At 39.6% G+C, this 72,089-nt stretch overlaps 3 protein-coding genes and 1 pseudogene across 3 annotated transcripts; all 4 read left to right on the top strand.

Annotated features, from left to right (window-relative positions):
• The first annotated feature begins 11,241 nt into the window (after window positions 1-11,241).
• Window positions 11,242-12,213, top strand: LOC136322157 (olfactory receptor 1J4-like). Its single transcript, XM_066254313.1, has one exon. It carries the CDS (start codon window positions 11,242-11,244, stop codon window positions 12,211-12,213), a length of 972 nt encoding a protein of 323 aa, XP_066110410.1.
• Window positions 12,214-36,263: 24,050 nt separating this feature from the next.
• On the top strand, window positions 36,264-37,205 carry LOC136322156 (olfactory receptor 1J4-like). The gene has a single exon (XM_066254312.1). The coding sequence runs from the start codon at window positions 36,264-36,266 to the stop codon at window positions 37,203-37,205; it is 942 nt and encodes a 313-aa protein (XP_066110409.1).
• Window positions 37,206-44,766: 7,561 nt separating this feature from the next.
• On the top strand, window positions 44,767-45,759 carry LOC136322748 (olfactory receptor 1J4-like; annotated as a pseudogene).
• An 11,198-nt stretch (window positions 45,760-56,957) lies between these two features.
• Window positions 56,958-57,946, top strand: LOC136322155 (olfactory receptor 1J4-like). Its single transcript, XM_066254310.1, is given in 2 exon segments — window positions 56,958-57,861; window positions 57,863-57,946. Coding segments are annotated over 2 exon segments (984 nt in total). The 5' UTR covers window positions 56,958-56,961.
• The last annotated feature ends 14,143 nt before the right edge of the window (window positions 57,947-72,089 follow it).

Below are 72,089 nucleotides of genomic sequence, written 5' to 3'. Positions count from 1 at the left end.
ACAGGGAAAATAGTACCCTCAAGAAGCATTCTTAGAACAATAGAAACAGCTGGCCTGGAGATCAGTACCACCAAGCCCATCTTCCACATAAAGACCCCACAAAAATTTCAAAGTTAAATAACACTACCTTATACAAAGACAAAATGGGCAGACAAAGAAATATGACCCAAATGAATCAAGAAAAATCCCCTGGAAAAAGAACTAAATAAAATGGAAGTAACCAAACTACCAGATGCAGAGTTTAAAATAATGATTTTTAGGATGCTTAAGAGCAACAATGGATAGACATAATGAATACCTAAATAAAGAGATAGCAAACATCAAAAAGGACATTGAAATAGTAGAAAAGAAGCAGTCAGAAATGACAAATGCAATATCAGAAATGAAGACTGCACTAGAAGGGACCAACAGCAGGCTGGATGAAGCAGAGGACCAAATCAGCAATTTAGAGGACAAGATAAACAGAAGCAGAGAAACAGAGCAGTAAAATGAAAAGAAGTGTAAAAAGACTTCGGAAATTCTAGGAGAGCTCTGTGGCAACATGAAGAGAAACAAAATCTGCATCAGAGGGGTTTCTGAAAGAGAACAGAGTGAACAAGGGTTAGAGAACCTGTTTGAAGAAATCATAGCTAAAAATTTACTTAAATTGATAAAGGAAAAAGTCGCACATGTTCAAGAAGCACAGAGAGTCCCATTAAAGAAGAACCCAAAGAGGCCTACACCACGACACATCATAATTAAAATGTCAACATTAAGAGACAAAGAAAGAATACTAAAAGCTACCCCAAAAATATCAGTTAATTACCTACAGATGAGCCCCCGTAAGGATGACATCCAATTTCTCAGCAAAAACACTTAAGGTTAGAAGAGATTGGCAAAAAATATTTAAAATGATGCAAAACAAGAACTTACAACCAAGACTACTTTATCCAGCAAGGCTATCATTTAAAATTGACAAAGAAATAAAAAACTTCCCAGACCAAAAAAAAAAAAAAAAACCCTCAAGGAATTAATTACAACCAAATCAGTACTGCAAGAAATGTTAAGGGACCTGCTGTAAAAAGAGCAAAGGAAAAAAACCCAGAAATCCAGAAAAAGAGAATTGTAGATTTTAAGAATAAAATGATAATAAATAAGTACATGTCAATAATAACCTTCAATGTAAATGGAATAAATGCGCCAATCAAAAGGTATAGGGTATCTGCATGGATAAGAAAACAGCACCCGTACATATACTGTCTACCAGAGACCCACCTCAGAACAAAAGATACTCATAGACTGAAAGTGAAGGGATGGAAAAAACATTTCACACAAATGAAAATGAAAATAATCTGGGGTAGCAATACTTATAGTTAACAAATTAGCCTTTTAAAAAAGGCTATAGCAAGGGATAAAGAAGGTCACAACATAATGATAAAGAGAGCAATCGAATAGGAAGATATAATCATTGTAAATATTTATGCACCTAATATAGAAGCAGCTAAATATATAAAGCAGATTTTGATGGGTATAAAGGGAGAGATCAACAGCAGAACTATATAGTAGGGGATTTTAATACCCACTAGCATCAATGAATAGATTCTCCAAACAGAATATTAACAAAGAAACAGTGGCCTTAAATTATACACTGGATCAACTGGATTTAATTGATATTTTAAAGACCTTTCACACCAAAGCAGCAGAGTATACATTTTTTCAAGTGCTTGTGGTACATTCTCTAACACAGACCACATGTTAAGACACAAACCAAGTCTCAATAAATTTAAGAAGATTGAAATCATATCAAGCATCTTCTCTGGTCACAATAGCATGAAACCAGAAATCAACTACAATAGAAAAACTGAAAAACATTCAAATACTTGAAGGCTAAATAGCATATTATTAAATAATGAATGGGTTCACAATTAGCTCAAGGAAAAAATCAAAAATTTCCTTGAATCAAATGAAAATGAATATACAACAACTCAAAATCCATGGGACATAACAAAAGCAGTCCTAAAAGGGAAGTTTATAGAATTACAGGCATACTACAAGAAGCAAAAAAATTCTGAATGGAACTACCTAACCCCATACCTAAAAGAACTACCATGTTCCTCTGAAAAGAAGACAGTATCTTATATTGATTTTTGCTCCTAAAGAAGCACTAGGTTTTATTTTCAGAGGATGTCTTATTTTTCCATGAACAGGAATTCACATTTATTGTTGAACAAAAAATCAACATTTATTAATATATTGTAGTCATGTCATCACAAACATCAGCATAACCAGCCAAACTCTGAATTACATCAAGAATTCTTGTGATTCTATTTCCATGTACAACAAACTACTGTAGAAAAAGAACAACAAATAAACCCCAGAGGAAGTTAGAAGAAAGGAAATAATAAAGAGCAGAGCAGAAGTAAATGACATAGAGGCTAAAAAACAAAGGATCAATGAAACCAAGAGCTGCTTATTTGAATAGGTTAATGAGATTGACGAACCTTTAAGCAGACTCATCAAAAAAAATTAGCAGACTCAAATAAATAAAATTAGAAAGGAAAGAGGAGAAGTAAAACTGACACTGCAGAAATAAAAAGGATTGTAAGAAAATACTATGAAGATATATATGCCAAAAAATTGGACAACCTAGCAGAAATGGATAAATTCCCAGAAACATACAAACTTCCACAACTCAATTTAGAACAATCAAAAAACCTAAACAGACTGATTACAACAAATGAAATTGAAACATTATAAAAAAAACTCTCAACAAACAAATGTTCTGGACAGGATGGCTTTACTGGACAATTTTGCCAAACATCCAAAGAAGAACTAACACCTATCCTTCTCAAGCAATTTCAGAAAATTCAATAGGAAGGAAGAATTCCAAGCTCCTTTTGGGGTAAGCTTTATCCTCATTCCAAAACCAGGTAAAGACATTACAAAGAAAAACAACTATAGGCCAATATCCCTGATGAACAAAGATGCTAAAATACTCAACAAAATATTAGCAAACAGGATCCAGCAAGCCAATATCATAATTAATGGGCAAAATTTAAAAGCAATCCCCCTGAGATCAAGAAAAAGGCAGGAGTGCCCCCTTTCACCACTCTTATTCAACATAGTTCTGAAAGTCCTTGCCACAGCAATTAGGCAAGAGGAAGAAATAAAAGGCATTCAAATTGGAAAAGAAGTAGTAAAACTATTATTATTTGCTGATGACATGATACTATACATAGAAAACCCTAAAGTCTCAGTCAAAGAACTACTAGACCTGATAAATGAATTTTGCAAGGTGGCAGGATATAAAATTAATATTCATAAATCAGTGTAGTTTTTATATACCAACAATAAACTGAAAGGGAAATTAAGAAAATAATCCCCTTCGTTATTGCAACAACAACCACAAAAAAAAATAAAGTACCTTGGAGTAAATTTAACCAAAGCGGTAAAAGACTTGTACTTGGAAAATTATAATACATTGAAAAAAGAAATCAAGGAAGGTACAAACAAGAGAAATCATATACTGTGGTCATGGATAGAAAGAATAAACATCATTAAAAGTCTATATTAACAAAAAGTCTATATTACCCAAAGCAATTTATAAATTCAATGCAATTCCTATTAAAATACCAATGGCATACTTCAAATATACAGAATAAGTATTCCAAAAATTTATATGCAACTAAAAAAGAACACAAATAGCCTCAGGAATCTTGAAAAAGAAGAATAAAGTGAGAGGTATCACACTTCCTTATATCAAGTTATACTACAAGGCCATTGTAATCATAACAGCTTGGTACTGGCATAAGAACAGGCATACAGATCAATGGAACAGAACAGAGAACCCAGAAATAAAGCCACACCTTTATGGTCAATTGATATTTGACAAAGGAAGTAAGAGCAAACAATGGAGTAAAGACAGTCTCTTTAATAAATGGTATTGGGAAGACTGGACAGATACATGCAAAAAAAAAAATAGGCCACCAACTCACACCATTCACAAAAATAAACTCAAAATGTATAAAAGACTTAAACGTAAGTCGTAAAACCATAAACATCTTGGAAGAAAACATAGGCAGTAAACTCTCCAATATCTCTTGTAGCAATATTTCTGCCTATTTATCTCCACAGGCTAGTGAGATAAAGGACAAGATAAACAAATGGGACTATATCAAACTAAAAAGCTTTGGCACAGCAAAAGACACCATGGAAAACATTAAAAGACAACCCACACAATGGGAGAACCTATTCACCAATATGTCTAAGGGGTAATAACCAAAATTCATAAAGAACTTCTAAAACTTAATACCAGGAAGGTAAACAATCCAATTAAAAAATGGGAAAGGAACTGAATAGACAGTTTTCCAAAGAGGTCATACAGATGGCCAATAAGCATATGAAAAAATGTTCAATATCATTGATTATCAGAGAAATGCAAATTGAAACCACACTGAGACAGCACCTCACACCAGTCAGAATGGCACTCATTAACAAATCAACACACAATAGGGTGCTGGCAAGGGTGTGGAGAAAACGGAACCGTTCTCCACTGCTGGCGGGATTGCAGACTGGTGCAGCCACTGTGGAGAGCAGTATGGAGTTTCCTCAAAAAATTAAAAATGTAACTGCCTTTTGACCCAGCTATCCCACTTTTTTTTTATAAATAAATTTTTATTTTAATGGGTGACATCAATAAATCAGGGTACATATATTCAAAGAAAACATTTCCAGGTTATCTTGTTATTTAGTTCTGTTGCATACCCATCACCCAAAGAGAGATCGTTCTCCGTCACCCTCTATCCAGTTTTCTCTGTACCCCTCCCCCTCCCCCTCTCCCTCCTCCCCTCCCCTCATCCCCCGTAACCACCCCACGCCCGTCCATGACTCTTAGTCTCGTTTTTATGTCCTACCAATGTATGGAATCCTGCAGTTCTTGTTTTTTTCTGATTCACTTATTTCACTCCGCATAATGTTTTCAAGATTCCACCATTCTGCTGCAAGTGATCTTATGTCATCATTTCTTCTAGCTGAATGGTATACCATGGTGTATATGTGCCCCATCTTCTTTATCCAGTCTTCTATTTTTTTTTTTACAGTGATTAAAAGCCTTTAAGCAAACTCTTGGCCAATACAGCAAGAATCCATAAAAGAGTAGTGTCCTTAACATGTTCACCAAGTCCAAGTTGGCCCCATCAACATGCCAAATTCCTAATACCAAATCACTGATTCAAAAAAAGATATGAGCCTGACCAGGAAGTGGCGCAGTGGATAGAGCGTCAGACTGGGATGTGGAGGACCCAGGTTCCAGATCCCGAGGTTGCCAGCTTGAGCACAGGCTCATGTGGTTTGAACAAAAGCTCACTAGCTTGAACCCAAGGTTGCTGGCTCGAGCAAGGGGTTACTTAGTCTACTGAAGGCCCACCATCAAGGCACATATGAGAAAGGAATCAATGAACAACTAAGGTGTCGCAACACGCAATGAAAAACTAATGATTGATGCTTCTCATCTCTTTGTTCCTGTCTGTCTGTCCCTGTCTATCCCTCTCTCTGACTCTCTCCCTGTCTCTGTAAAAAAAAAAATATATATATATATATACATATACATATATATATATATATATATATATGCACATTCCTATGTTTACTGCAGCATTGTTTACAACAGCCAAGATCTGGAAACATCGCAAGTGTCCATCAGTGAATGAGTGGATTAAAAAGATGTGGTACATATACACAATGAAATACTACATGGCCATGAAAAAGAAGAAAATCTTACCTTTTCTGATGGCATGGATGGACCTGGATATTATTATGCTAAGTGAAATAAGCTAGGCAGAGAGACAAATATATGATCTGACTTATATGTGGAATCTAATGAACAAAGTGAACTGAGGTAAAAAATAGAGGCAGAGGCGGAGTCACAGAAAACAGAGAGAGAGCTCTCAGAGGGAAGGGGGATGAGAGGATGGGATCAGAGAAGGTGAAAAGATTTGTGAAATTATATATACAAAACACATAGATACAGATACCAGGATAGCATATTCCAGAAAAAAGAAGGAGGGGGTTATGGGGAGGGGACCAAAGGGGGTGTAAGGGGGACACTGAAGTAGGGGGTACGGGTGTTTCATTGAGTGGAACACTTGAATCCACATTTACATAATAAATTAAAATTAATATAAAAAGATTATTAAGACAAAAGAAGAATCACCAATGGGTTTTAAATATAGTGGGTGAAATTATAAGAAAATAGTTATGTTTATCTAGTTTAAACACATCTACTCAAATGATACCTCTATTTTTTTTTTCTGAAGTTGGAAACGGGGAAGCAGTCAGACAGACTCCCGCATGTGCCCGACCAGGATCCACCCGGCATGCCCACCAGGGGGTGATGCTCTGCCCATCTAGGGCGTTGCTCTGTTGCAACCAGAGCCATTCTAATGCCTGAGGTAGAGGCCATGGAGCCATCCTCAGCGCCCAGGCCAACTTTGCTCCAATGGAGCCTTGGCTGCAGGAAGGGGAAGAGAGAGACAGAGAGGAAGGAGAGGGGGAGGAGTGGAGAAGCAGATGGGCGCTTCTCCTGTGTGCCCTGGCCGGGAATCGAACCCGGGACTCCTACATGCCAGGCCAATGCTTTACCACTAAGCCAACCAGACAAGGCCCATAAAACAGTAACTTTTATAAAAATTATATTAAATTTGTTGGGATAACATGGTTCACCAAACCATACACGATTCATGTGTACATCTCAATATCACCCCATCTACATGAGCTTCCTGCACCCCTGGTCCCATGCAGGTCTCTATTGCCCCTGACCCCACACTCTGCACTTCTCTCCCCACCTCCTCACCCCTTTCCCTCGGGCTGCGGCCTCCCTGCTGTCTGTACCCACGTGTTATGTGTATATGTTTTCTTAGCTAATCCCTTCCCCTCCTTTCATCCCGTCCCCTAACCCCTCCCCTCTGGCGACAGTGTATCTGGTCCGTGTGTCCATGCCTTTATTTCTACTTTGTCATCAGTGTATTGTGTTCATTAGATTTCACTGATGAGTGGGATCATATAGTATTTTTAAAATGGTAACTTGGCACTAGAGAACCAGGCAGACACCAAGTTAGCCAATTGATCAAGGATAAAAACACTATTTAAAAAATTAATATCATAATTAATAATATGCACTGTGACATATATGCTGAAAATCTAACCTTGGAATATACATAAATACATGCATACATACTCACAGAAGCTATACATAAGAAAATATTAATTTAATCATTGAATAATCTGGGTGAAGCCTGTCCAAGAATTCTTTATATCATTTTTACAACTTTTCTATATCTTTGAAATCACTACCAAAAAATAAATAAATAAAGTAAAACAACATAGAACCATTACCGAATAAAAAGTTGGAAATCCCTTCCCACTAGAACAATGACTTCAAAAAAAGAAGTCCAGAGCATCACAGGAATTAAGGACACTGTCCCCCAGGACTCCAGTCCCTCTGGCTCTGGGACACACAGCTCCCCCAAAGGGCAGTCAGAAAGTAGCCCAAAGCTTGGGGACTGGGTTTCAGTCTCTCATTAGTAATAAGTCTTGTCTTGGACTCATTTCTCTGGAGCTGGCTGAGCAGAATGAAGGTCTCTAGAAGGTCCAGGGCCACAGATGCTTCTTCTCTGTGTCTGGACCTAAGGCCTCCTGAAGAAACCTGAGGAGTCGGGCAGCAGTCTGGAGCAGAAGGGTCTGACTCAGCAGTGACGGGCACAGGTCGGAGGGGCTGGGACTCTGCCCTTGGTGATGGGTCTGCCTGTGTGCTAGCAGGTCATGTGGGACTCTGTGTCCATGACTGTGTGTGTGTGTGTGTGTGCATGTATTGTGCCTGTTTGAGCATGTGCTTGTCTGATAGGTGTGTGTGTGTGTGTGTGCGTGCGTGTGTGTGTATGTGCTATGTATCTAACTCATAGCATGATCCTCTTCCTGAGTTAGACCCTACCTAGGCCCTGTTTTAGTGGGTATAGACCAAGTGATCACCTCCTGCTGTGTGACTAGGGACTCCTGGTCCATGCCTGTGACTGTAAACACCTGCAGCACAGCTGGGCATCAGGAGTGAGATTGTCGTCTTAGCTGCTGGACAATAAGACGCCTACCTCACAGGGGACCAAGGTCAGAGAGGGCTCACACATCTCCTGCAGAGTGTGCTGCTGCCCATGCCAGCTGCGTTTGTGGGTGACACACTTGTGTGTGAGAGCAGGAAGGTGTACTGTTTGGTTTTCTCAGTGTGTGTGTTACCATGTGTATGTGACACGTGCATGGCGTAGGTGGAGGTGTAATGACCGCACCTGTGACAGAATAGGCAGACCTGCCCCATGCTGACTGCCCTCTCCCAGCAGGGGGTGGGTCAGAGGGAGCAGGAGCATGCCTCTCAGTAATAGGAGCGGGTGTGCTGATGTAGTGAGTGTGTGGCTGGGTGTGCATGTATGCAGTTGGTGTGTGTTTCTCATGAGATTTTTGAATTGTGTATGGTCTGGTATGTTCTTGATTACATGTGTGTACAGTGCCTGATTTATGCATATATGGTGAGTAGAGTATTTAGCACACATGTCATAAGTCAGGTGTGTTAATGTGCATTGTGAGTGTGATTGTTGTTGAGTGTAGATCATTGTGCATTGTGTATGTCTCGCTTTGAGTGTTACTTATGACTTGTATGTATATATATGAGTGTTTATGAGCTGAACTACATACTGGCGACCCTTCCCTTAGGATGGGATCTTAGTCACAGGTGACTGGAATCCTCAGATCAGCACTCTGTGTGTGTATATTTGTGTGTGTGATCTGCTTCTGTGACCTCAAGTATTTCCTGAGGCGTCTTCCTGCTGGGGCACCAGGAGCCGAGATAACCAAAGTCTTAGTAAGTCTCTGTTTCTTGAGACGGCTCTCCTATCGTTTTCATGTACCTGAGTGTGACCGAGCTATTTACAATTTTTTAACCCTTTCTTTTATTGAGCTTCCCATGCCAGCAAAAAAGGTACTCCAGGCATCATGCTGTGTGAGTTTTGGGCAGAATCACTATCAAACTGCAATGAAACATTGGGAAAGTTAATGAAATCCTTTGCCTCAGTTTCCACATTTATAAAAAAAGATTATACTTGTCTCATGTATCTTGTGGATATCTTCACAAATATTTATTATATAAATAGAAGTTAATGTATTTGAGAATGTTCTATTACTTGAAAAGATTATAAATATGTAGGAATTTAAGTAGCTAGAAAAAAAACTAAGAATATTTTGTATAAATTTGTGTCCTCACAGCTATAAAATAATATATTGTGCTTGGCTCCCGTAACCAACAAAAGGGAGGTTCCCACTTCTGATGGCTAAGAGCATGGGTTCTGATCACAAAGACATGTTAGACTGAACCCGTGGCACAATAATAATTTTTAATCTATAGAAAATGGTAGTATATCAAATTATATACATTACACATGACATATTTTATACACACACACATATATACACACACACACACACACACACACACACACGTGTGTGTGTGCTCTACTACAGTGGTCCCCAACCTTTTTTGGGCCACAGAGTGGTTTAATGTCAGAAAATATTTTCACAGACCGGCCTTTAGGGTGGGACAGATAAATGTATCACGTGACCGAGACAAGAGTCAAGAGTAAGTCTTAGACGGATGTAACAGAGGGAATCTGGTCCTTTTTTAAAAATAAAACATTGTTCAGACTTAACTATAAATAAAACAGAAATAATGTAAGTTATTTATTCTTTCTCTGCGGACCGGTACAAAATGGCCCACGGACCGGTACCAGTCCGCGGCCCGGGGGTTGGGGACCACTGCTCTACTGTCCTTTACTGCACTGTAGTGTGCCTGCAGCAATTGTATCATTTATGTTTCTATTTCTTAAAATTAAAATAGTTGAAAGAACACATATTTCTAGTGCAGCTGTGAAGTGGTCTTAGACTTTAGGAAAAAAGGATTATGTGTAGATTTACTTAGTAAACGTAGGTGAAATCCTCAGCCCAGTACTCAAATGTTCACCTAAATATTCAGCATTATTATGAAAAATATATTTTTTTAGATTTTATTTATTCATTTTAGAGAGAAGAGACAGAGAGAAGGAGAGAGAGAGAGAGACAGAGAGAGAGAGAGAGAGAAGGGAGGGAGGAGCAGAAAGCATCTACTCCCATATGTGCCTTGACCAGGGAAGCCCGGGGTTTCGAACCAGCGACCTCAGTGTTCCAGGTAGATGCTTTTACCCACTGCGCTACCACAGGTCAGGCTATGAAAAATATTTTGAAGACTATTCAGACATCAAGTAACTTGAAATAGCCACCTGTTTCAAGAATGTCTATGAGTTCACAGCTGTAGGTCAGTGGGACCTGGCAGGTTCACTGGAGTGTGACAATGCTCCAACAATGTCAACTCTGTCCCAGAGTCTCTTTTATTTATTTACTTCTACTTTCTTAGAGAGAGATAGACAGGAATGACAAAGAGAAAAAGAAAGAAAGACAGATGAGAAGCATCAACTCTTGTTTCATTTAGTTCTGTATTGATTGTTTCTCCTAATTTGACTTCAAGCTAACGACCTTGGGCACAAGTCAGTAACATTGGGATGACATAGGGAACGCACTCTCAAGCTGACAAGCCTGACCTCAAGCCAAGAAGCCTGTGCTTTAGCTGGTGACCTCGGGGTTTCAAACCAGGTACCTCAGCGACCTGGGTGGATGCTCTATTCACTCCACCACCAGCAGTGAGGCTGGAGTGTCATGTTTTTTAAGGTAGAAGCAACTGATACCAGGTTTGGGGGATCAATTCTATTTATGCCACAGTGAGTCAGTGTGGTGTGGCTCTGGCCTGGGGGAGAAATGATCCCTCCGTGCCCATCACGATCTAACCTCACAGAAGAGGGGACCTTGCTCTTCGTGTTCACTGCTGTATCTCCGTCCTTAGTGCCTCAAGACACAGACTCAGTATCAGTAAACTATGCTTCCAGGAAATGGTGAACACCCTTTTGCTTCTGTGTAATGAAGTCTTGTTGGCTGCATTAGGAGTGCAATGTTTTCCTGGATCCTCACTGGGATAGTGTGAGGATGCACGCACCTACAGGTGTCATAAATTATTAGGTTTGTAGTAAAAAATTCATGTTGTTTTTAGAAAATGACAGAGAAGACGTGAAGTCGCTGGTCATCCTTTCCATGTTGCTGAGAGTCCCAAACCTCCTTCTTCCCCAGCAGTCGGGGAGCACCATGGGGCCCGAGAACCAGAGCAGCATGTCCGAGTTCCTCCTCCTGGGGCTCCCCATGCGGCCAGGGCAGCAGCGTGGGTTCTTCACCCTGTTCCTGGGCATGTACCTGACCACGGTGCTGGGCAACCTGCTCATCATCCTGCTCATCAGGCTGGACTCCCGCCTGCACACGCCCATGTACTTCTTCCTCAGCCACTTGGCCTTCTCTGACATTTCTCTGTCATCTGTCACTGTCCCGAAGATGCTCATGAACATGCAGACTCAGCAACAATCCATCTCCTATGTGGGATGCATTGCTCAGGTGTATTGTTTCATACTTTTCGGTGGTCTTGACAATTTTCTTCTGGCAGTGATGGCATATGACAGGTATGTGGCCATCTGTCACCCTCTACACTACACCACCATCATGAGGGAGGGGCTGTGTGTGCTGCTGGTGGCTGTTACCTGGGCTGTTTCTTGTGGCACTGCCCTGACACACACCTTCCTCTTGGTCCGATTGTCCTTCTGTGCCGACAACACCATAAGCCACTTCTTCTGTGAACTCACTGCGCTCCTGAAGCTGAGCTGCTCTGACATCTCCCTCAATGACCTGGTCATTTTTGTTGAGGGCGGAATACTTTTATTCCTGCCTTTGGGTGTTATTTTGGGCTCATATGTCCGTATAGGGACCATCATCCTGAGGGTCCCCTCCACTAAGGGACTCTATAAAGCCTTTTCTACCTGTGGCTCCCATCTCTTTATGGTGTCCTTATACTACGGGACACTTGCAAGTGTTTATTTTTTCTCCTCTTCATGGAATTCCAAAGACATCATTGCTTCGGTCATGTACGCAGCAGTTACCCCCATGCTGAACCCCTTCATCTACAGCCTGAGGAACAGAGACATCAAACAGGCCCTGGAAATGTGTGTCAGCAGGGTTAACGTCTTTAAATGGAAATCATTAAATCCTCTTATTGCAGTCAGGAGCAAGTGAGATATAGCTCCTAAAGTTATTGTATGGTTGTCATCACCTTATAACTTTATTGAATAGGCATTCTGTTGCCATGTATAATTGTTCTAAATATATTAACTTGGTCGAGTTTGATAACTGGATCATTAATAATTATTTATTTCTAATTATTATTTTTCCTTGTTAATCACTCTTCTTAGATGTATGCAAAATCTTATGCGAAAACATTGAACAATTCTAAATGCAGATTTGTGTTTCTTCCCACGAGACATGTCGTCTTTCTGTATACTGGGAGAAACACTGACTTAGCATCATGATCTGCTCCTCATGAGCCTGGCTCTTATTTTATACTGATTCCTTTATGCTGGCTTACACTAGATTTAATCTGATTTGGAGTAATTCTTCCCAACTCATATTCAATGACATAGTGTTGGTAGGCCAAAATCAGCGATGATTGGTCTAATTACACTATGAAAATGGGCAGGTACTATAAAGCGAGGCTTTTTAAAAAAAAGGAGGGGAAGATTTTTATAAGTATATTTAACAACACACCACTCTGTTTATGATTAGAAGATATCAGGACCAATGGGTCCTACCTAACACCTCACCTACTTCTGATATTAATGAATTACTTTATATCTGTATCTATAGATCTAGACACATATACACATACAGATAAACAAAGATACTATAATAATATTGGAAGTAATGATGCAACTTTCTTGAGGTTAATGTTTATATGGTATTTCTTTCCCATCACTTTTATCTTGTTTATGAGCTTACTCTTTCAGATGTCCATTGTTAATCATGCAAAGTTTAATTTTGCTGTTTTTATGTTTTATTTTTTATAGAAACATTAGCATATTAATGAAGAATTTTATCCACTGACATCTAAAGTAATCATAATATATTTGAATTTCTATTTTCCATAGTACTATGCATGTTATTCATATACCTGTTTCACATTTATTCTCTGGCCTTCCTTCTTTAATTAAATACATATTTTGTTACCCAACATGCCTCTTAAACCTATTAATCATTCATTATTATTATAATTTTATAATTCTTTTCTATGCTGTGTTCTGACATTACTTTTTACTTTCTTCTTAATTATTTAAATTTCATTTTAATATTCAAAACATAAAATTTATCATTTTAGTCTTTGGATGTCTACAGTTGATTGACATTAAGGACAGTCATCACCGATATCTCATTTGCAACCCCTAAAGAACACTGTAGAATATCAATATTTTTAAGTATTTCTCAAATGTGGAAAAAATAAGATCAAAGATATCTATGATTCAATATTGAGAAATATCAGGATACCTTTTTAAATGGAAAAAACCAATGTGTAAAGCAGCACTTATAGCATGCTACTATTTAGGTAAAAATAAAAGAGAAATACAATGTACATATGTCTGTCTATTTCAGCTCACAGAGCCACAGGAATAACAAAAATAAACTAATGACATTGTTTACCTACAGGATGTGAGGCAGTAGAGTCAGAAGATGAGTATGATTATTTGCATCATTTAGACTATATTGTTGTCTTTTGCCTCTAGAAAACAAATAGAAGAGGTGGTCAGCCTGACCTGTGGTGGCACAGTGGATAAAGCATCAACCTGGAATGCTGAGGTTCCTGGTTTGAGACCCAGGGCATTCTTGATCAAGGCACATATGGTTCAGTCTGTCTTTTACTCTTTCTCTCTCTCTCTCTCTCTCTCTCTCTTTCTCTCTCTCTCTCTCTCCTTCCTAAAATAATGTGTTAAAAAAAGTAAAAGAAAAAAAGATGTGGTGAATAAAGCAAGATAGAATAAAACAAAACAAATGAACCTAACTATACTGCAAATTACTACCATAATTAGACTAAAGGAGAAAATAAGTAACTTGAGTAATTATTGAACCCAGAATCATGTCTATACACAATCATCATTTTAAAAAAGTAAAAACAACATTTGAACTGTAATTTGTTATTAATAGTGTTATGATTTCAATGTTCTCTTTTTTTATTAAGTGAGAGGTGGGGAGGCAAGGAGGCAGAGAAACAGGCTCTCGCTTGCACCTGACAGGGATCCACCCAGCAAGCCTCCTAGCAGGTGATGCTCTGCCCATCTGTGGCAGCTTCTCTATTGCTCAGCAACGGAGCTATTTGAGCTCAAGAGTTGAGGCCATGGAGCTATCCTCTGCACCAGGGCCAACTAGCTCAAACCATTTGAGCCACAACTGTAGAAGGGAGAGAGAGAGAAAGAGAAAAGGGGAAGGGAGGGTGGTGAAGCAGATGGTTACTTCCTCTGTGTGTCCTGACTGGGAATTGAACCCTGGACTTCACACAATGGGTCAACGCACTACCACTGAGCACATCAGGCAGGGCTCATTTGAAGATTCTGAAACAGCTCGCCATGTGTCTAAAGATTCAGGAAATTAATAGAAAAGAAAAGGAGAGAGTCTTCACTCATTGGGAAGGTGCTGTATACATGGAGAAGGAGAGGCTGGAATAAATTCTCTGTTGTCAAACTAGAATTGGATATATCAATTTGAACTCATAATTTTAAGAAAGTATAATTAGATATAACTATCTATGTTCTATGTTAATATATACACTGTTCCCATCCCCCATACTTCCATACATTTATTTATTTATTTATTTATTTATTTATTTATTATATTTATTTAGCGAGAAAGAGAGAGGGACAGACAGACAAGCAGGGGGAGAGCTGAGAAGCATGAATTCTTCATTGTGGCTGCTTAGTTCTTCGTTGATTGCTTTCTCATATGTGCCCTGACCAGGGAGGTGGGCAGGGGGCTACAGCTGAGTCAGTGACTCCTTGCACAAGCCAATGGCCTTGGGCTCAAGCCAATGACCTTTGAGCTCAAGCCAGTGACCATGGGGTCATGTCTATGATTCTACATTCAAGCCATCAACCTCAATCTGAAACTGGTCAGCCTGCATTTAAGCCAACGACCTTGGTGTTTTGAAACAGAGTACCCTCAATCCAGGCTGATACTCTATCCACTGTGCCACCACCTAGTCAGGGTCAATCCTCATTGTTTTTGTCCCACTCTTGACCCATCACCTATAGGTAAATATTTCTTTAGTTTCTTAGTTTCTAGTTTTTACTTTTTATGTTTCTTTTTATAGAAATTTACACTTTGGCTTCTCTGAGATAATTTAGCATCCTTGAAAGTAATGATCACACCTAAGTTCAAATTGAATAAGAGAAATGGTTTATAACTCAGAGAATAACATAAATCATTAGTTCAAAATGAATAAATAAATGAATGAATAAGTAAATAAATAAATGTCTGGGAAGCATAAATTCCTTGTTTTCAAAAAGTACAATTAAAAAACAAAGAAAAAATGACAAAAGTAGAAAAATCACCATTTGGCCACCGCATTTGCAATAATTTTGTCATATAAGAATCATCAATGGATTGGTTTGCAAAGCCATACAGTGTAGGGCAGCAAGATGGCTATGGAGTAGGTAGACATACCAACTTCCAAGTCCCAGAACCAAAGTGAATTACAACTTAATTTTAAGAACTGTCATCTGGAAAAACCAACTTTAAACTAAGAGGACTCTTCAACCAAGGAACGTGAAGAAGCCACATTGAGACTGGTAGGAAAAGCAGAATTGCAGAGAGGGCTGCGCAGCTCCCCAGAGCAAATGGCAGCTCAGAGAGACTCACATGGTGGAAAGAGAGTTTAGTGGAGAGGGGAGGGCCCTGGACCCCAGTAACAAAGCCCCAACCTGCAGCCCCAGAGCAGAGAAGAGGTATATGTACATTATTTAGCTGCAAAACAAGTCAGGATATTGTTTGTGAGAAAGAGACACTTATCTCAGATGCAGGATTCTTCTTAAAAGGACAGTGCAAAAAACCTCTTTCACAACCACCCACCCAGGGCTCCAGGGGACAGGACTGGAGTAGCAGAAAGAGAGTGTAATCTAGGAGGCACAGGAAGAAACACTTTGAGGGACAGCCACCTAACCCCTGGGCTGAGTCATTCCTCAAATCTGAAGAGAATATTTCCCCTGGAACCAGCAATACCATCAAAGGGAAACAGGACACGAGCCAAACAAGCTCACCTACAGCACTCAGAGCTGCTTAGAAAGAGGGAGCTTTCAAGAGTACAGTATGCAGTGTTAGGGTCTGCAGCGACCCCACCCACACTGCTGAGGGCTTGCTGGAGGGCAGGAAGCACTGTTCCATCAGCAGAAGTGGAAGCCTGTAGCCACACCTGACACCCTGCGTGAGCTCAGTCTAACCTGACAGGGGAGGAGGGGATGTGTGAAAATGGTCTGGTCAGGCTGCAGGCCTACCTGCAACCCTGCCTGCTGGGAAAGGGTAGGAGCTGGGGAACAGGCAGAGATCTGCTGCTGAGCAAGGATGCATGGGCACAGCCTCACCAGACCTGTGGAGCCAATGATTGCGGTCTGACACGCAGGGAAGGGGCGGAGGCACGGGAACAGGCTAAGACCCAGAGCTGAACAAAGGTGCTCATCCATGCCCTTAGTGCTGAGGCTTGTGGCCCATGTGCAGCATGTAACACGCCGACAGTGGCAGAACGAAGGCTGAGACCAGTTGATACTTGTAGAGATGGGCAGTGAACACAGCCCCTCCCATGGAGGAGGAGAGGAAACCGCAGCAACAGCAGTAGCAGGCCAGCACCAGCAATGCCCATACCCGAACGTCCTTGGCAGCGGTAGAGGGGATGGCAGGCCTGCAGACAGACCAAACCTAGGGAACACAGAGGCAACACCCCTTGGACTCCAGTGGCCTAACACTTCCTATACACAAACAAAATGGGCAGAAAGAGAAATGCAACTGAAATGAATCAAGAGAAATGCCCAGAGCAGGACATGAAAGAGTCAGATATAACCAAATTCCTGGATGCAGAGTTGAAAAATAATAATTGTTAGGATGTTCAAAGAGCTTAGAACAGCAACAGATGGTCATTATAAACACCTAAATAAAGAGATAGCATATATTAAAAAGAAAAATAGAAATAATAAAAAGGAATCAGTCAGAAATGACAGATACAATATCAGAATTGAAGACCACAATGAAAAGAAATAAAAGCAGAATGAATGAAGCTGAGGATCAAATCAGTGAGTTAGAGGACAAGATAAATGAAGGTACAGAAGCAGGCAGCAAAAAAAAAAAATGAGACTCAAAAAGTCTGAGGAAACTCTAAGAGAGATCTGTGACAACATGAAGAGAAATAACATCTGCATCACAGGGATTCCTGAGAAAGAAGAGAAAGAACAAGGGATCAAGACTTCGTTGAATCAAATCATACCTGAAAACTTCCCTAAATTGAGGCAGGAAAAAGTCTCACATGTTCAAGAAGCACAGAGAACTCCATTAAAAAGAAATCCAAAGAAATCTACAGCAAACACATTGTAATTAAAATACCAAAGCTAAGTAATAAAGAGAAAATATTAAAAGCTGCTAGAGTAAAAAAGGCTATCACATACAAAGGAGCCCTCATAAGGATGTCATCTGACTTTTCAACAAAAACACTTGAGGCCAGAAGGGAATGACAAGAAATATTCAAAGTATCAAGGCACACATGGCAGTTGATGCTTCCAGCTCCTCCCCCTTCTCTCTCTCTGACTCTCCTCTCTCTCTCTCTCTCTCTCTCTCTCTCTCCCTCTCCTCTCTAAAATAAATAAATTTAAAAAAATTTAAAAATATGAAAAAAAAGAAATATTCAAAGTAAAGCAGAAAAAGAGCCTACAACCAAGACTACTTTAACCAGCAAGGATATTGTTTAAAATTGAAAAAGAAATAAAAAGCTTCCCAGACCAAAAAAAAAAAAATCAAGAAATTCACTATAACCAAACCAATGCTGCAAGAAATGCTAAGGGGCCTGTTGTAAACAGATAAAAGAAGAAATAGAATATAGCAAAAAAGAAATACAGCTTTAAAAAATAAAATGGCAATAAACAACTACATATCAATAATAACCTCAAATATACATGGATTAAATGATCCAATAAAAAGACATAGGGTAGCTGCATGGATAAGAAAACAGGACCCTTACATATGCTGTCTAAGAGACATGCCTTAAAACAAAAGATGCACATAGACTGAAGGTAAAAAATGGAAAAAAATATTTCATGAAAATGAAAATGAAAAAAAAGCTGGGGTAGCAATACTTATATCAGACAAAATGGACTTTAAAACAAAGGCTATAGTGGTCCTGGCCGGTTGGCTCAGCAGTAGAGCATCGGCCTGGTGTGCAGGGGACTCGGGTTTGATTCCCGGCCAGGGCACATAGGAGAAGTGCCCATTTGCTTCTCCACCCCCACCCCCTCCTTCCTCTCTGTCTCTCTTTTCCCCTCCCACAGCGAGGCTCCATTGGAGCAAAAATGGCCCGGGCACTGGGGATGGCTCCTTGGCCTCTGCCCCAGGTGCTAGAGTGGCTCTGGTCGTGGCAGAGTGACCCCCTGGAGGGGCAGAGCATCGCCCCCTGGTGGGCAGAGCATCGCCCCTGGTGGGCGTGCTGGGTGGATCCCAGTTGGGCGCATGCGGGAGTCTGTCTGATTGTCTCTCCCCGTTTCCAGCTCCAGAAAATACAAAAAAAAAAAAGCAAAGGTTATAGTAAGAAATAAAGAAGGACACTATATAATGATAAAGAGAGCAATCCAACAGAAAGATATAACCATTATGAATATCTATGCACCCAATATAGGAGCAGCTAAATATATAAAGCAGACTTTGATGGATATAAAGAGCGAGATCAACAGCAATAGTATAATAGTAGGGGATTTCAATATGCCACTAACATCACTAGATAGATCCTTAACAAAGAAAATTAACAAAGAAATAGCAGATGTAAAGGACACAGTAGATCACCTGGATTTAAAAGATATCTTTAGAACCTTTCACCCTAAAGCAGCAGAATATATAATCTTTCCAAGTGCTCATGGTACATTCTTTAGGACAGAACACATGTTAGGGCACAAAAGTGATCTCAACAAATTTAAGAAGATTAAAATAATATCAAGCATTTTCTCTGATCACAATGGCATGAAACCAGAAATCAACCACAACAGAAAAACTGAAAAATACTCAAACACTTGGAACTAAATATCATGTTATTAAATAACAAATGGGTTAACAATAAGATCAAAAAAGAAATTAAAAAATTCCTAGAAACAAATGATAATGAGCATACATCAGCTCAAAATTTATGGGGCACAGCAAAAGCAGTCCTGAGAGGGAAGTTCATAGCATTATAGGCATACGTTAAGAAGCTAGAAAAAACTCAAACAAACAACTTGACCCTACATCTAAAAGAACTAGAAAAAGAACAGCAAGTAAAGCCCACGGTTAGTAGAAGGAAGAAAATAATAAAGACCAGAGAGGAAATAAATGACATAGAGGCTAAAGAAACAACACAGAGTATCAATGAAACAAAGAGCTGGTTTTTTGAAAAGGTAAACAAGATCAATGAACCTATAACCAGACTCACCAAGAAAAAAAGAGAAAGAACTCAAATAAATAAAATTAGAAATGAGAGTGAAGAAATAACAACTTACAGAACAGAAATACAAAATATTGTAACAAAATACTATAAAGAAGTGTATGCCAAAACTAGACAACCTAGATGAAATGGACACAATTCTTGAAACATACAATCTTCCAAAAATCAATCTGGAAGAATCAGAAAACCTATACAGACTGATTACAACAAATGAGATGAAAACAGTTATCAAAAATCTCCCAACAAAGAAAAGTTCTGAGCCTGATAGCTTCACAATGAATTCTACCAAATATTCAAAGAAGAACTAACTCCTATTCTTCTCAAGCTATTTCAAAAAATTCAAGAGGAAGGAAGACTTCCAAGCTCCTTTAATGAGATGAGCATAATTCTGATTCCAATACCAGGCAAAGACACCACAAAGAAAGAAAGTTATAGGCCAATATCCCTGATGAATTTAGATGCTAAAATCCTCAACAAAATATTAGCAAACTGGATCCAGCAATATATAAAACAAATCATACACCATGATCAAGTGAAATTTATTCTGGGGAGGCAAGGCTGGTACAGTATCAATCAATGTGATTCAGCACATAAACAAATGGAAGGAGAAAAACCACATGATAATTTCAATAGATACAGAAAAAGCATTTGATAAAATCCAGCACCCATTCATTATCAAAACTCTCAGCAAAGTGGGAATACAGGAAACATACCTCAATCTGATAAAGGCCATCTATGACAAACCCACAGCCAACATCATACTCAATGGGCAAAAATTAAGAGAAATCTCTTAAGATCAGAAACAAGGCAAGGGTGCCCCTTTTCACCACTCTTATTTAACATAGGTCTGGAAGTCCTAGCCATAGTAATCAAACAAGAAGAAAAAATAAAAGGCATCAAAATTGGGAAAGAAGAAGTTAAACTATCATTATTTGCAGAAGATATGATATTGTATATAGAAAACCCTAAAGCGGTGTTTCCCAACGTGGGGCCCACGCCCCACAGGGGGGCAATTCGATAGTTAAGGGGGGCAATTTGAAAATGGACTTGACACGACTTTAACTCTTTTGCCCCGGGCCATTTAAATGCAATGCTAGATATCGGTGCCAAATTTAACAAAAAATGCAATTCTTAAATAATTAAAAAAATGCAATGGTAAATAATTATTAAGTATAATTTCGTTTGACGAGACCAAAATATCAACTGGGTGATTGGCGTGCCGCCTGCTGCGGGGAACCCCGGACGTTTTAAAAACTCGCTAAACAACGCAGTTATTCTCACCTAATTGGCCCATGGCAACTTCTGTAGTGTTTCACATCATTCAATTGGTGTTAATTTGAAATAAGTGTCAGTCAAAACTGTTGTAAAAGCTCGTTGATTTAATAAATATACATATATATATAGTATAGATATAATTGGTAAGTATTTGATTTTATTTTTATCAATATTAAACTCTTTATTAAGTACTTCTTGCATTGGGGCTATAAAGCAATAATATTTTATAAATATTATTGGGGCTATAATAGTGCATGCATAACAATTTTAATTTTAGAAGCATAACTTTTCAGAACATTTTGTCAAGTGGAAAAAATATAGATACCTTTTGATTTGCGGTGGTAGTGTAGTAAATGTGTTATATACATTTAAATAAATATGAATTTTTAGTATACATTTACTCTATGCCACATTGAATATATTTTAACACATATTTTAATATTAGTTTTTAATTGATCTTATTTTTATTATAGCCCTTAGTAAAATTAGTGGTGCAAGCAAGAAAAAAACTCGTCAATATTCAGAGGAATATTTAAAATTTGGGTTCATACCCGCTGTTCACGATGAGCGGATTCCTTTTTGTCTTTTATGCCAGCAATGCTTGATGAACGAATCAATGAAACGAGGTAGTCTTGAGGCGCATTTGAAGGTGAAATATAGTGCTCATATTAATTCAGATTTGAGTTACTTTAAAACTTTAAAGAAAAATTTTGAAAAAAGAACAACATTAAAGTCTCTATTTACTGCTCATACTTCAACTAATAATCGTGTTCTTGAGGCTAGTTATCAAATGTCTTTATTCATTGCTAAAACTGGAGAAAATCACACTATAGGAGAGAATTTAATAAAACCATCAATATCAGCATTTCTTAAAATGGTTCTTGAAAAAGATGACAAAGATGTAAAAGCTATGCCACTCAGTGACAATACTGTTAGCAGAAGAATAGACGAAATGAGTGAGGATATTGAAAAACAACTTGCTGAAAACAAGAAAATTCTCCTTGCAAATGGATGAATCAACTTTGAGAGACAGTGAGGCAGTATTGATAACTTATGTAAGATATATTGATAAAGGACATTTTACTGAATAAATGTTGTTCTGTAAAAGATTAGAAAGCACCACTACCTCCAAAGATATATATAATAAGCTAAACAACTACTTAGATGTCAATGATATACCAATGAAAAATATAACATCTTGTGCTGCAGATGGTGCTCCCAATATGATGGGCAAGAAAAATGGCTGCTTAAAATTGATGAAAGATGCGAATCCAGAAATGATTCTTGTACATTGTGTTATTCATAGGGAAAACTTGGTAGCTAAAAACATCTCGCCTGTTCTGAATGAAGTATTACATACAGTAATAAAGTGTGTTAATGCTATTAAAGCTAGTGCCAAATGTGAGCATCTTTTCAAGCTATTTTGTGAAGAACAAAATGAAGACCATGTGAGACTTTTACTTCATACTTCATACTGAAGTAAGATGGCTATCTAAAGGAAACTGTTTGAAAAGATTTATGGAACTGTTAGATACTCTTAGTGATTTTTTAAGTGACAAACCTGAAATGAAGTATCTGTTAACAATAGATGGTAAAGCATTTGTGAGTTATTTAGCCGATATCTTTGAAAAACTAAATATATTAAATAAGCAACTTCAAGGAACAAATAAAACTCTTGTCGATGCAAAAGCAAAGATATTTGATTTCATTACCAATATTGAGTTATGTCAGAAACATATTAACAACAAAAACTTTAAACAGTTTCATTGGCTCCAAAAATGTGAAGTAATTGATACCGCTTTACTTGTTATTGTCAATCATTTGAATATTCTATCTGCTGATTTAAAAGAAAGATTTTCTGATTTAAAACAAATTGATTTCCCAACATGGATGATGCAGCCAATGTTAGTGGATTTGTCTGATATATCAAATATGCAGTATCAAGAAGAACTCACAGAATTGCAAAATGATGAGTCAGTTAAAGCTTTATTTAATATCAAAGGAGCGATGGCATGGCTTTGTGAGGAAACAGAAATCAAATACCCAAATTCAACCAAATGTGCAAGAAAACTATTGCTACCTTTTCCATCTTCATTTTTAGCTGAATGTGGATTTAGTGCTGTAAATGATTTACTTGTAAAAAAAAAAAAAGAAAGAAAGAAATCAGCTGGATATAACACAACATGGAGACTTGAGACTAAAGCTAACCAAATTGGAACCTAATATAAAATCTCTATGCAGCAAGCAGCAAGCGCAAGGATCACACTAAATTAAAATAATCAATTATTATAGAAAAATCTGTATTAAAATTATTTGGAATTTAAATTTCTGTTTTTCATTATATGTTTTGAAATTTTACTTACTGTGTTTTGTTAACAATTTCATAGTGATTTCTTCCTAGAACCTATCATTTATGTTTATTAAGTGAACAAATCAATTTTTTAATGTTAAAAATTATGTATGTTACAGAGGGGGGGACATAAAAATTTTAGAAAGGTTAAAGTGGGGCTTGGCACAAAAAAGGTTGGGAAACACTGCCCTAAAGTCTTATTAAAAAAAACTATGGGACCTAAAAATGAATTCAGCAAGGTGGCAGAATATAAAATTAATAATCAGAAATCAGAGGCATTTTTATACACCAACATTAAACTGTCAGAAAGAGAAAGTAAAAAAACAATTCCCTTCACTATAGCAACCAAAATAATAAAGTACCTAGGAGTAAATTCAACCAAGGAGGTAAAAGATTAAACTTGGAAAATTATAAAACATTGATAAAAGAAATCAAGGAAGATAGAAACAAGTGGAAGCATATACTGTGCTTATGGTTAGGAAGAATAAACATCATTAAAATGTCTATATTATCCAAAGCAATTTATAAATTCAATGCAATACCAATTAAAATACCAATGATATACTTCAAAGATATAGAACACATAATCCAAAATTTATATGGAACCAAGAAAGAACACAAATACCTCAGCAATCTTGAAAAGGAAGAATAAAGCGGGAGGTATCACACTTTCTGATATCAAGTTATACTACAAGGCCATTGTACTCAAAACAGCCTGGTCCTGGCATAAGAATGGGCATATAGATCAATGAACCAGAACAGAGAACCCAGAAATAAACCCACAGTTCTATGGACAACTGATATTTGACAAAGGAGGTAAGGACTTACAATGGAGTAAAGACAGCCTCTTCAACAAATGGTGTTGGGAAAATTGGACAGCAATCTGCAAAAAAATGAAACTAGACCACTAACTAACACCATTCACCAATATAAACTCAAAATGGATAAAGGACTTAAATGTAAGCCATGAAACCACGCGCATCTTAGAAGAAAACATAGGCAGTAAGCTCTCCAACATCTCTTGCAGCAATATATTTGCTGATTTATCTCCACAGGCAAGTGAAATAAAAGACAGGATAAACAAATGGGACTATACCAAACTAAAAAGATTTTGCACAGCTAAAGAAAATAAGAACAGAATAAAAAGACAAACTACACAATGGAAGAACATATTCAACAATATGTCTGATAAGGGGTTAATAACCAAAATTTATAAAGAACTTGTAAAACTCAACACCAGGAATACAAAAAATCCAATTATAAAATGGGCAAAAGAAATGAATAGACACTTCTTCAAAGAGGACATACAGATGGCCAATAGGCATATGAAAAAATGCTCAACATCACTAATCATTAGAGAAATACAAATTAAAACCATAATGAGATATCACCTCACATCAGTCAGAATGACACTCATCAACAAAACAACACAGAATAAGTGCTGGTGAGGATGTGGAAAAAAGGGAACCCTGCTGCACTGCTGGTGGAAATGCAGATTGGTGCAGCCTCTGTGGAGAACAGTATGGAGATTCCTCAAAAAATTAAAATTCAAACTGCCTTTTGACCCAGCTATCCCACTTATAGAAATATACCCTAAGAGCACCATAGCATTGTTCCAAAAGTAGAAATGCACCCCCATGTTTATGGCAGCATTGTTCACAATACCGAAGACCTGGAAACAGCCCAAGTATCTGTCAAAGCAGAGGTCCCCAACCTTTTTTGGGCCAAGGACCGGTTTAATTTTAGAAAATATTTTCACGAAATGGCCTTTAGGGTGGAACGGATAAATGTATCACGTGACTGAGACAAGCATCAAGAGTGAGTGTTAGATGGATGTACAGAGGGAATCTGGTCATTTTTGAAAAATAAAACATTGTTCAGACTTAAATATAAATAAAACAGAAATAATGTAAGTTATTTATTCTTTCTCTGTGGACTGGTACCAAATGGCCCATGGACTGGTACTGATCCACAGCCTGGGGATTGAGGACCACTGTGTCAAAGGATGACTGGATTAAATAGCTTTGGTACATATATACTATGGAATACTATTCAGCCATAAGAAATGATGACATTGGATCATTTACAACAACGTGAATGGACCTTGATAACATCATACTGAGTGAAATAAGTAAATCAGAAAAAAATAAGAACTATATGATTCCATACATAGATGGGACATAAAAATGAGACTCAGAGACATGGACGAGAGTGTGTTGGTTACAGGGAGAGGGGGCACAGGAAGGAGAGAGAGCATGTGGTGTGAAGGGAGGGGCACAATGAAAACCAGATAAAAGGTGACGGAAGAAAATTTGACTTTGGGTGAGGGGTATGCAACATAATCAATGTCAAAATAACCTAGAGAGGAGAGAAGACAACATGGCGGAGTAGGTGGACATACCAACTTCCACCTCCCAGAACCAAAGTGAATTACAAACTAATTTTAAGAACCATCATCTGGAAAAACCAACTTTGGACTAAATTAAGGACTCTTCAACCAAGGAACACCGAAGAAGCCACACTGAGACTGGTAGGAAAAGCAGAAATGTTGAGAGGGCTGCCCAGCTCCACACAGCAAACGGCAGCTGGAAGAGACTGCATGGCAGGAAGTGAGTTTAGCAGAAAGGGGAGGGTCCTGAATCCCAGGAACAAAGCCCCAGCCTACAGCCCCAGAGCCGAGAAGAGGTGTATGGACAGTATTTAGCTGGAAACAAGACAGAATACTGTTTGTGAGAAAGAGACTGATTTCTCAGACCCAGGATTCTTCTTAAAGGGACCACGTAGAACACCTCTCTCACAACCACTCACCCGGGGCTCAGGGGGATGGGGAGAGAAGAGAGGACCGGAGTAGCAGGAAGAGAGTGTAATCTAGGAGGTACAGGAAGAAACATTTTGAGAGACAGCCACCCTAACCTCTGGGATGAGTCACTCCACAAATCTGAAGTGAATATTTCCCCTGGGAACAGCAATACCAGCAAAGGGAAGCAGGACACCAGACAGAAAAGCTCTCCCGTGGCATTCAGAGCAAAGTCACTTAGAAGAAGGGAGCTTTCAGGACTACAGTAGTGATTCTATGGGTCTGAGCTTCAGCACCCCCACCCACATGGCTGAGGTCTTGCCAGAGGGCAGGTGGTGGCGGGATGTGGAAGTCCGGTTCTGTCGGCAGGAGGAGAAGCCGGCTGGACACAACTGAGGCCTAGGTGTGAGCTCAGTCTTGCCCGGCTGGGGAGGAGGGGACATGCAGAAGTGGTCAAGCTCAGCTGTGGGCCGCCTGCAATCCAGCCTGCAGGGGGGAAGTACATGAGCCCCCAAAGGGGTGGAAACTCACCTTTGAGCATGGCGCAGGAGCACAGCCTTTCCCCACCCACGGAACTCAGGCTTGTGGCCTGACTTGGGAGCCAGCTCCTCTCACAGGGGTGAAGCCCAAAGCCCAGAACAGGCAGAGTCCCAATACTGACTGTGGGCAGGCAGTCCCACCCAGCCTGTGGAGCCAAGGCTTGCAGCCGTCCCATGAGCGGGCTCCTCCTGCAAGTGCAGGGCAAAACCCGAAATCAATTGCAGACACGCACCCCTACCCTCAGGGCCAAGCATAATGCCACCCGTGGGGGTGGGGTGAAGGCCAAGGCACCGAGGCTTGTACACCCGAGCATGTGATCACAGCCACTCCTGTGAAGGAGAGGCAGAAACCACAGCAACAGCCCCAGTGGGCAGAAACTGGCAATGCCCATACCCAAATGCCCCTGGCAGCAACAGCAGAGGGGGTGATGGGCCTGCAGACAGACCATACCTAGGGAACTGATGCCATACCCAGTGGACTCCAGTACCCAAAACATTCCTTTACACAGAGATAATGAAAAGGCAGAGAAATGCAACACAAATGAATCAAGAGAAATCTCCAAAAAAGGACCTGAATGAGTCAGATATAACCAAATTACCAGATGCAGAATTTAAAATAATGATTGTTAGGATACTAAAAGATATTAGAACAACAATTGATGGTCATTACGAACACCTAAATAAAGAGACAGCAAATTTTAAAAAGGACATTGAAATAATAAAAAGGAATCAGTCAGAAATGACAAATACAATATCAGAAATGAAGAACACAATGAAAAGAATTAAAAGCAGGATGGATGAAGCTGAGAATCGAATCAGCAAGTTAAAGGACGAGATAAATGAAGGCATGGAAGCAGAGCAGAAAGAAGAAAAGAGAATCAAAAAGGCTGAGGAAACTCTAAGAGAGCTCTGTGACAACATGAAAAGAAATAACATTCGCATCATAAGGGTTCCTGAAGAAGAAGAAAAAGAACAAGGGATAGAGACTTTGTTCAAACATATCATAGCTGAAAATTTCCCTCAATTAAGACAGGAAAATGTCTCACAAGTTCAAGAAGCACAGAGAACTCCATTAAAGAGAAACCCAAAGAAATCTAAACCAAGACACATCATAATTAAAATACCAAAGCTAAGTGATAATGAGAAAATATTAAAAGCTGCTAGAGAAAAAAAGACTATCACCTACAAAAGAGCCCCCATAAGGATGACATCTGAATTCTCAACAGAAACACTTGAGGCCAGAAGGGAATGGCTAGAAGTATTCAAAGGAATGCAGAACAAGAGCCTACAACCAAGACTACTTTATCCAGCAAGGTTATCATTTAAAATTGAAGGAGAAATAAAAAGCTTTCCAGACAAAAAAAAAAAAAAAAAAAACTCAAGGAATTCACTACAACCAAATCAATGCTGCAAGAAATACAAAGGGGCCTGTTGTAAACGAATCAAAGGAGAAAAAGAATATAGCAAAAGAGGAATACAGTTTTAAAGAATAAAATGGCAATAAACAACTACAAATCAATAATAACCTTAAATGTAAATGGATTAAATGATCCAATCAAAAGACATAGGGCAGCTGCATGGATAAGAAAACAGGACCCATACATATGCTGTCTATAAGAGACACACCTTAAAACAAAAGATGCATAGACTGAAGATAAAAGGATGGAAAAAAAGATTTCACACAAATGGAAATGAAAAAAAAACCTTGGGTAGCAATACTTATATCAGACAAAATATACTTAAAAACAAAGACTATCATAAAAGATAAAGAAGGTCACTACATAATGATAAAGGGAGCAATCCAACCGGAAGATATAACCATTATAAATATCTACGCATCTAATATAGGTGTACCTAAATATATAAAGCAGACATTGACAGATTTAAAGGGTGAGATCAACAGCAATACTGTAATAGTAGGGGATTTTCATACGCCACTAACATCACTAGATAGATCATCAAGAAAGAAAATTAAGAAACAGCAGACTTAAAGGACATACTAGATCAACTGGATTTAATAGATATCTTCAGAACCTTTCAACCCAAAACAACAGAATATACATTCTTTTCAAGTGCTAATGGTACATTCTCTAGGATAGACCACATGTTAGGGTTCAAAAGTGGTCTCAACAAATTTAAAAAGATTGAAATCATATCGAGCACTTTCTCTGATCACAATGGCATGAAACTAGAAATCAACCGCAACAGAAAAACTGAAAAATACTCAAACACTTGGAAACTAAATAGCATGTTATTAAATAATGAATGGGTTAACAATGAGATCAAAGAAGAAATTTTTTAAAATCCTACAAATGAATGATAATGAGCATACATCAACTCAAAATTTATGAGACACAACAAAAGCAGTCCTGAGAGGGAAGTTCATAGCATTAAAGGCATACCTTAAGAAACTAGGAAAAGCTCAAATAAACAACTTGACCCTGCATCTAAAAGAACTAGAAAAAGAACAGCAAGTAAAGCCCATGGGTAGTAGAAGAAAGGAAATAGTAAAGATTAGAGCAGAAATAAATGACATAGAGGCTAAAGAAACAATACAGAGGATCAATGAAACCAGGAGCTGGTTCTTTGAAAAGGTAAACAAGATAGATGAATCTTTAACCAGACTCACCAAGAAAAAAGGAGAGACGACTCAAATAAATAAAATTAGAAATGCGAGTGGAGAAATAACAACTGACACAACAGAAATATGAAATATTGTAAGAATATACTATGAAGAACTGTATGCCAAAAACTAGACAACCTAGATGAAATGGACAAATTCCTTGAAACATATAATCTTTCAAAAATTAAACTGGAAGAATCAGAAAACCAAAACAGACCAATTACAAAAAATAGATTGAAACAGTTATCAAAAAACTCCCAAAGAAGAAAAGTCCTGGGCCTGATGGCTTCACGAGTGAATTCTACCAAATATTCAAAGAAGAACTAACTCCTATCCTTCTCAACCTATTTCAAAAAATTCAAGAGGAAGGAAGACTTCCCAGCTTCTTTTATGAGGCGAGTATAATTCTGATTCTAAAACCAGGCAAAGACAACACAAAGAAAGAAAATTATAGGCCAATATCCTTGATGAATTTAGATGCTAAAATCCTCAACAAAATATTAGCAAACCAGATCCAGCAATATATATACAAAAAAAATCATACACCATGATCAAGTGGGATTTATTTTTGGGAGGCAAGGCTGGTACAATATTCACAAATCAATCAATGTGTTTCATCACATAAACAAAAGAAAGGAGAAAAACCACATGATAATTTTAATAGATGCAGAAAAAGCATTTGATAAAATCCAGCACCCGTTCATGATCAAAACTCTCAGCAAAGTGGGAATACAGGGAACATATCTCAACATGATAAAGGCCATCTATGACAAACCCACAGCCAACATCGTACTCAATGGGAAAAAATTAAAAGCAATCCCCTTAAGATCAGGAATAAGGTATGGGTGCCCCCTTTCACTACTCTTATTCAACATAGTTCTGGAAGTCCTAGCCACAGCAATCAGACAAGAAAAAGAAATAAAAAGCATCCAAATTGGAAAAGAAGAAGTAAAACTATCATTATTTGCAGATGATATGATATTGTAGATAGAAAACCCTAAAGTCTCCGTCAAAATACTACTAGACCTGATAAATGAATTCAGCAAAGTGGCAGGACATAAAATTAATTCTCAGAAATGAGAAGCATTTTTATACACTAACAATAAACTGAGAAGGAAGGAGAGGGAGGGAGTAGGGGGAGGGTAGGGGCACAAAGAACTGTCAGAAAGAGAAATTAAGGAAACAATGCCCTTCACCATTGCAGCCAAAAAAATTAAGTACCTAGGAATAAATTTAACCAGAAAGATTAAAGACTTATACTCGGTAAATTATAAAAAATTGATAAAAGAAATCAGGGATAATACAAACAAGGGGAAGCATATACTGTGCTTATGGTTAGAAAAAATAAACATCATTAAAATGTCTATATTACCCAAAGCAATTTTTAAATTCAATGCAATACTGATTAAAATACAATGATGTACTTCAAAGATATAGAACACATACTCCAAAAATTTATATGGAACCAAAAGAGAACACAAATAGCCTCAGCAATCTTGAAAAGAAAGAATAAAGTGGGAGATATCACACTTCCAGATATCAAGTTAAACTACGAGGCCATTGTACTCAAAACAGCCTGGTACTGGCATAAAAACGGCATATAGATCAATGGAACAGAACTGAAAACCCAGAAATAAACCCACACTTTTATGGACAACTTATATTTGACAAAGGAAGTAAGAGCATACAATGGAGTAAAGATAGCCTCTTCAACAAACGGTGTTGGGAAAATTGGACAGCTACCTGCAAAGAAATGAAACTAGTCCAACAATCTACACCATTCACAAAAATAAACTGAAAATGGATAAAAGACACAAATGTAAGCCATAAAACCATAAGCATCTTAGAAGAAAACATAGGCAGTAAGCTCTCTGACATCTCTCGCAGCAATATATTTGCCGTTTTATCTCCACGGGCAAGCGAAATAAAAGACAGAATAAACAAATGGGACTATATCAAACTAATAAGCTTCTGCACAACTAAAGACAATAAGAACAAAATAAAAAGAAAACTACACAATGGGAGAATATATTCAACAATACGTCTGATAAGGGGTTAATAACCAAAATTTATGAAGAACTTGTAAAATTCAATACCAGGAATACAAAAAATCAAATAAAAAAATGGGCAAAAGAAATGAATAGACACTTCTCCAAAGAGGATGTACAGATGGCCAATAGGCATATGAAAAAATGCTCAACATCACTAATCATTAGAGAAATGCAAATTAAAACCACAATGAGATATCACCTCACACCAGTCAGAATGGCGCTCATCAACAAAACAACACAGAATAAGTGCTGGTGAGGGTGTGGAGAAAAGGGAACCCTGCTGCACTGCTGGTGGGAATGCAGACTGGTACAGCCTCTGTGGAAAACAGTATGGAGATTCCTCAAAAAACTGAAAATCAAACTGCCTTTTTACCCAGCCATCCCACTTTTAGGAATATACCCCAAGAACACAATAGAACGGTTCCAGAAGGAGAAATGCACCCCCATGTTTATAGCAGCATTTTTCACAATTGCGAAGTTCTGGAAACAGCCGAAGTTTCCATCAGAGTGAGAGTGGATTAAAAAGCTTCAGTACATATATACTATGGAATACTATTCAGCCATAAGAAATGATGACATCGGATCATTACAATAACATGGATGTACCTTGATAACATTATACAGAGTGAAATAAGTAAATCAGAAAAAACTAAGAACTATATGAACCCATGCATAGATGGGACATAAAAATGAGACTCAGAGACATGGACAAGAATGTGATGGTAACAGGGAGTGGGGTGGAGGGGGGGAGGGGGCAAGGAAGGAGAGGGAGGGAGTAGGGGGAGGGTAGGGGCACAAAGAAAACCAGATAGAAGGTGACAAAAGACAATCTGACTTTGGGTGAAGGGTATGCAGCATAATCAAAGGTCAAAATAATCTGGAGGTGTTTTCTCGGAACATATGTACCCTGATTTATCAATGTCATTGAATTAAAATTAATTAAAAATAAAAAAAATTGAACTGCCTTTTGACCCAGCTATACCACTGTTAGGAAAATATCCCAAGAACACTATAGCACTGTTTGAAAGAAGAAGTGCACCCCCATGTTTATGGCAGCATTATTCACAATAGCAAAGATCTGGAAACAGCCCAAGTGTCCATCAGTGGATGAGTGGATTAAAAAGCTTTGGTATATATATATATACTATTGAATACTACTCAGCTATAAGAAATGATGACATCGGATCATTTACAACAACATAGATGGACCTTGAGAACATTATACTGAGCGAAATAAGTAAATCAGAAAAAAATAAGAACTATATGATTCCATACATAGGTGGGACATAAAAATGAGACTCAGAGACATAGACAAGAGTGTAGGAGTTACGGGGTGGGGGGGAAGGGAGGGAGGGAATTGGGGGAGGGGAGGGGCACAAAGAAAACCAGTTAGAAGGTGACAAAAGACAATTGGACTTTGGGTGATGGGAATGCAGCATAATCAAATGTCAAAATAACCTAGAGATGTTTTCTCTGAATGTATGTACCCTGATTTATCAATGTCACCCCCTTAAAATTAATAATAACAATAAAAGTTCAAGTTGCTCCCTGGTCAGTTGGCTCAAAAAAAAACAAACAAACAAAAAAAACAGGCATACAGTGTACAACTCAATAAAAAATTAGCCTGACCTGTGGTGGCACAGCGGGTAAAGCGTCGACCTGGAAATGCTGAGGTCGCCGGTTCAAAACCCTGGGCTTGCCTGGTCAAGGCACATATGGGAATTGATGCTCCCTGCTCCTTCCCCTTTCTCTCTCTCTCTCTCCTTCTCTTCTCTAAAATGAATAAATACATTTTTAAAAAAATTTAAAAAATAAAAATAAAAAATTATATGCATGATGCAAAAAAAATCATCAATGGGTGTTAAATGTAGTGGGTGAAATTATTATAAGAAAATAGTTATTTTTATCTAGTTTAAACACATCTACTCAAATGATACCTCTAAATTACAAGGTTCCTATAGTAACTTTTTTAAAATGTATTTTTAACTTATTGGGATAACATGGTTTCTCAAACCATATGTTTTTCAACTGCGCAACGCAATACCACCCCATCTACATGCAGCTTGTGCACCCCTGGCCCCATGCAGGTCTCTCTCTGCCCCAACCCCCCACTCTGCACTTCTCTCCCCACCTCCTTACCCCTTTCCCTCAGGCTGTGGCCTCCCTGCTGTCTGTACCCAGGTGTTATGTGTGTATGTTTTCTTAGCTAATCCCTTCCCATTCTTTCATTCTGTTCCCCCACTCCCTTCCTCTCACAACAGAATATCTGGTCCATGTGTCCATGCCTTTGTTTCTACTTTGTCCATCAGTGTATTGGGTTCCTTAGATGTCAGATGTGAGTGAGATCATATGGTATTTGAAAAATGGTAACTACACTAGAGAACCAGGCAGACATGAACTTAGCCAGCTGATTGAGGATGAAAACACTAGTAATTTTAAAAATTAATATCATAGCTTATAATACGCACTGTGGTATATCTGATAAAATTATAACCCTAAAATATATAAACACATGCATACATAAACACAGAAGACATACATAATAAAATATTAATTTAATCACTAAATAATCAGGAAGAAATGTGTCCAGGAATTCTTTATATCATTGTCACAACTTTTCTGTATCTTTAAAACCACTGCCAAATAAAAAGTTGAAAAATCATCTGTCCCAGCTGGAACAATGCCCAAGAAGAAAGAAGCCCAGGACATCCCTGGAATCAGGGACACTGTCCCCCAGGACTCCAGTCCCTCTGGCTCTTGGACACACAGCTCCCCAAAGGGCAGTCAGAAAGTAACCCGAAGCTTGGGGACTGGGTTTCAGTCTCTCATTAGTAATTAAGTCTTGTCTTGGACTCCTTTCCCTGGAGCTGGCTGAGGAGAATGAAGGTCTAGAAGGGCCAGGGCCACAGATGTTTCTTCTCTGTGTCTGGACCTAAGGCCTCCTGAAGAAACCTGAGGAGTCGGGCAGCAGTCTGGAGCAGAAGGGTCTGACTCAGCAGTGACGGGCACAGGTCAGAGGGGCTGGGACTCTGCCCTTGGCGATGGGTCTGCCTGTGTGCTAGCAGGTCATGTGGGACTCTGTGTCCATGATTGTGTGTGTCTGCATGTATTGTGTCTGTTTGAGTATATGCTTGTCTGACAGGTGTGTGTGTGTGTGTGTATGTGTGTGTGTGTGTGTGTGATCTGTACCCATGAGGTCATGTATTTCCTGAGGTGAGGTGTCCTTCATCTGCTGCTCCAATGACTGAGAAAACCATAACCTAATCAACTCCCTGTTGCTTAAAATACATCAGCTGTCACTTCATGTACCTGAGTGTGACCGAGTTGATTTGAGCTTTGAAACTTTTTCTTTACTTTTATTAAACATCCTAAAAAAAATGCTTCAGGCATCATTTTGGCTGAAGTTTCAGCAAAATCTCTGACAAAGATCACTAACACTCTGGGAAAGTTTCCTCAGTCCCTGGCCTGTTTCCACATTCATGGAGAGGAAAGAGGGACCCTCGCCTCGTGAACCCCAGAGGTGCTCGGGCAGTGTTTGCTGTGCCAACAGAGGTCAGGGTATCTGAGAAGGCTTTGTCAGCTGAAAGTACCTACCTATGAAGGGATTAAATTACTGAGGAAGAGGACAAAGAAGATTTTGACAACTTTGTACCCTCAAAGCTCTAAAATAATATGTTGTGCTTGGCTCTCCCAAAAAACAAAAGGGAGGTTCCGGTGTGTGATGGTTAAGAGCGAGGGTTCTGATCACACACATGTTAGACTGAACCCTGTGAAGTAGCTAATACTTGGTAATTTTTAATTTATAGGAAATGACAGCACATATATATCAGTTGTATTCACTACACATCACATACAGATACAGATATACACACGTGTGTGTGCCATGCTGTCCCCTACTGCACTGTGTGTGCCTGTAGCATTTGTATCATTTAAGTGTCTATCTCTTAAAAGTTAAAATAGTTTAATAAACACAAACCCTTAGTACAGATGTGAAGAGGTCTTAAAACCCGGGACTGTAAGTCTGATGGGTGGATTCAATTAGGAAACTTGGATAAAGTCCTCAGCCCAGTGCCGAATGTTCACCAAAATGTTCAGCATACTAAGAACGGTAGTTTGTGGACTACTCTGGCTTTGGAGTCATTCTGGCATCAAGGGCTTTCAAAGGTCACCCTATTTTAGAAGGTTCGTGAGTTTACAGCTGCAGGTCAGTGGGACCTGGAAGGTCCGCAGGAAGAGTAAGACACCGCTCAAACCACACCAGAGCAGCACTGAGTCTCACGTTACTTTAAGGCACAATCAACTGATACCAGTTTTCCGGGGTTATCCTCTATTTCTGCCACATTGACTTAGTGTGGCGTGGCTCTAGCATGGTGGAAAAATGATCACTCCAAGCCCATCACGATCTAACCTCACAGAAGACGGGATCTTGCTTTTCTTGTCAGTCCTGCTATCAGTCTGTTAGAGATCCAGAAAGTCTCGATGTTTAATCAATAATGATGAATGAAACACAGAACGCACTCTTGCTTCTGTGTAATGAGGTCTTGTTGGCTGCTTTGGGGTGCAAAGTGTTCCTGAAACCAGACTGTGGTAGAGTGAAGATGAGAAATTAATAGAACGATAGTTAAAAATTCATAGTTTTCGTAGAGAATTAGAGTCTCAGACGTGATGGTCCTGGGTGTCCTTTCCTGGTTGCTGAAAGTCCGAAACCTCTGGATTCTGTGTAATCAGGTCTCGCAGCTGCTTTAAAGGTGTCATGTTTTCCTGGAGTCACACAGGGATAGAGCGAGCACACACACTCCTACAATTGTCATAAATTATTCTGTGTGTGTGTTTAAAAAGAATGGTATTCCTGGAAAATGACAGCATGAGACGTGATGATCCCGGGGTGTCCTTTCCAGGTGGCTGAGAGTCCCAAACCTCCTTCTTCCCCAGCTGACAGACAGCAGCATGGGGCCCGAGAACCAGAGCAGCGTGTCCAAGTTCCTCCTCCTGGGGCTCCCCATGCGGCCAGGGCAGCAGCGCGGGTTCTTCACCCTGTTCCTGGGCATGTACCTGACCACGGTGCTGGGCAACCTGCTCATCATCCTGCTCATCAGGCTGGACTCCCACCTGCACACGCCCATGTACTTCTTCCTCAGCCACTTGGCCCTCACTGACATGTCTCTTTCATCTGTCACCGTCCCAAAGATGCTCACGAACATGCAGACTCAGAACCCCTTCATCTCCTACCCAGAGTGTATTTCACAGGTGTATTTTTATATACTTTTCTGTTGTGTTGACAATTTCCTTCTGGCAGTGATGGCATATGACAGGTACGTGGCCATCTGTCACCCTCTACACTACACCACCATCTTGAGGGAGGGGCTCTGTGTGCTGCTGGTGGCTGGCTCCTGGATTGTCTCCTGTGCCCATGCCCTGTTACACACCCTCCTCTTGGTCCGACTGTCCTTCTGTGTCAACAGCACCATCAGCCACTTCTTCTGTGAACTCACTGCACTCCTGAAGCTGAGCTGCTCTGACATCTCCCTCAATGAGCTGTTCATCTTCACTGAGGGAGGATTGTTTTCAATTCTACCTCTGTTTATTATTTTAGGTTCATATGTTCGTATAGGGACCATCATCTTGAGGGTCCCCTCCACGAAAGGACTGTATAAAGCCTTTCCTACCTGTGGCTCCCATCTCTTTGTGGTGTCCTTATACTATGGGACAGTTGCAAGTGTTTACTTTTTCTCCTCCTCATGGGATTCCAAGGACATCACTGCTTCGGTCATGTACACGGTAGTGACCCCCATGCTGAACCCCTTCATCTACAGCCTGAGGAACAGAGACATCAAACAGGCCTTGGAAATGTGTGTCAGAAGGGTTAGTGTGCAGTCAGGAGCACAATGAGCTCTATCTTCTAAAATACTGTATGGTGGACACTTCTATATAACTTTAATAAAATATGCATTCTATTACCATATGATATATAAGTGTTGTTAATATTTCAATCTGTTCAAGTTTGCCACATAGATTGTTAATAATTATTTACTCCTAATTACTATTTTTCCTTGGTCATCTCTTCTTAGATGTATGCAAAATATTGCACAATTATAAATGTGAATTTTTCATTTTTCCTTTGAGATATTTCAGGGGTTTTTTATGTCATGAGGACACACTGATTTAGCATCATGATTTGCTCCTTATAAACCTGGCTTTTTTTTTAAGTGACTTCTTTATGCTGGCTTTCACTGGCTTTAAGCGGATTCGGCGCAATGTTCCCAACTCACATTCACTGACATTGTGTTCGTAGAGTGCAATCAGCCATGGTAAGAATAATTAAAATATAAAAATGTGTAGGTGTGCCCTGACCAGTTGGCTCAGTGGTAGGGTGTCGGCCCAGTGTGTGGAAGTCCTGGCTTTGATTTCCAGCCAGCAAACACAGGAGAAGCGCTCATCTGCCTCTCTACCCTTCTGCCTCTCCTTCCTCTCTCTTTTACCTTCCAACAGCCAAGGTTCCATTGGAGCAAAGTTGGCCCAGGCACTAAAGATGATCCATGGCCTCTGCCTCATGTGCTAGAATGGTTCTGGTTGCAACAGAGCAACATCCCAGATGGGCCAAGCATCGCCCCCTAGTGGATCCCGGTTGGGCGCATGAGGAAGTCTCTCTGCCTCCCTGCTTCTCACTTCAGAAAAATAAAAAATAATAATAATTTTTAAAAATATGTCACTGCTTCAAAGTGAGAGGTCTTTAAAAATAGGTAGAGGGAGACTTTTATAAATGTATTTAACAATATACCACTTCATTTATAATTAAGAGATATTTCTAGAAATGGTGTATTTAATACACCTGTTTCATTTTTATTCTCTCGCCTTCCTCCTTTTGATTAAATACATATTTTGTTACTTCAACACTCCTTTTAAGCCTATTAACCATTCATTACTATTATAATTTATAATTCATTTCTGTGCTATATGTTGATATTATACCTTACTTTCTCCTTAATTATTTAAATTGCATTTTTATACTCAAAACAAAATTTACCATTTTAGGCCTTTAATGTCTACAATTCATTGACCTTAAGGCCACTCATCACCCATATCTCATTTGCAACCCATAAAGAATTCTCTGTAGAACCTCAATACATTTAAGTATTACTCAAATGTGAAAAAAAGAACAAAGATATCTATGAATCAATATAGAGAAATATCAGGATACCTGGTTAAAAGGGGAAAAAACAATGCATAGAGTAGCACTTATAGTATGCAACGTTTTATGTACACATGAAAGAAAAACACAGTGCACATATGTCTGCCTATTTGAGCACACAGAGACACTGGGAGAATAAATAGAAATTAACAACATTGTTTACCTATAGGACGTGGGGCAGAAGAATCAGAAGATGAGTATGATTATTTGTATAGTTTTGACTATGTTGTCTTTTACCACTAAAAAATAAATAGAGAGGTGGTGAGCCTGCCCTGTGCTGGCACAGCGGATAATGCGTAGACCTGGAATGCTAAGGTCACCGGTTTGAGACCCTGGGCATTCCCAGTCAAGACACATATGGTAGTTGTTGCTTCCTGCTCCTTCCCCCTTCTCTCTCCCTCTCTCTCTCTTTCTTCTCTCTTAGAAAAGATAAATCAAAAAGACATGGTGAATTAAGCAAGATAGAATAAAACAAAACTATTGAAACTAACTATATTGAAAATTACTACCATAATTTGACTAAAGAGGAAAATAAAATAAGTAACCTAAGTAATTATTGAACCCAGAATCATCTTATATACAATCACCATAAAAAAAAGGGAAAACATTTTAGCTGTAATTTGTTATTAACAGTATTAGGATTTCAAGATTCTCTTTTTTTCTTAAGTGAGAGGTGGGAAGTCAAGGAGGCAGAGAAACATGCTCCCACATGCACCCCAACAGGGAACAGGGATCCACCCAGCAAGCATCCTACCAGGTTATGCTCTGCCCATCTTGGGCAGCTGCTTAACTGCTCAGCACTGAGTTATTTGAGCTCCTGAGGCCAGGCCATAGAGCCACCCTCAGCGCTAGGACCAATCAGCATGAACCATTTGAACCCTGGCTGTGGGAGGGGGAGAGATAGAGAAAAGGGAAGGGGTGAGTGGTGAAGCAAGTAGTTGTTTCTCCTGTGTACCCTGACTGGGAATCAAACCAAGGTCATCCACACACCAGGTCTATGCTCTACCACTGAGAAAACAGGCCAGGGCTGATTTGAAGAATCTGAAAGAAGCTCACCATGTGTCCAATCATTCAGCAAATTAATAAATATAGAGGAAAAGGTTGAGTCCTTCCTCACGGGGAAGGTGCTGTGTACATGGAGAAGGAGAGCCTAGAATGAATTCTCTGTGGTCAAACTAGAATTAGAGGTGTCAAGTAATGGATTTAAGAAAGTATAAATAGACAGAAATATATATATATGTTCTTTGTCAACATATACTCTGTTCCAATCCCACATATGTTTTGATGTGTTTTGTTTTGTTTTAGCAAAAGAGAGAGAGAGAGTGAGGCAGAGAGAAGGACAGACAGGAGGAAAGATAGATGAAAAGCATCAATTCTTCATTGTGGCACCTTAGTTATGCATTGACTGTTTCTCATACATGCCTTGACCGAGGATGGCGATTTGGGGCTGCAGTTGAGCCAGTGACAACTTGCTCAAACCAGTAACCTTGGACTCAAGCAAGTGGCCTTAGGCTTCAAGCCAGTGACCTTTGAGTTCAAGACTGTGACCATGGGATCATGTCTATGATTCTACACTAAAACCAGCAAACCCAATCTCACACTGGTGAGCCTGCACTTAAGTCAGTGACCTTGGAGTTTCTAACTTGGGTCCTTTGAATCCCAGGACGATGTTCTATCTACGGTGCCACTACCTGGCCAAGCTCATCCCCCATTCTTTTTGTCCCACTCCTCTCCCACTTCCTATAGATAATATTCCTTTAGTTTCTTAGTGTCTAGTTTTTACTTCTTGTGTTTCTTTTTATATAGATTTACTCATTGGCTTCTCTGAGATCATTTAACATCCTTGAAAGTAATGAACACACCTAAAGTTCAAAATGAATAACAGTAATGGTTTATGACTCAACGAATAACAAGAATCATTAGTCTATAAAGACATAATTAATTAATTAATTAAATGAATGAATGAATAAATAGCAAATGAGTGGGGAGTAACAATAAATTCCTTCTTTTTGGAAAATACAATTAAACAACACAGGAGAAATTACAAAAGTAGAAAAATCACCATTTGGCTACCACATTTGCAATAATTTTGTCATATAAGAATCACCAAAGGCAGTTAAATGTAGTGGGTGAAATTATAATAAGAAAATAGTTATGCTTATCTAGTTTAAACACATCTACTCAAATGATAACTCTAAATTACAAGGTTAAAACAGTAACTTTTTTAAAGTTTATATTAATTGGAATAACATGGTTAGCCAAACCATACACGATTCAAGTGTCCAACTCAATATCACCCCGTCTACATGAGCTTCATGAACCCCAGGCCCCATGCAGGTCTCTCTCTGCCCCAAACCCCACTCTGCACTTCTCTCCTCACCTCCTCACCCCTTTCCCTCGGGCTGGGGCCACCTGCTGTCTGTACCCACGTGTTATGTGTCTATGTTTTCTTAGCTAATCCCTTCCCTTCTTTCATCCCTTCCCTTCACCCCTCCCCTCTGACAACTGTTTGTCTGGTCCACGTGTCCAGGCCTTTGTTTCTACTTTGACCATCAGTGTCTTGTGTTCCTTAGATTTCACTTATGAGTGGGATAATATGATATTTTAAAAATGGTAAATTTACAGTAAAGAACCAGTCAGACACCACCTTAGCCAACTGATCAATGATAAAAACACTAGTTGTTAAAAAAATTAATAACATAATTAATAATATGTATCATGCCATATGTACTGAAAATCTAACCCTAAAATACATAAATACATGCACACATACACATAGAAGACATACATAATCAAATATTAATTTAATCATTGGGGAATCTGGGTGAAGTCTGTCTAGAAATATGTTATTTCATTAACTCAACTTCTCTGTATCTTTAAAATCACGACCAAATAAAAATTTGAAAATCCTTTGTCCCAGCTGGAACAATGCCCAAGAAGAAAGGAGCCCAGGGCATCACTGGAATCAGGGACACTGTCCACTAGGACTCCAGTCCCTCTGGCTCTGGGACACACAGCTCCCCAAAGGGCAGTCAGAAAGTAGCCCGAAGCTTGGGGACTGGGTTTCAGTCTCTCATTAGTAATTAAGTCTTGTCTTTGACTCATTTCCCTGGAGCTGGTTGAAGAGAATGAAGGTCTCTAGAAGGGCCAGAGCCACAGATGTTTCTTCTCTGTGTCTGGACCTAAGGCCTCCTGAAGAAACCTGAGGAGTCGGGCAGCAGTCTGGAGCAGAAGGGTCTGACTCAGCAGTGACGGGCACAGGTCAGAGGGCCTGGGACTCTGCTCTTGGCCATGGGTCTGCCTGTGTGCTAGCGGGTCATGTGGGACTCTGTGTCCATGATTGTGTGTGTCTGCATGTATTGTGTCTGTTTGATTATGAGCTTGTCTGACAGGTGTGTGTGTGTGTGTGTGTGAGTGTGTGCTATGTATCTGACTGACAGCCTGACCCTTTTCCTGAGTTAGATCCTACGTAGGCCCTGTTTTACCCAGTGATCTCCTCCTGCTGTGTGACTAGGGACTCCTGGTCCATGCCTGTGACCATAAACACCTGTAGCACAGCTGGGCATCGGGAGTGAGATTGTCATCTCAGCTGCTGGACAAGAAGACACCGACCTCACAGGGGACCAAGGTCAGAGAGGGCTCACTTGTCTCTCCACAGCATGTACTACTGCCCATGTCAGCTGTGTTAGTGGGTGATACACTCATGTGTGAGAGCAGGAAGGTGTATTGTTTGGTTTCCTCAGTGTGTGTGTTACCATGTGTATGTGACACATGCATGGTGTAGGTGGGGGTGTAATGACCGCACCTGTGATCGAATAGGCGGACCTGCGCCATGCTGACTGCCCTCCCCCACCAGGGGGTGGCTCAGAGGAGGTGGGAGCATGCCTCTCAGTAATAAGAGCGGGTGTGCTGATGTTGTAGGGAGTGTGGCTGAGTGTGCATATTGTTGGTGTGTATCTTTATGAGATTGTTGAATTGTGTGTGCTCTTACATGTTTTTGGTGACATGGTTGTATTCTTCCTGTATTATGTATATCTGGAGATTTGAGAGTATACCAGGAATGCTATGAATCAGGAGTGTTAATGTGCATTGTGAGTGTGACTGTTGTTGAGTTTACAACATTGTGTGTTGTGTATGTCTCGCTTTGAGTGTTACTTATGACTTGTATGTATGTATATGAATGTTTATGAGTTGATCCACATACTAGCAACCCTTCCTTTAGGATGGGATCTTAGTCACAGGTGACTAGAATCCTCCAATCAGCACTCTGTGTTTGTATGTATGTGTTTGTATGTATGTATGTGTGTGTGTGTGTGGTGTGTGTGTGTGTGTGTGTTGTGGGTATATGATCTGCTTCTGTGACCTCAGTATTTCCTGAGGTGTCCTCCAGTTGGGGCACCATCATCTGAGATAACCAAAGTCTAAGTCAGTCCCTGCTTTTGAAATGGCTCTCCTATTGTCTTCATGTACCTGAGCGTGACTGAGTCATGTACAATTTTACAACCATTTTTTTTCTTTTATTAAACATCCCATGGAAAAAGACATACTCCAGGAATAAAACTCCGTGATGTTTTAGGCTGAGTCACTATCAAACTGCAGTGAAACATTGAGAATGTTAATGAAATTCTTTGCTTCGGTTTCTACATTTATAAAAAGGAAGGAATTATACTTGTCTCATGAATCTTGCAGATACCTTCAGTAAATTTTTATTATATAAATAGAAGTCAACCTATTCAAAAATGTTCTCTCAGTTTAAAAGGTCATAAATATGGAGGAATTTAATAATCTAGCAAAAGCATGAAAAATATTTTGGATAACTTTGTGTCCTCACAGCTATAAAATAATATTATATTGCTTGGCTTCCTAAAAACAATTTGGAGGATCCCACTTGTGACAGTTAGGAATGTGGGTTCTGATCACACAGACATGTTAAACCCCGTGAAGCAGTAATAATTGTTAATGTATAGAATATGGTAGTACATATATATCCAGTTATATACTTTACACATCACATATTTTATAGATACAGATTTATTATATATATATATACATGCATGTGTGCCATTCTGTCCTTTATTGCACTGTTGTGTGCCTGCAGCACTTGTATCATTATGTTTCTATTTCTTAAAAACTATAATGTTGAAATAACACATATTTTTAGTGCAGCTGTGAAGAGGTCTTCGACTCTGGAAATGTACACTGATACATGGATTTACATCGGAAATGTAAGTAAAGTCCTCAGCCAGTACCCACATGTTCACCAAAATACTCAACATCATTATAAATAATATTTTGAAGGCTATTCAGGCATCAAGTAACTTTAAGTGTTTATCTGTTTAAAGAGCATCCATGAGTTTACAGCTGCCAGTCAATGGGACCTGGCAGGTTCACTGGGTTGTGACAATGCTCCAACAATGTCAACTCTGCACTGGAGTTTCTTTTCTTTTTTAAATTCTATTTTTTTAGAGAGAGATAGAGAGATAGGAATGACAGATATAGGAAGAAAGGAAGACAGATGAGAAGCAACGCTCTATTTTGCTTCATTTAGCTGGGTATTGATTGTTTCTCCTAATTTGGCTTCAAGCTAGTAACTTGGGGCTGAAGTCAGCACATTGGGATGACATTGACAACTCGCACTCAAGCTGGGAAGCTGACACTGAAGCTGAAAAGCCCACACTTTAACCGGAGGCTTCAGGGTTTGGAACGAGGGACCTCAGCGTCTTGCATCCTGCGTGGATGTTCTATCCACTTCACCACCAGCAGTCAGGCTGGAGTGTCATGTTTTTTAAGGTAGAAGCAACTGATATCAGTTTTGGGGAATCAATTCTATTTCTGCCACAGTGAGTCAGTGTGGTGTGGCTCTGGCCTGGGGGAGAAATGATCCCTCTGTGCCCATCATGATCTAAACTCACAGAAGAGGGGACCTTGCTCTTTGTGTTCACTGCTGCATCTCCGTCCTTAGTGCCTCAAGACACAGACTCAACATCAGTAAACTATAGTTCAAGGAAACCATAAACACCTACTTTTGCTTCTGTGTTATGAAGTCTTATTCGCTGTGTTAGGTGTGCGATGTTTTCCTGTATCCTCACTGGGGTAGTGTGAAAATGCACATACCTACAAGTGTTATAAATTAATAGGTGTGTAGTCAAACATTCATGTTGTTCTCAGAAATTAACAGTATGAGACGTTATGATGCTGGGTGTCCTTTCCAGATTGCTGAGAGTTCCAAACTTCCTTCCTCCCCAGCAGACAGGGAGCAGCATGGGGCCCGAGAACCAGAGCAGCGTGTCCGAGTTCCTCCTCCTGGGGCTCCCCATGCGGCCAGGGCAGGAGCACGGGTTCTTCACCCTGTTCCTGGGCATGTACCTGACCACGGTGCTGGGCAACCTGCTCATCATCCTGCTCATCAGGCTGGACTCCCACCTGCACACGCCCATGTACTTCTTCCTCAGCCACTTGGCCTTCTCTGACATTTCTCTGTCATCTGTCACTGTCCCGAAGATGCTCACGAACATGCAGACTCGGCAATAATCCATCCCCTATATGGGATGCATTGCACAGATGTATTTTTTCATAATTTTTGCTTGTCTTGACAATTTTCTTCTGGCAGCTATGGCATAGGACAGGTACATGGCCATCTGTCACCCTCTACACTACACCACCATCATGAGGGAAGGGCTGTGTGTGCTGCTGGTGGCTGGCTCCTGGATTCTGTCATGTGCCAGTGCCTTGTTACACACCTTCCTCTTGGTCCGACTGTCCTTCTGTGCCAACAACACCATCAGCCACTTCTTCTGTGACCTCGCTGCGCTCCTGAAGCTGAGCTGCTCTGACATCTCCCTCAATGAGCTGGTCATCTTCTCTGAGGGAGTAATGCTTTTATTCCTGCCTTTGTGTATTGTTTTGGGCTCATATGTTCATATAGGGACCATCATCCTGAGGGTCCCCTCCACTAAGAGACTCTTTAAAGCCTTTTCCACCTGTGGCTCCCATCTCCTTGTGGTGTCCTTATACTATGGGACACTTACAAGTGTTTACTTATTGTCCTCATCATGGGAGTCCAAGGACATCACTGCTTCGGTCATGTACATGGTAGTTACCCCCATGCTGAACCCCTTCATCTACAGCCTGAGAAACAGAGACATCAAACAGGCCTTGGAAACCTGTGTCAGAAGGGTTAACTGCTTTGAATGGAAATCACTAAATCCTCTTATTGGAGTTAGGAGCACTGTGAGATAGATCCCTTAATATTATTGTATGTTCAACATCTCTATATATAGTAACTTTAGTAAAATAGACATTCTGTCGTCACGTAAAAATTTTGTTAATATGTCACTATCTCTGAAATTTTTTAATAATTATATATTTTTTATTAATATTTTTTCTTGTTGATCATTTCTTCCAGAATGTATACAAAATCTTATGTAAAACATTGCAAAATTCTAAGTGTGGATTCTTTTTCCTTTGATATGTCAGTTTTAGCTTATGTTGTGAGGACACAGTGATATAGCATCATAATCTGCTTCTGATCAACCCAGCTTCATTTTTTTTAACTGATTTCTTTATGCTCATTTAACTGGCTTTAAGCTTTTTGATGCAATTTTTCCCAACTCACATTCAATGACACGATGTTGGCAGACTGCAATCAGCCATGATAGAAATAATTACACTATGAAATGCACAGGTAGTACAAAGCGAGGCCTTTTAAAACAGAGACAGGAAGATTTTTATAAATGTATTTAACAACGCCCCACTTTGTTCATAATTAGGAGATATTACTACCAATGAGTCCTACCTAACACCTCATCGACTACTGATATTAGTATATTTAGAGCTATATTTAGAGATATAGATACACATACAGATATAGATAAACAGATACTATAATAGTATATGACATAAAGATGCAGCTTTCTTGAGGTTAATGTTTACTTAATATTTCTTTCTCATCACTTTAATGTTTTTATGGGTTTATCTCTTTGAGATGTCCATTGTCCATAGTGTGAAGTTGGATTTTCCTGATTCTATATAAAGCAACCATTAGTATATTAATTGAGAATTTTATCTACTGACATCTAAGGTAATCATAATATCTTTGAATTAGTGTTTTCCATATTACTTATTTTTTTATTGTATCACCTGTTTTACATTTATTCTCTTGCCTTCTTCCTTTTATTTACTAAATACATATTTTATTACTTTATCTTTGCTTTTTAACCTATTAATCAATCTTTCATTATTATTATATTTTTATAACCCTTATCTGTGCTGTGTGCTAACATTACTTTATACTTTCTCCTCAATTATTTAAATTGTATTTTAATATTCAAAACATGAAATTTACCATTTTTGTCTTTTGATATCTATAATTTATTGACATTAAGGACACTCATCACCCATATCTCATTTGCAATCCCTAAAGAACACATCGTAGAACATCAATAAGTTTAAGTATTTCTCAAATGTGGAAAAAAGAACAAATGTGAAATGAATCAATATGGAGAAATAACAGGATACCTGACTAAATGGGAAAAGAGCAATGTGTAAAGTAGCACTTATCGCATGCTACTTTTTATATAAAAATGAATGAAAATTACATTGCACATATGTCTGCCTATTTGAGCACACAGAGACACTGAAGAATAAATCAAAACTAATGACATTGTTTTTCTTTAGGACATGGGACAGAAGAATCAGATCAGTATGTTCATTTGTATAGTTTGTACTGTGTTGTATTTTGTCACTAAAAAATAAATAGAGGAGGTGGTGAGCCTGACCTGTGGTGGCACATTGGATAAAAACTGACCTGGAATGCTGAGGTTCCCAGTTTGAGACCCTGGGCATTTCTGGTCAAGGCACGTATGGTAGTTGATGCTTCCTTCTCCTCCCCCCTTCTCTCTCTCTCTTTTTCTTTCTCCTCTCTTAAAAAAGGGTAAAGGAAAATGGGACATGGTGAATTAAGCAAGATAGAATAAAACAAAACAAATGGACCTAACTATATTGCAAATTACTACCATAATTTACAAAAGGGGAAAATAAAATGAGTAACCTAAGTAATTATTGAACCCAGAATCATGTTTATACACAATCACCATTAAAAAAGTGAAAATAAAGTTTTAGCTGTAATTTGTTATTAACAGTGCTATGATTCCAAGATTCTCTTTTTTTATTAAGTGAGAGGTAGAGAGGCAGGGAAGAAGAGAAACAGGCTCCTGTATGCACCCAGACAGAGATCCACCCAGCAAGCCTCCTACCAGGTGAGGCTCTGCCCATCTGGGGTAGCTGCTTCGTTGCTTGGCAAATTAGTTATTTGAGCTACTGAGGTGAGGCCATGGAACCATCCTCAGCTCCAAGGCGAGGTAGCTCGAACCATTTGAGCCCTGGCTGTGGGAGGAGAGAGAGAGAAAGAGAGAAAAAGAAGTGGAGTTTGGTGAAGCAAATAGTTGCTTCTCCTGTGTATCCTGACAGGGAATCAAACCCAGGACTTAGAAACACAAGGTCTATGCTCTACCACTGAGACAACTGTCCAGGGCTGATTTCAAGTATCTGAAATAGCTCACCATGCGTCCAAAGATTCAGAATATTGATATAAAGGAAAAGGAGTGAGTCCTCCCTCAAGGGGAAGATGCTGTGCACATGGAGAAGGAGAGGCTTAAAAGAATTCTCTGTTGTCAAACCAGAATTGGAATATCGATTTAGAACTCATGGATTTAGGAAAGTATAAATAGATAGAAATGTATATATTCTATGTCAGCATGTACAGTTACCAACATATATATATATATATATATATATATATATATATATATATATATATATATATATATAATGTTTTTAGAGAGAGGGAGGCAGAGAGACGTACAGACAGACAGGAAGAAAGATGAGAAGCATGAATTCTTTATTGTGGTAACTTAGTTACACATTGATTCCTTTCTCATAGATGCCTTGACCAGGGATGGAGGGCAGGAGACTACAACTGAGGCAGTGACCCCTTGCTCAAGCCAGCAAACTTGGGCTCAAGTAAGGGGTCTTGGGCTTCAAGTCAGTGACCTTTGAGCTCAAGCCAATGACTATGGAATCATGTCTATGATTCTACGCTTAAGCCAGCAACACCAATCTCAAACTGGTGAGCCTGCGCTTAAGTCAGCAACCTTGGAGTTTCTAACCTGGGTCCTCTAAATCCCAGGTCAATGCTCTATCTACTGTGCAAACACCTGGTCAAGCTAATGCCCCATTCATTTTGTCCCATTCATGACCCACTTCCTATAGGTAAATACTCCTTTAGTTTCTTAGTTTCTAGTTTTTATTTCTTGTGTTTCTTGTTATACATATTTACCCATTGGCTTCTCTGAGATCATTTAACATCTTTTAGAGTAATGAACACACTTAAGGGTTTTTTTTTGGGGGGGGGGGTTGTTTTTTTTAATCTTATTTTTATTAATTTTAATGCAGTGACATTGATAAATCAGGGTACATATGTTCCGAGAAAACCTCTCCAGATTATTTTGACCTTTAATTATGCTGCATACCCCTCACTCAAAGTCAAATCATCCTCCGTCACCTTCTATCTGGTTTCCTTTGTGCCCCTACCCTCCCCCCATTCCCTCCCTCTCCTTCCTCGCCCCCTCCCCACCCCTCCTCCACACTCCCTGTTACCATCACATTCTTGTCCATGTCTCTGAGTCTCATTTTTATGTCCCATCTATGCATGGGTCCATATAGTTCTTAGTTTTTTTCTGATTTACTTATTTCACTCCGTATAATGTTATCAAGGTCCATCCATGTTATTGTAAATGATCCGATGTCATCATTTCTTATGGCTGAGTAGTATTCCATAGTATATATGTACCAAAGCTTTTTAATCCACTCGTCCTCTGACGAACACTTGGGCTGTTTCCAGATCTTTGCTATTGTGAACAATGCTGCTATAAACATGGGGGTGCATTTCTCCTTCTAGAACCGTTCTATGGTGTCCTTGGGGTATATTCCTAAAAGTGGGATGGCTGGGTCAAAAGGCAGTTCGATTTCAATTTTGTGAGGAATCTCCATACTGTTTTCCACAGAGGCTGTACCAGTCTGCATTCCCACCAGCAGTGCAGGAGGGTTCCCTTTTCTCCACACCCTCGCCAGCACTTATTCTGTGTTGTTTTGTTGATGAGCGCCATTCTGACCTGTGTGAGGTGATATCTCATTGTGGTTTTAATTTGCATTTCTCTAATGATTAGTGATGTTGAGCATTTTTTCATGTGCCTATTGGCCATCTGTATATCCTCTTTGGAGAAGTGTCTATTCATTTCTTTAGCCCATTTTTTGATTGGATTGTTTGTCTTTCTGGTGTTGAGATTTACAAGTTCTTTATAAATTTTGGTTATTAACCCCTTATCAGACATACTGTCAAATATGTTCTCCCATTGTGTAGTTTGTCTTTTTATTTTGTTCTTATTGTCTCTGGCTGTGCAAAAGCTTTTTAGTTTGATATAGTCCCATTTGTTTATCCTGTCTTTTATTTCCCTTGCCCGTGGAGATAAATTAGCAAATACATCACTGCGAGAAATGTTGGAGAGCTTACTGCCTATGTTTTCGTCTAAGATGCTTATGGTTTCACGCTTTACATTTAAGTCTTTTATCCATTTTAAGTTTATTTTTGTGAATGGTGTAAGTTGGTGGCCTAGTTTCATTTTTTTGCAGGTTGCTGTCCAATTTTCCCAACACCATTTGTTGAAGAGGCTGTCTTTACTCCATTGTATTTCCTTACCTCCTTTGTCAACTATCAGTTGTCTGTAGAGCTGAAACACACTTAAAGTTTAAAATAAATAACAACAGCAATGGTTTATAACTCAGAGAATAATAAGAATCATTAATGTACAAATAAATTAATAAAGAAATAGCAAATGAGTGGGGAGTAAGGATAAATTCCTTCTTTTCAAAAATTCAATAAAAATACAAAGAAGAAATGACAAGAGTAGAAAAATCATTTGGCCACGACATTTGCAATAATTTTGTTATATAAGAATCACCATTATAAATATCTATGCACATAATATAGGAGCACCTAACTATACAAAGCATATTTTGATGGGCATAAAGAGAGAGGTCAACAATAATACTATAATAGTAGGGGATTTTAATACCCCACTAACTTCAGTGGATAGATCCTCCCAACAGAAAATTAACAAAGAAATAGCAGCCTTAAAGGACACACTAAATCAACTGGATTTAATAGATATCTTCAGAACCTTTCACCCCAAAGCAGCAGAATATACATTCTATTCAAATGCTCATGGTACATTCTCTAGGATAGACCACATGTTAGGACAAAAAATAAGTCTCAATAAATTTAAGAAGATTGAAATCATATCATGCATCTTCTCTGATCACAATGGCATGAAACTAAAAATCAACTACAATAGAAAAACTGAAAAACATTCAACCATTTGAAGACTAAATAGCATGTTATTAAATAACAAATGGATTAACAATGAGAACAAGAAAGAAATCGAAAATATCCTTGAAACAAATAAAAATGAACATACAATATCTTAAAATTTATGGGACACAGCAAAAGCAGTCCTAAGAGGGAATTTCATAGCATTACAAGCATACCTAATGCAAAATAAAAGCCCAAGTAAACAATTTAATACTGCATCTAAAAGAACTAGAAAAATAAAAGCAAGAAAATTGCAGAGGAAGTAGAAGGAAGGAGATAATAAAGACTAGAGTAGAAATAAATGACATAGAGGCAAAATAACAATAAAGAAGATCAATAAAAACAAGAGCTTGTTCTCAGAAAAGGTAAATGAGATTGATGAACTTTTAACCAGATTCACCAAGTAAAACAAAGAGAGAAAATAAATAAAATTAGAAATGAGAGTAGAAAACTAACAACTGACAATTAAGAAATACAAAGGATTGAAGAAAATACTATGAAGAACTCTTTGTCAAAAAATCAGACAACCAGGTGAAATGGACAAATTCCTTGAAACATATAGTCTTTCAACAATCAATCTGGAAGAATCAGAAAACCTAAACAAACTGAATACAACAAATGAGATCGAAACAGTTATCAAAAAACTCCCAGCAAACAAAAGCCCTAAGCCAGATGGCTTCCCAGGCAAATTTTACCAAATATTCAAAGAAGAACTAACTCCAATCCTTCTCAAGCTATTTCAAAAAATTCAAGAAGAGGGAAAACTTCCAAGCTCCTTTTATGAGGCAAGCATAATCTTCATTCTAAAACCAGGCAAAGACACTACAAAAAAGAAAACTATAGGCCAATATCTCTGATGAACTTAGATGCTAAAATTCTCAACAAAATATTAGCAAACCAATCAAGCAATACATGAAAAATATCATACATCATGATCAAGAGGCATTTATTCTGGGGAGGAAAGGATGGTACAATATTCACAAATCAATCAATGTGATTCATCACATAAACAAAAGAAAGGAGAAAAACCACATGATAATATCAATAAATGCAGACAAAACATTGGATAAAATCCATTCATGATCAAAACTTTCAGAAAAGTGGGAATGCAGGGAACATATCTCAACATGATAAAGAACATCTATGACAAACTCATAGCCAACATCATACTCAATGGGCAAAAATGAAAAGCAATCCCCTAAAGATCAGGAACAGGGCAGGGGTGCCCCCTTTCACCACACTTATTCAGCATAGTTCTGGAAGTCCTAGCTATAGCAATCAGACTAGAAGAAGAAATAAAAGACATCCAAATTGGAAAAGAAGAAGTAAAATTATCATTATTTGCTGATGACATGATACTGTACATAAAAAAATCCTAAAGTCTCAGTCAAAAACCTACTGTACCTGATAAATGAATTCAGCAAGGTGGCAGGATATAAAATTAATATTTAGAAATCAGTGGCATTTTTATACAGCAACAATGAACTGTCTGAAAGAGAAATTAAGGAAACAATCCCCTTCACTACTGCAACAAAATAAATAGATACCTATGAGTAAATTTAACAAAGGAAGTTAAAAACTGGTACTCAGAAAATTATAATACATTGATAAAATCAAGGAAGATACAAACAAATGGAAGTGTATACCGTGATAATGGATAGGAAGAATAAACATCATTAAAATGTCTATATTACCCAAAGCAATCTATAAATTCAATGCAAATCCTATTAAAATACCAATCACGTACTTTAAAGATATAGGACATATATTCCAAAAATTTATATGGAATCAAAAAAGAACACAAATAGCCTCAGCAATCTTAAAAAAGAAGAATAAAGTGGGAGGTATCATACTTTCTGATATCAAGTTATACTACAAGGTCATTGTACTCATAACAGCTTGGTGCCAGCATAAGAACAGGCACATAGATCAATGGAACAGAACAGAGAACCCACAAATAAACCTATGCCTTTATGGCCAATTGATATTTGACAAAGGAGGTAAAAGCATACAATGGAGTAAAGGCAGTCTCTTTAACAAATGGTATTGGGAAAATTGGACAGCTACCTGCAAAAAAATGAAACTAGACTACTAATTACACCATTCACAAAAATAAATTAAAAATGGATAAAAGACTTAAATGTAAGTCGTAAAACCATAATCATCTTGGAAGAAAACAACCAGTAAGCTCTCCAACATCTCTCGCAGCAATATATTTGCTGATTTATCTCCATGGGCAAGTGAAATAAAAGACATGATGAACAATGGGACTATAGCAAACTAAAAAGCTTTTGCACAGCTTATGTGTATATGATTTCTTAGCTAATCTATTCCCCTTCTTTCACACCTTTCCCTCACCACTTCCCTCTGATGACTGTGTATCTAGTCCATGTGTCCATTTAAAAAATCATAACTTTACACTAGAGAACCAGGCAGACACCACCTTAGTCAATTGATCAAGGATAAAAACACTAGTTATTTAAAAAATTAGGCACTGGCCGGTTGGCTCAGTGGTAGAGCATCGGCCTGGCCTGCAGGAGTCCCGGGTTCAATTACCGGCCAGGGCACACAGGAGAAGCGCCCATCTGCTTCTCCATCCCTCCCCCTCTCCTTCCTCTCTGTCTCTCTCTTCCCCTCCCACAGCCAAGGCTCCATTGGAGCAAAGTTGGTCCGGGTGCTGAGGATGGCTCTGTGGCCTCTGCCTCAGGTGCTAGAATGGCTCTGGTTGCAATAGAGCGACGCCCCGGATGGGCAAAGCATCGCCCCCTGGTGGGCGTGCCGGGTGGATCCCGGTCGGGCGCATGCGGGAGTCTGTTTGACTGCCTCCCTGTTTTTGGCTTCAGAAAAATACAAAAATAAAAATAATTAAAAATTTAATATCATATCTAATAATATGCACTGTGACACATCTGCTGAAAATTGAACCCTAAAATATACATAAATACATAAATACAAAAGACATACATAATAAAATATTAATTTAATCATTGAAGAATCATGGTGAAGCCTGTCCAGGAATTCTTAATATCATTTTCACAACTTTTGTATATCTTTAAAATCACTGCAAAATAAAAAGTTGAAAAATCCTGTTCCTGCTGGAACAATGTCCAAAAAGAAAGGAGTCCAGGGCATCAGTGGAATCAAGGACACTGTCCCCTAGGACTTCAGTCCCTCTGGCTCTGGGACACAGCTCCCCAAAGGGCAGTCAGAAAGTAGCCTGAAGCTTGGGGACTGGGATTCAGTCCCTCATTAGTAATTAAGTCTTGCCTTGGACTCATTTCCCTGGAGCTGTCTGAGGAGAATGAAGGTCTCTAGAAGGGCCAGGGCCACAGATGTTTCTTCTCTCTGTCTAGACCTAAGACCTTCTGAAGAAACCTGAGGAGTCGGCAGCAGTCTGGAGCAGAAGGAGTCTGACTCAGCAGTGACGGGCACAGGTCAGAGGGGCTGAGACTCTGCCCTTGGCGATGGGTCTGCCTGTGTGCTAGCAGGTCAAGTGAGACTCTGTGTCCATGACTGTGTGTGTGTCTGCATGTGTGTGTGTGTGTGTGTGTGTGTGTGTGTGTGTGTGTGTGTGTGCGCGCGCGCGCTACGTATCTGAACCACCGCCTGACGATCTTCCGGAGTTACACCCTACTTAGGCCCTGTTTTAGCGGGTATACACCAAGTGATCATCTCTTGCTGTGTGACTAGGGACTCCTGGTTCATGCCTATGACCAAAAACACCTGCAGCAGAGCTGGGCATCGGGAGTGAGACTGTCATCTCGGCTGCTGGACAAGAAGACACCGGCCTCACCGGGGACTAAGGTCAGAGAGGGCTCACACCTGTCTCCACAGAGTGTGCTGCTGCCCATGCCAGCTAATTTGTGAGTGACACACTCGTGTGTGAGAGCAGGAAAATGTATTGTTTGGTTTCCTCTGTCTTTGGTTACCATGTGTATGTGACATGTAGATGGTGGTGTAATGACCGCACCTGTGACCGAATGCTGACTGCCCTCCCCCAACTGGGGGTGAGTCAGGGGCGGCAGGAGCAAGACTCTCAGTAATAGGAGTGTGTGTGCTGATGTTGTAGTCAGTGTGGCTGATTATGCATGTATGATTTTTGAATTTTTATACTTTTGAGGGTCTTCAGAGATGTTTACGTTCAGTGTTTGAGTTCTATGTGATAAGGGAAGTGTTTAGCAAGTGGCTCCTAGTCAGGTTGTTGATGTGTGTTGTGTGATTGTGGTTGAGTGATACATCATTGTGTGTTTTATATGTCTCATTTTGTGTATTACTTATGACTTGTATGTATTTATATAAGTGTTTATGAGCTGAATCCCATATCGGTGATCCTTTCCTTAGGATGGGAAGTTAGACACAGGAGACCAATTCTCAAATCAGCAGTGTGTGTGTGCGCGAAAGTGTGTGCATTTCTGTGTGTGTGATCTGCACCCATGACCTCATGTATTTCCTGAGATGTCCTCCTTCTGTGGCTCCAATGAGTGAGAAAACCAAACCCTAAGCAACTTCCTGTTGCATGAAACAGATCAGCTGTCATTTCATGTATCTGAGTGTCAGTTGATTTGAGTGGCTGGTCAGAAGGTAGTGAGTTATCTCAATTGATTGTTCACAGTTGATTTGAGCTATGAAACTTTTTCTTTACTTTTATTAAACATTCTAAAGAAAAAACACTTCAGGCATCATGCTGGCAGAAGTTTCAGCAAAATCTCTGACAAATCTCACTGACACTCTGGGAAAGTTTCCTCAGTCCCTGGCCTGTTTCCACATCCATGGAGAGGAAAGAAGGACCCTCGCCTCGTGAACCCCAGAGGCGCTCGGGCAGTGTTTGCTGTGCCAACAGAGGTCAGGGTATCTGAGAAGGTTTTGTCAGCTGAAAGTACCTAACTATAAAGGAATTATATTACTGAGGAAGAGGACAAAGATTTTGACAACTTTGCACCCTCAAAGCTCTAAAATAATATGTTGTGCTTGGCTTCCCCTAACCAACAAAAGGGGGGATCCCGTGTGTGATATCAGGTTAAGAGCGAGGGTTCTGATCACACACATGTTAGACTGAACCCCGTGAAATAGCTAATACTTGGTAATTTTTAATTTATAGGAAATGATAGTACATATCTATCAATTGTATTCACTACACATCACATACAGATACAGATATACACACGTGTGTGCCATGCTGTCCCCTACTGCTCTCTGTGTGCCTGTAGCATTTGTATCATTTAAGTTTCCTTATCTTAAATGATAAAAATAGGTAAATGAACAAAAATCCTTTGTAAAGATGTGAAGAGATCTTAAAACCCGGGACTGTAAGTCTGATGGGTGGATTCAATTAGGAAACTTGGATAAAGTCCTTAGCCCAGTGCTGAATGTTCACCAAAATGTTCAGTATACGAAGAATGGTAGTTTGTGGACTACTCTGGCTTTGGAGTCATTCTGGCATCTAAGGACTTTAAATGGCCACACATTTCTAGAGTGTCTGTGAGTTTACAGCTGCAGGTCATGGGACCTGGAAGATCCACAGGAGCAGTGTGACACCGCTCCAACCACACCAGAGCAGCACTGAGTCTCATGTTACTTTAAGGCACAAACAAATGAGAGCAGTTTTCTGGGCTCATCCTCTACTTCTGTTACAGTGAGTTAGTGTGGTGTGGCTCTGGCCTGGGGCGGACATTGTCTCTCCATGTCCATCATGTTCGAATGTCATAGAAGTGGGAACTTTGTTTTTCTTGTTCAGTCCTGCCATCAGTCTTTGTAAGAGGTACAAGGTCTCGATTTTCAATCAATAATGATGAATGAAACATAGAAGGCACTCTTGCTTCTGTGTAATGTGGTCTTGTTGGCTGCTTTGGGGTACAAAGTGTTCCTGGAACCAGACTGTGGTAGAGTGAAGATGAGAAATTAATAGGAGGGAAGTTAAAAATTCCTGATTTTTCTGTAAAATTAGAGTCTGAAACATGATGGTCCTGGGCATCCTTTCCAGGTTGCTGAGAGTCCCAAACCTCCTTCCTCCCCAGCAGACGGGGAGCAGCATGGGGCCCGAGAACCAGAGCAGCGTGTCCGAGTTCCTCCTCCTGGGGCTCCCCATGCAGCCAGGGCAGCAGCGCGGGTTCTTCACCCTGTTCCTGGGCATGTACCTGACCACGGTGCTGGGCAACCTGCTCATCATCCTGCTCATCAGGCTGGACTCCCGCCTGCACACACCCATGTACTTCTTCCTTAGCCACTTGGCCTTCTCTGACATTTCTCTGTCATCCGTCACTGTCCCAAAGATGCTCATGAACATGCAGACTCAGCAACAATCCATCTCCTATGTGGGTTGCATTACTCAGATGTATTTTTTCATGTTTTTTGCTAGTACTGACAATTTCCTCCTGGCAGCGATGGCATATGACAGGTATGTGGCCATCTGTCACCCTCTACGCTATACCACCATCATGAGAGAGGGGCTGTGTGTGTTGCTGGTGGCTGGCTCCTGGATTTTGTCCTGTGGCACTGCCCTGACACACACCCTCCTCTTGGTTCGACTGTCCTTCTGTGCCAACAACACCATCAGCCACTTCTTCTGTGACCTCGCTGCACTCCTGAAGCTCAGCTGCTCTGACATCTCCCTCAATGACCTGGTCATCTTCACTGTGGGAGGATTGTTTTCAATTCTGCCTTTGTGTATTATTTTAAGCTCCTATGTTCATATAGGGACCATCATCCTGAGGGTCCCCTCCACTAAGAGACTCTATAAAGCCTTTTCTACCTGTGGCTCCCATCTCTTTGTGGTGTCCTTATACTATGGAACACTATCAGGTGTTTACTTTTTCTCCTCCTCATGGGATTCCAAAGACATCACTGCTTCGGTCATGTACACGGTAGTTACCCCCATGCTGAACCCCTTCATCTACAGCCTGAGGAATAGAGACATCAAACAGGCCTTGGAAATGTGTGTCAACAGGGTTAGTGTGCAGTCAGGAGCACAATGAGCTCTATTTTCTAAAATACTATATGGTTGACATCTCCATATAACTTTAATAAAATATGCATTCTGTTTTCATGTATAAGTGTTGTTATTATATCAATGTGGTCAAATTTGCCAACTAGTTTGTTAATAATTTTTCCTAATTAATATTTCTTTGTTCATCTTGTCTTTTTTGATGTATGCAAAGTTATGTAAAACATTGCACAAATATAAATTTTAATTTGTCTTTTTCCTTTGAGATATTTTAGTTTTTGAATCTGTCATGGGGACGCACTGATTTAATATTATGATATGCTCTTGATTAACCCTACTTTTTTTTTTGAGCTGATTCCTTTATGCTGGCTTACACTGGTGTTAAGCTGACTTGGTTCAATGTTCCCAACTCACACTGAATGGCATCATGTTGGTAGACTGCAATCAGCCATGGTAATAACAATTACAATATAAAAATATACAGGTGCTTTAAAGTAAAGCTTCTTAAAATAGGGAGAGGGGTCTTTTATAAATGTATTTAACAACAGCCCACTTCATGTATAATTAGGAGATATTTCTAGCATTAGGCTATTTTACACACCTGTTTCATATTTATTCTCTTGCCTTCCTCCTTTTTATTCATTAAAAACATATTTTGTTACTCCAGCACCCCTCTTTAACTTACTAATCATTCATTATTATTATAATTTTATAACTTTTTTCTGTGCTTTGTTAACATTACACTTTACTTTCTCCTTAATTATTTAAATTGCATTCTAATATTCAAAACATAAAATTTACTATTCTAGCTGTTTTATATCTACAATTCATGGCCATTAAGGACACCCATCACATATATCTCCTTTACAACCCCTAAAGAACACACTGTAGAACATGAATACATTTAAGTATATCGCAAATGTGAAAAATTAAGAACAATGATGTCTATGAATCTATATGGAGAATTATCAGAATACTTATTAAATGGGAAAAGATCAATGTGTAAAGAAGTACTTACAACATGCTACTTTTTATGTAAAATTAAAGAAAAATACAATGTACATGTCTGCCTATTTCAACAAAGAGAGCCACAGAAAGAACAAATAGAAACTAATGACATTGTTTACCTACAGAACGTGGGGCAGAAGAATCATAAGTATGATTATTTGTATAGTTTTTGACTCTGTTGTCTTTTGCCACTAAAAATAAGTAGAAGTGGTGGTGAGCCTGACCAGTGGTAGCACACTGGATAAAGTGTCGACCTGGAATACTGAGGTAACGGGTTTAAAACCCTGGGCATTGCCAATCAGGCAAAAATGGTAGTTGATGCTTCCTGCTCTGCCACATTCTCTCTCTCCTTGTCTTTCCTATAAAATAAATAAAGTCTTCAATGAAGAAAAAAAAAAAACGTGGTGAATAAAGATAAAATAAAACAAAACATATGAACCGAACTATATTGCAAATTACTATGATAATAAGACTAAAGGGGAAAATAAAATAAGTAACCTAACTAATTATTTAACTCAGAATTACATCTATATACAATTACCCTAAAAGAAAGGGAAAACAATGTTTGAGCTTTAATGTGTTAACAGTGTTATGATTTCAAGATTATTATGTTTTTTAATTGAGAGGTGGGAGGATCAGAGAGGCAGAGAGACATGCTCCCGCATACATCCTGACTTGGATCCACCCAGCAAGCCCCCTACCATATGATGTTCTGCCCATCTGAGGAAGCTGCTCTGTTACTCAGCAACAGAGCTATTTCAGCACCTGGGGTGAGGATATGGAGCCATTCTCAGTGCCTGGGGCCAACTTGCTTGAACCATTTGAGCCATGGCTGTGGGAGAGGGAGAGAGAGAAGGGGAAACGTAAAAGTGGTGAAGCAATGGTTGCTCCTCCTCTGTGTCCTGATTGGTAATCGAACCCAGGACTTTTATACAGTGGGCCAAAATTCCACGGTTGAGCTAACAGGCCAAGCCTGATTTCAGAGTTCTGAAACAGCTTGCCATGTGTCCAAAGATTCAGCAAATTAATAAATATATAGGAAAAGGAGTGAGTGCTCCCTCACGGGGAAGGTGCTGTGTACATGGAGAAGGAGATGCTGAAAAGAACTCTCTGCTGTCAAACTAGAACTGGAAATATCAATTTGAACTCATGAATTTAAAAAAGTAAAATAGATAGAAATGTATATGTTCTATGTCAACATCTACATTCATCCTATTGCTAATACTTTCTGTTTTTTAGCAAGAGAGAAAGAAAAATTAAGAGAGAGGCAGAGGCAGAAGGAGGAACAGACAAGACCAGAAAAGAGAGAGATGAGAAGCATCAATTCTTTGTTTTGGCACCTTAGTTCTTCACTGCTTTCTCATATGTGCCATAATTGAGGTAACTGAGGAGCTTCAGCCAAGGCATTGACCCCTTGCTCAAGCCAGCCACCTTTAAGCTCTACCCAGTGACCATGGAGTCATGTCTATGTTCCCTTGCTCAAGCCAGCAACCTTTATCTCAAACTTTTGAGCTGCACTTAAGGCATTAACCTTGGGTTTCAAACCTGGGGCCTCTGAATCCAAGGCCAATGCTCTATCCACTGTACCACCACCTGGTCAAGACCATCCCCCATTCTTTCTGTCCCACTCCTGATCCACCTCCTATGGGTAAACATTCCTTTAGTTTATTAGCATCTACTTTTTACTTCTTGTGTTACTTTTAATAAATATTTATCTGTTGGCTTTTCTGAGGTCATTTAATATCCTTTTAAGTATTGAGCACAGATAAACTTTGAAATACACAATAATAGGAATAATATATAACTCAGAGAATAAGAAAAATCATTAATCCATAATGATATAAATAATTAATAAAAAGCATATGAGTAGAAAGTAAAAGTAAATTTCTTCTTTTAGTAAAATAAAATAAATAACATAGAAGAAATGATAAAACCAGAAAAATCACCATTTGGCCACCATATTTGCAATAATTTTGTCATATAAGAACCACCAGGAATTCCAAGATGGCAACAGAGTAGGCAGACTTTCCAACTGCCACCTCCCAGGACTAAATTGGATTACAACTTAATTTAAGAACAATCATCTTGAGAAACTAACTTTGGAAGAAATGAAGAGAAGTCTATAACTAAGGATCATAGAAGAAGCCACACCGACACTGGTAGGAAGGGTGAAGACATGGGGGGACTTCCCTGCTCCCAAGAGCGGTGGCTGAAGGTCTGGAGGACAATAATTGAAGGGGGGGACATCCTGAGAGATGTGGGTCCTGAGCCCCAGGACTGGTGCAACAGCCTAGAGCCCCAGGGCCTAGAAGAGGCACCCACACAGAATTTGGGGTGAAAACAGCCAAGGTTTTTGTCTGCAAGTAAGACACAGAGCTCTTGGAGATGCAAGTTTCATCTTAAAGGGCCTGCACAGAAAATCTTGTTCACAGTCTTTTACCTGGGGCCCCCATGGATGGAGGACTGGGAGGACTGGAGTTGTATGAGTAGAGTGTGAAGTTGGTGTCCCAGGGAAGATACTGTAAGGGATGGCCTCTAGAAACCCTTTACTGAGTCATTCACTAATACTGCAGTCACCATCTTTCTTGAGTGGAGCAGTCTCCTCTGAGTAGCGTCAGCCTCAGGGAAAGCAACTGCTCTGCCCTTGGTAGTCACTCCAGCCCCACACATAGAGACCAGGCAGTTATGAGAATCCAGAAAGCAGGGGACTCATGAGGGACTCAGTTTTCTGATGTTGAGGCCAGAGTTTTCCCCTGCATGCTCTCGAGTCTATGACTGGTGATTCCGCCTCACAGGAGACTCAGTAGAAATTGTCCAGAATGCAGGCAGGCCACACCTCTGGGTCTCAGAGGCCACACCCACCAGATTCCTGGGGCAACATCCTACTGAAGTCTGTGAAAAAAATCCGGACAGACTGACACATGGGGCCAAGGGGAGGAGCACACCACCCTTTCTAATCCGTATGTTGCCACAGACTCTAGACTCTAAGAGAGGGGTTTTTTTTTTGGTGGCCAAGCCCAACAACCAGCCAGCGGACGGAGGCTGAAGAGGTGGGACTCAGGGAACCTTGGCCTTTTGTGAACCTTCACCCAGGCCCAGTGTGGGTAAAAGTCAGCCTGGGTGTGCAGCTGATATTTCCATGTGCACCTGGGCCCAGCAGAGGCAGGCACAAACTCTGGATTGCTTGTAGCTGCAAGAAGGTTGCTGAGGGCCAGTCACCGGCAGTGTTGCTTACTTGTCTATGCCAGGTTCCCTCCAGGGAGACCCAGGAATGATACATCCAGTGGGCAGCTACAGAGAGCATTGGTTCAAACCTAATGATTCTTGCTGGAGGTGTGTCTTAAGGAATGGCTCATCTGACACCTGGCCCATCTGAGGCCAGTTCCACTCTCTGTGATCAGCACCCACACAGCCACTCTCACACATTGAACAGACTAGAACTTTACCCCAAGTGGCCCAGGTGATAGATATCCTGCCCCACTAAGCTAGTTTCCATAGGAGAATGGGAGAGAGGCTTGAAGCATTGACATTTAAAGTATGGGTCCCTTTGAGCCTACTGCTGGGTCTGGTCAAAAGGCTTAGCCACTTTCTGGGGCAGCACAGTCAGTCCCAAGAGAGGACTCAATCCTCAGTTTTACTCCCTGAACAAGGATCTCATCAGCTGTAAGAACCTCTGCAGAGGGGACATTTGATCTGAACCTGCTGCTCACCTTGCTGAGGAGAAATAAGAATTTGAGTGTCCAGCAGTGGCTGTGGGATTAGGCTCTGGAATAGGGGCTACTTTCCTTGGCTGCTGAGCTTCTGACCAAGAGACCTCTGAAGTAGGGGTCCCACTAATGTTGTATTCCCAACCTCAGCTGTCTTAAACCAACAAGCTTGCAACTAGTACAGGGTTGGTTGAGTGAGGCCAGTCTGTGCCTATACTACAGTCTTTCTACAGAAGACTCTGTGGAAAGACCAGGAAAACTGAAAGAAGAAGGGTAGCAGCAAAAAAGTGGAGGCAAAGCTAACTGACTTTGGGGCTTTTATGGAGCTGCTGTCACCTCTAAGCAGGAAGAAATTGATCCTTATATACAAGTTGGCCCTTTCATCACTAGCCAGCACAGAAAATGCAAACACAAACAGAGAAAAGAGCAGTAGCTGCAAACAGGTAACCAACAGCAGGTTACAAACAATGGCTGAAATTAATCCAAGAAGATCTAGAACCAACAGAACTGTTAGTTGGTAGCAGATAGCACCAATTCTAGCCTCAGCTAGCTACAGAAGCAGCACGCCCAAAGGAGGAGTCTAGCAGGCACCAGACACTGTGAAGAATAAATACGCCCAACAGGACAGACATTGCACAGAGTGTACTAATTCACATGATCAAGGTTGACCCTTAGAGCCATCCAGGGCAGCCTAACGAAATAACCATACCCACAAAAGGACGACCTGTATTCAATACTCACATACAACAACAGGGAAAATAGTACCCTCAAGAAGCATTCTTAGAACAATAAAAACAGCTGGCCTGGAGGTCAGTACCACCAAGCCCATCTTCCACATAAAGACCCCACAAAAATTTCAAAGTCAAACAGGACTACCTTAAAATGGGCAGACAAAGAAATATGACCCAAATGAATCAAGAGAAATCCCCATGAAAAAGAACTAAATAAAATGGAAGTAACCAAACTACCAGATACAGAGTTTAAAATAATGATTTTTAGGATGCTTAAAGATCTTAGAGCAACAATGGATAGACAGAATGAGCACCTAAATAGATAGCAAACATCAAAAAGGACATTGAAATAGTAGAAAAGAAACAGTCAGAAATGACAAATGAAATATCAGAAATGAAGACTGCACTAGAAGGGACCAACAGCAGGCTGGATAAAGCAGAGGATCAAATCAGCAATTTAAAGGACAAGATAAACAGAAGCAGAGAAGCAGAGCAGTAAAGTGAAAAGAGGTGTAAAAAGACTTCGGAAATTCTAGGAGAGCTCTGTGGCAACATGAAGAGAAACAAAATCTGCATCAGAGGGGTTTCTGAAAGAGAATAGAGTGAACAAGGGTTAGAGAACCTGTTTGAAGAAATCATAGCTGAAAATTTACCTAAATTGATAAAAGAAAAAGTCACACATGTTCAAGAAGCACAGAGAGTCCCATTAAAGAGGAACCCAAAGAGGTCTACACCATGACACATCATAATTAAAATGTCAACATTAAGAGTACTAAAAGCTACCCAAAAAAAGCAGTTAGTGCCCTGGCCAGTTGGCTCTGTGGTAGAGCGTCGGCCTGGCACGCAGAAGTCCCGGGTTTGATTCCCGGCCAGGGCACACAGGAGAAGCATCCATCTGCTTCTCCACCCCTCCCCCTCTCCTTCCTCTCTGTCTCTCTCGTCCCCTCCCGCAGCAAGGCTCCATTGGAGCAAAGATGGCCCGGGCACTGGGGATGGCTCCTTGGCCTCTGCCCCAGGAGCTAGAGTGGCTCTGGTCGCAACAGAGCGACACCCCGGAGGGGCAGAGCATCGCCCCCTGGTGGACGTGCTGGGTGGATCCTGGTCGGGCGTATGTGGGAGTCTGTCTGACTGTCTCTCCCCGTTTCCAGCTTCAGAAAAATACAAAAAAAAAAGCGCAGTTAGTTACCTACAGAGGAGCCCCCATAAGGATGACATCCAACTTCTCAGCAAAAACACTTGAGGCCAGAAGAGATTGGCAAAAATATTTAAAGTGATGCAAAACAAGAACGTAACCAAGACTACTTTATACAGTAAGGCTATCATTTAAAATTGAAGAAGAAATAAAAAACTTCCCAGACAAAAAAAAAAAAAGCCTTAAGGAATTCATTACAACCAAATCAGTACTGCAAGAAATGTTAAGGGACCTGCTGTAAAAAGAGCAAAGGAAAAAACCCCAGAATTGTAGATTTAAAGAATAAAATGATAATAAATAAGTACATGTCAATAATAACCTTCAATGTAAATGGAATAAATGCTCCAATCAAAAGATATAGGGTATCTGCATGGATAAGAAAACAGCACCTGTACATATACTGTCTACCAGAGACCCACCTCAGAACAAAAGATACACATAGACTGAAAGTGAAGGGATGGAAAAAAATACTTCATGCAAATGGAAATGAAAACAATCTGGGGTAGCAATACTTATAGCTAACAAAATAGCCTTTAAAAAAAGGCTATAGCAAGGGATAAAGAAGGTCACAACATAATGATAAAGAGAGCAATCGAACAGGAAGATATAATCATTGTAAATATTTATGCACCTAATATAGAAGCAGCTAAATATATAAAGCAGATTTTGATGGGCATAAAGGGCGAGATCAACAGCAGAACTATATAGTAGGGGATTTTAATACCCCCCTAACATCAATGAATAGATTCTCCAAACAGAATATTAACAAAGAAACAGTGGCCTTAAATTATACACTGGATCAACTGGACTTAATTGATATCTTAAAGACCGTTCAAACCAAAGCAGCAGAGTATACATTCTATTCAAGTGCTTGTGGTACATTCTTTAAGATAGACCACATGTTAAGACACAAAATGAGTCTCAATAAATTAAGAAGATTGAAATCATATCAAGCACCTTTTCTGGTCACAATAGCATGAAACCAGAAATCAACTACAATAGAAAAACTGAAAAGCATTCAAACACTTGAAGGCTAAATAGCATATTATTAAATAATGAATGGGTTAACAATGAGCTCAAGGAAAAAAATCAAAAATTTCCTTGAAACAAATGAAAATGAATATACAACAACTCAAAATCCATGGGACATAGCAAAAGCAGTCCTAAAAGGGAAGTTTATAGAATTACAGGCATACCACAAGAAGCAAAAAAATTCTGAAAGGAACTACCTAACCCTATACCTAAAAGAACTACTGTGTCCCTCTGAAAATAATACAGTATCTTATATTAATTTTTGCTCCTAAAGAAGCACTAGGTTTTATGTTCAGGGGATGTCTTATTTTTCCATGAACAAGAATTCACATTTATTGTTGAACAAAATATCAACATTTATTAATATATTGTAGTCATGTCATCACAAACATCAGCATAACCAGCCAAACTCTGAATTACATAAAGAATTTCTTGTGATTCTATTTCCATATACAACAAACTACTGTAGAAAAAGAACAACAAATAAACCCCAGAGGAAGTTAGAAGAAAGGAAATAATAAAGAGCAGAGCAGAAGTAAATGACATAGAGGCTAAAAAAATACAAAGGATCAATGAAACCAAGAGCTGCTTATTTGAAAAGGTAAATGAGATTGACGAACCTTTAAGCAGACTCATCAAAAAAAATGAGCAGACTTAAATAAATAAAATTAGAAAGGAAAGAGGAGAAGTAAAACTGACACTGCAGAAATAAAAAGGATTGTTAAGAAAATACTATGAAGATATATATGCCAAAAAATTGGACAACCTAGCAGAAATGGATAAATTCCCAGAAACATACAAACTTCCATAACTCAATTTGGAACAATCAAAAAACCTAAACAGACTGATTACAACAAATGAAATTGAAAGAGTTATCAAAAACTCTCAACAAACAAATGTTCTGGACAGGATGGCTTTACTGGACAATTTTACCAAACTTCCAAAAAAGAACTAACTAACACCTATCCTTCTCAAGCAATTTCAGAAAATTCAATAGGAAGGAAGAATTCCAAGCTCCTTTTGGGGTAAGCTTTATCCTCATTCCAAAACCAGGTAAAGACATTACAAAGAAAAACAACTATAGGCCAATATCCCTGATGAACAAATATGCTAAAATACTCAACAAAATATTAGCAAACAGGATCCAGCAAGCCAATATCATAATTAATGGGCAAAATTTAAAAGCAATCCCCCTGAGATCAAGAAAAAGGCAGGAGTGCCCCCTTTCACCACTCTTATTCAACATAGTTCTGAAAGTCCTTGCCACAGCAATCAGACAAGAAGAAATAATAGGCATTCAATTTAGAAAAGAAGTAGTAAAACTATCATTATTTGCTGATGACATGGTACTATACATAGAAAACCCTAAAGTCTCAGTCAAAGTACTACTAGACCTGATAAATGAATTCGGCAAGGTGGCAGGATAAAAAATTAATATTCATAAATCAGTGGAATTTTTATATATTAACAATAAACTGAAAGGGAAATGAAGGAAATAATCCCCTTCATTATTGCAACAACAACAACAAAAAAATAAAGTATCTAGGAGTAAATTTAACCAAGGCAGTAAAAGATTTGTACTTGGAAAATTATAACACATTGAAAAAAGAAATCAAGGAAGGTACAAACAAGAGGAAGCATATACTGTGGTCATAGATAGGAAGAATAAACATCATTAAAAGTCTATATATTAAAAAAAGTCTATATTACCCAAAGCAATTTATAAATTCAATGTAATTCCTATTAAAATACCAATGGCATACTTCAAATATACAGAATAAGTATTCCAAAAATTTATATGGAACTAGAAAAGAACACGAATAGCCTCAGGATCTTGAAAAAGAAGAATAAAGTGGGAGGTGTCACACTTCTTTATATCAAGTTATACTACAAGGCCATTGTAATCATAACAGCTTGGTACTGGCATAAGAACAGGCACACAGATCAATGGAACAGAACAGAGAACCCAGAAATAAACCCACACCTTTATGGTCAATTGATATTTGACAAAGGAGGTAAGAGAAAACAATGGAGTAAAGACAGTCTCTTTAATAAATGGTATTAGGAAAACTGGACAGATACATGCGAAAAAAAAAAAAGAAAGAAACTAGGGCCACCAACTCACACTATTCACAAAAATAAACTCAAAATGGATAAAAGACTTTAACGTAAGTCGTAAAACCATAAACATCTTGGAAGAAAACATAGGCAGTAAACTCTCCAATATCTCTTGTAGCAATATTTTTGCCTATTTATCTCCACAGGCAAGTGAGATAAAGGACAAGATAAACAAATGGGACTATATCAAACTAAAAAGCTTTGCACAGCAAAAGACACCATGGAAATTCATAAAGAACTTCTAAAACTTAATACCAGGAAGGTAAACAATCCAATTAAAAAATGGGAAAGGAACTGAATAGACAATTTTCCAAAGAGGACATACAGATGGCCAATAAGCATATGAAAAAATGTTCAATATCATTGATTATCAGAGAAATGCAAATTGAAACCACACTGAGACAGCACCTCACACCTGTCAGAATGGCACTCATTAACAAATCAACACACAATAAGTGCTGCCGAGGGTGTGGAGAAAAGAGAACCCTTCTTCACTGCTGGTGGGAATGCAGACTGGTGCAGCCACTGTGGAGAACAGTATGGAGTTTCCTAAAAAATTAAAAATGTAACTGCCTTTTGACCCAACTTTCCCACTTTTAAGAATATATCCTAATACCAAATCACTGATTCAAAAGAAGATATGCACCTGATCAGGAAGTGGCGCAGCAGATAGAGCGTCGGACTGGGATGTGGAGGACCCAGGTTTGAGACCCCGAGGTCGCCAGCTTGAGCACAGGCTCATGTGGTTTGAACAAAAGCTCACCAACTTGAACCCAAGGTTGCTGGCTCGAGCAAGTGGTTACTTGGTCTGCTGAAGGCCCACCATCAAGGCACATATGAGAAAGCAATCAATGAACAACTAAGGTGTCGCAATGCGCAATGAAAAACTAATGATTGATGCTTCTCATCTCTTTGTTTCTGTCTGTTTGTCCCTGTCTATCCCTCTCTCTGACTCTGTAAAAAAAAAAATATATATATATATATATATATATATATATATATATGCATTCCTATGTTTACTGCAGTTTACTGCAGCATTGTTTACAATAGCCAAGGTCTGGACACATTGCAAGTGTCCGTCAGTGAATGAGTGGATTAAAAAGCTGTGGTACATAGACACAATGAAATACTACATGGCCGTGAAAAAGAAGAAAATCTTACCCTTTCTGATGGCATGGATGGACCTGAAGATTATTATGCTAAGTGAAATAAACCAGGCAGAGAGAGACAAATATCATATGATCTGACTTATATGTGGAATCTAATGAACAAAGTGAACTGAGGTAAAAACAGAGGCAGAGGCGGGGTCACAGAAAATTGAGGGACAGCTCTCAGAGGGAAGGGGGGTAAGGGGATGGGATCAGAGAAGGTGAAAAGATTAGTGAAATTATATATACAAAACACATTGATACAGATACCAGGGTAGCATATTCCAGAAAAAAAGAGGGAGGAAGTTACGGGGAGGGGCCAAAGGGGGTGTAAGGGGGACACTGAGGTAGGGGGTATGGGTGTTTCATTGAGTGGAACACTTGAATCCACGTTTACACAATAAATCAAAATTAATATAAAAAGATTATTAAGACAAAAGAAGAATCACCAATGGGTTTTAAATATAGTGGGTGAAATTATAATAAGAAAATAGTAATGTTTCTCTAGTTTAAACACATCTACTCAAATGATACCTCTAAATTACAAGGTTAAAACAGTAACTTTTATAAAAATTATATTAAATTTATTGGGATAACATGGTTCACCAAACCATACACGATTCATGTGTACAACTCAATATCACCCCGTCTACATGAGCTTCATGAATCCCTTGCAACATGCGGGTCTCTCTCTGCCCCAACCCCCCACTCTGCACTTCTCTCCCCACCTCCTCACCCCTTTCCCTCTGGCTGGGGCCACCTGCTGTCTGTATCCATGTATTATGTGTATATGTTTTCTTAGATAATCCCTTCCCTCCTTTCATCCCGTCCCTTCACCCCTTCCCTCTAGTGACTGTGTATCTAGTCCACATGTCCATGCCTTTATTTCTACTTTGTCATCAGTGTATTGTGTTCATTAGATTTCACTTATGAGCGGGATCATATAGTATTTTAAAAATGGTAACTTGGCACTAGAGAACCAGGCAGACACCAAGTTAGCCAACTGATCAAGGATAAAAACACTATTTAAAAAATTAATATCATAATTAATAATATGCACTGTGACATATATGCTGAAAATCTAACCTTGGAATATACATAAATACATACATACATACTCACAGAAGCTATACATAAGAAAATATTAATTTAATCATTGAAGAATTTGGGTGAAGCCTGTCCAGGAATTCTTTATATCATTTTCACAACTTTTCTATATCTTTAAAATCACTACCAAAAATAAATAAATAAGGTAAAACAAATAGAACCATTACCAAATAAAAAGTTGGAAATCCCTTCCCACTAGAACAATGACTACAAAAAAAGAAGTCCGGAGTATCACTGGAATCAGGGACACTGTCCCTCAGGGCTGCAGTCCCTCTGGCTCTGGGACACACAGCTCCCCAAAGGGCAGTCAGAAACTAGCCCGAAGCTTGGGGACTGGGTTTCAGTCTCATTAGTAATAAGTCTGGTGTTTGACTCATTTCCCTGGAGCTGGCTGAGGAGAATGAAGGTCTAGAAGGGCCAGGGCCACAGATGTTTCTTCTCTCTGTCTGGACCTAAGGCCTCCTGAAGAAACCTGAGGAGTCGGGCAGCAGTCTGGAGCAGAAGGGGTCTGACTCAGCAGTGACGGGCACAGGTCAGAGGGGCTGGGACTCTGCCCTTGGCAATGGGTTGCCTGTGTGCTAGCAGGTCATGTGAGACTGTGTCCATGATTGTGTGTGTCTACATGTATTGTGTCTGTTTGAGCATGTGCTTGTCTGATTGCTCTGTGTGTGTGTGTCTGTGCTGTGTATCTAACTCATAGCATGACCCTCTTCCTGAGTTAGAGCCTACCTAGGCCCTGTTTTAGTGGGTATAGACCAAGTGATAACCTCCTGCTGTGTGACTAGGGACTCCTGATCCATGCCTGTGACTGTAAACACCTCCAGCACAGCTGGGCATCAGGAGTAAGATTGTCGTCTCAGCTGCTGGACAATAAGACGCTGACTTCACAGGGAATCAAGGTCAGAGAGGGCTCACACGTCTCTCCACAGGGTGTGCTGCTGCCCGTGCCTGCTGCGTTTGTGGGTGACACACTCATGTGTGATAGCAGGAAAGTGTACTGTTTGGTTTTCTCAGTGTGTGTGTTACCATGTGTATGTGACACGTGCATGGTGTAGGTGGGGGTGTAATGACCGCACCTGTGACCAAATAGGCCAACCTGCCCCATGCTGAATGCCCTCCCCCAGCAGGGTGTGGGTTAGAGGAAGCAGGAGCATGCCTCTCAGTAATTGAAGTGGGTGTGCTGATGTAGTGAATGTGTGGCTGGGTATGTATGTGTGCTGTTGGTGTGTGTTTCTCATGAGATTTTTGAATTGTGTAAGGTCTGGTGTGTTCTTGATTATGTTAGATTCACGGAGTACTGGGGCTGCCAAAGAGTGTAACTATTGAAGGAACAGGGAGTGCTGCAAAGAGTGTAACTATTGAAGGAACAGTAAGTGCTGATATGGCTCCTGTGAGGCTGGGAACAAAGAAGGTCAGAGACCCTTATCAGAAGTTTAGGTTTGAAATTCGCCACTAAGCTAAAACCGGCCCCTGTTGCTATGCCGGCCCCTGTTGCTATGCTGCGTGCGACCTCCCTAGCCAATAGCTAAACTGCCACATCTGCTTCTGTACTATGCTTGCTCACTTAGGATATATAAGGGCCTGGCTGTAAGCTCCAGGTGCGGCTTCTGTTTGCAGCTCCTTGTGGGCACGGTGTCTCCGGACATCTTGGCAGTTCGCCCCTGCACAAGTTAAACTGGCCAATAAAGTAACATCTTAACTCCTGAAAGTCTCTGACGTTTGTTCTCATACCGGGTGGATGCTACATTTTGGGGGCTTGTCCAGGATTCTCCCTTGGTGGAGTTTTGGGTCAGAGACTGGAAGGACACCTCGAGCTGAGTAAGTATTCACAGAAGATCCTCATTTGGTTTGGCTTTTGGGCTCTGGAGCACACATTCCTGAGGTGGTAGGTGGGATGCTGCTGGTAACCCACCCAGGGCTTTCAGCAGCGGGACGCCACTCTCTGAAATTTGGATATTTGGATTTAACTTTGGAGTGACCAGTCACATTAGGAATCCGTTTTGCACTGCGCTGCGTTTTGTCTGAGCTCAAATGACTGAGTTGAGTGTGAGAGAGACAAGTGTGTTCCTTGTATTAATAGTGTGTGTTGCCTGTATCCTATCCTTTCTCATTATTCCTGAGTCATCTAGGATGGGACAACAGGAGTCTGTGCCGGGATCCCTGCTCGAGTGCCT

Source organism: Saccopteryx bilineata, chromosome 2 (assembly GCF_036850765.1).
Source record: "Saccopteryx bilineata isolate mSacBil1 chromosome 2, mSacBil1_pri_phased_curated, whole genome shotgun sequence".
Lineage (NCBI taxonomy): Eukaryota > Metazoa > Chordata > Mammalia > Chiroptera > Emballonuridae > Saccopteryx > Saccopteryx bilineata.
The sequence above is the reverse complement of the archived record's forward strand: the minus strand, read 5'-3'. Positions and strand labels throughout refer to the sequence as shown.

What these genes read in the sequence shown, in the direction of transcription:
- LOC136322157 (XM_066254313.1), top strand. Translation starts at nt 11,242, where the DNA reads ATGGGGCCCGAGAACCAGAGCAGCATGTCCGAGTTCCTCCTCCTGGGG.
- LOC136322156 (XM_066254312.1), top strand. Translation starts at nt 36,264, where the DNA reads ATGGGGCCCGAGAACCAGAGCAGCGTGTCCAAGTTCCTCCTCCTGGGG.